Here is a 71,082-nt window from a genome sequence, read left to right as displayed (position 1 = left end):
GAAGCATGCAAGTAAGCTACTTAAGAGGGCGAAACAACCTTCCAGAATTCTACAAAGTTTTAAAGAAAAAATGGTGGAAGGGATTGGTTGAACACCCAAATGATCGGGGTAAGTGTGGTATTTTTTCTTCTTTTTTTATTTTTCACACTTCATTTTTGAGTTCTTTTTCTTTTGTCATTTTATTTTTTGTTTCTGACAACAATTAATCTTTTGATGTTTGTTTCTGTGAGAAAATATTGCTGTTAGTTTTTTTTTACAGGTGTTTTGGTGTTTAAGTTTGAGGGACGCCCTGGCCTTTGCACACTCCGGTTTTCTCACCTCTCAATATTGTTTCTCAACCCACATTGAGGACAATGTGTGATTTAAGTTTGGAGGTATGAAAAAATACACTATCTGTTTGTTTGTTTGTGTATGTCTGCTTGTTTTAATTTGTCTATTTGTTTAGTCAAAAAAAAAAAAAATGGCTATGTTGTTGATTGAGCATGAGTTACACTGTTACTGTGGGTTGCATTTCATTGGCTTATTTAACATCTTGAACACATCATGTCATTAGGACACATTTTTGGCTTAGAGAGACTTCACATGTTTTGAATTGATCATCACGAGCACATTAGCATAGAGTTTGTGAGGTATGAAATTTGAACTAAATTATGTGTGTCTTGAGATTTGTTGGATGACTTGTGGATGAATAACCTTGGCTTGAAAAAAAAAAAAAAAATCATTTTGTGTTTCTTATTGAGTAACCGGACCTCCTGCCTCATTAAGCATTGAGTATTTGCGTAAATAGATGTGAAATCCATGTTTGGTTGATTGTATGGCTAGTTTGGCTTTGTAGCCTTTTTTACTTGAATTACTAAGCCCTTATGGATGTTTTTACATCTAATGCCCTAAAACCATCTAGTTTGGGAGTCATTGGCCTAACACTCATTACATAAGTCAATTAGAAAGTTTAAGGGAGCCAAGCATTGCACAACCTACACACAAAAATTAAAAAAAAAAAAATATATATATATATATATATATATATATATATATATATATATATATATAATAATAATAATAATAATAATAATAATAATAATAATAAAATAAAATAAAATAAAAAATTGCATATCTTGACTTAACCCTTGGTTGTCTTCATCTGATAGAATTCTTATGAATTTTGAGGTACACATATTTTGAGTAAATTGAAGCCTCATGATTGTATGTTAAAAATCTCACTTTGCACTTAATGGAGCATGTGTTGTCTCCATTGTCTACTTATGATTTTGGATGTCCTGATGATGTGATTGTGGTGTTTATCTTGTTAAGCAAGCTCATAAGTAAAAACCATTTGTTTGTGTGGAAATTCATTTTTGTCAATAATGTAGTACTGAAAAATGTTTGTGGGTATCATTACTGTTAAACCCTCATAAGACTTCATTTGTCCACTAGGGATGCCTAGGAGTTTAAAAGGCTTGTAGCATGTGCTAAATGCAATTGTATCTCCCACGATAGAGGATTTATGTTTCATGCTTTCATTCTGTTTTTCGTTTTGTTTTCCTAAAGGATTATCAAAATGAAAGTTTGGGGGTATTTGATGAGTGCCAAATATTGCATATTTGAGCCCCTTAATTTGCATTTGTTAATCCTTTAGTTTTATTATGATCTCATGTTTTGGGGTAGTTTTGTGTTTTTAGTGTTTTGTAGGTTGCTGAAGAAAAACTAGGGATTTAAAGATGATAAATGCAAAGTTTAAAAGCAAGCTACCAAAGAGAGGCATCGAGTGCACTAGACTGGTGCTCGAGCGCAACTGCGCTCGAGCAAAGATGCAGTAGCGCACGAGCGCAGTTGCAACACAAAGTCGAATACCGGATGCACGAGTGCGCTCGAGCACACCCGCCATGGGATCGAGTGCACTCGTGCTCAACATCAAGCCATCATCGCGCACACGCCTGCACCGAAAGATGAAAATGCATGCTCGAGTGCGATCAAGCGCACCTAGTGTCCACTCGAGCATACTAACCTGGCAGAAACTTACTTAAGCGCTAATTTTAGGGTAAAAACCCTAGGATGAGGGATATAAAAAGAAAATGTTTTTGTCATAAGAGACGGGGCTGCTAGGGCCGAAATTGGAGAGAAGACAAAAGAAAACTGTAGGGTTTTCCTTACTTTAGGTGCTCTCAATTTTGGTGTTTTATGTCGTAAGCTTCTCACTACTCCATGGATTCATATTTGTTTGTATCTTCTTTCAATTCCATGAGAGGCTAAACCTCCAACTAAAGTTGAAGATGAAGCCTCACAGATGATTAGCAACAGATAATTTTTATGTAAATTGATATGTTCCAATGATAAGAATTTTATTTCTCACTGTTCTATTTATATTTCATTTAATTGTCAATCACTTTTAATTGACTACTTGTCTTATTTATTAAATATTGGATATCCATTGTCATTTGTTCAATGGATACATCAGATCATTCTGTTTAAGTTGGATATCCATTGTGATTTATGCTAAGCATGGATACATTGGATAATTTAATTCAAATCGGGTATCCTTTGTGATTTGTACAAAGAACGGATACTTTGGATGATTTAATAAATCTTTTTAGCAAAAATAGAACATACATAAAATGTGTCGATGAAAACTTTGGATAATATTGATAGACATGGAAATTGTTGCTATGAATTTGTGAGTGCTAATTCCAAAACCTTAGTGCTCATCCATTGATTTATTTTATTTTGTCTTAGGTTTGTTTATTTTCAATTTAAGAATCACTCAATTTTTGGAACTAGGTTAAAATATGATTAGTTTAGATAAAAATTTATTTTCACGACACAATTCTCTGTGGATTTGACATCGCACTTGCAAAATTATATTGCAAACGACTTGTGCACTTGCGAGTAACTTTAAAACTCACCACACAACTTATGAAGAAGTATGGTATCACTCATAAAGTTGCAACTCCCTACCATCCTCAGACAAGTGGTCAAGTTGAGATATCCAAGAGAGAAATCAAGATGATACTAGAGAAGACGGTGAACCCAACAAAAAAGGATTGGTCTCTACGACTTAATGATGCATTATGGGCATACCGGACAGCATTTAAGACTCCGATTGTCATGTCTCCCTACCGACTTGTGTATGGCAAGGCATGTCATCTTCCTATGGAATTGGAGAACTGAGCATATTGGGCTATCAAGCAGCTGAATTTCAATCTCACCAAGGCTGGCTCTCAAAGGAAACTCCAACTCAATGAATTAGAAGAGTTGAGAAATGATGCTTACGACTGTGCCAAGTTGTACAAAGCTCAGATGAATAAGGCTCAGGACCAAAACATTTTGAGAAGATCTTTTGAAGTTGGTCAAAAAGTCCTCTTATACAATTCACGTTTGCATCTGTTCCCTGGTAAGCTCAAGTTTTGATGGACTGGACCATTCATAATGTGTGCAGTTTCTACTCATGGAGCCATTGAGATCGAGGATCCCAAGAATGGAAATACTCTCAAGGTCAACGGTCAATAGTTGAAGCCGTTCCTGGAACTGGAGATTCCGGAGATTGAAGAAATGCCCTTGGAGGACCCTACTTCTAACTGATCATCTGCTGTGGAAAGTCTAACTGAAGACAGTAAACTTAGCGCTTGTGGGAGGCACCCCTATTTCCTTTTATTTCTTGTCATTTGTTTTTGTTTTGTTTGGGTATGTGTGTGTGTGTGTGTGTGTTTTTTTTTTTTTTTTTTTGTGATTTTCAGGACAAGTGTTTTCACGAGTAAGTTTGGGGGACGTTCTCTCTCTACACACTCCGCTTTTCTTCACCTCTTGGTATTGTATTTCTACCCACATTGAGGACAATGTGTGATTTATGTTTGGGGGTATGGAAAGACACCGCTGTCCAATTTTCTTTGTGCTAAAAAAAAAAAAAATTGCTATGTTGTTGTCAAGTTTGAGTTAAACTATAACTGTGGTTTGCATTTCATTGGCTTGCTTAAAGTGTTGAACACATCATCATGTCATTAGGAATCTGAGTCTTTTGATTTATTTTTGGGTAAAAGAGATTTCACTTGTTTTGAGTTTAATTTTAATGAGCACATTAGCATGTATTCTGTGAGGTATGATTTTTGAGCTTAATCATGTTCCTTTTTGAGATTTGTTGGATGATCTCTTGTTGAATAACCTTGGCTTGCAAGAAGAGGGAAAAAAAAAAAAAAAAAAAAAAAAAAAAAAGAGAAGATCATTTTGAGTTTTTCACTGAGTAACCGAACCTCTTGCCTCATTAAACATTGAGTGTTTGTGTAAAAAGGTGTGAAGTTCAAGTTGATTGATGGTATGGCTAGTTTGGCTTCATAGCCTTTTTGGCTTGAGTTAATAAGCCCTTAGGGATGTCCTACATCTAGTGTTCTAAAACTATTTGGTTTGGGAGTCATTGGCCTAACACTTGTTACATAGGTCAATTAGAAAGCTTAAGGGAGTTAAACATTGCATAGCCTACAAAAAAATATAAAATAAAATAAAAAAATAAGAGAGAAAAAAAAGAAAAATGTTCATATCTTGCCTTGGTTGTTTCATCTAGTAGGGATTCTTACAAATTTTGAAGAACTTGTTCTGAGATTAAACTAAAGCCTCATGTTTGTATGCTAATTTCAATTTGCACTTATCGGAACATATGATGTCTCAATTGTCTATTTATGAGTGATTTGATTTTGGATTCCCTTTTGATTGTGATGTTGGTGTTTGTCTTTTTAAGCTTGCTCATGAATAAGAACCATTGTTTAAGTGAAATTTCATTCTTGTCAACAACATAGTACTGCAATGTTTGTGGGTATCATTTCTATTAAACCCTCACGAGACTTCACTCGTCCACTAGGGATGCGTAGGGGTTTAAAAGGCTTGTTGCATATGTTAAATGCAATCGTCTCTCCCACGACAGAGGATTTATGTTTCATGCTTTCTTTTTCTTTTTCGTTTTGTTTTGCTAAGGGATTAGCAAAATGTAAGTTTGGATGTGTTTGATAAGTGCCAAATATTGCACATTTTGATCCTTTAATTTACATTTGTTAATCCTTTGGTTGTCTTATATTCCTATGGCTTGTACTAGTTATGTGGTTTTAGTCTTTTGCAGGCTGCTAAGGGAAAATTGCGGACTTAATGCTTAAATTGCAAAGTTTGGAAAAAGAGTCATCAACGGAGGTGGGATCGAGCACACAACCCTATGCTCGAGCGCATGTGCGCTCGAGCCCAGCAAGGTCACGCTCGAGCGCATCTCCGCTTATGCCCAAGCAAGCAGCACTCAAGCGCTGCGCCGCAGGAGAGGACACTCATGCTTGAGTGCGCTCGAGCGCACTTGTCTAACCTGGCGCCTTTTTTAATACTAAAACCCTAGCAAACCCTTGATTAAAACCTATAAATAGAAGAGACTTCAGATTATTTTAGAGGAGGCTACAGAGTACGAAATTTTAGAGGAGAAAGAAGAGATTTAGAGTTTTCCTAGCTTTTGGATCTCAATTTTGGTTTTTCAATTTGTAAGCATCTCACTTTTCATGGATTCAATTACCTTTGTTTTGTCTTTCAATTTCATGAGAGACTAAACCCTCAACTAAGGTTGAGGATGAAGCCTCACGTATGATTAGTATTTTCCAATTTAATGATTTGATTTTCTAATTGTTTTACTTCAAATCAATTTTGTGAAATGATTTTTGAAAATCTTTTGTGATTCAAGAATACATTAGATGATTTGAGATAATTTCACTAATTGATTGCTTGGTTTTATTTGTTAAAAAATTGGATATCCCTTGTGATTTATTCTACGGATACAATTGATGTTTTGATTAAAATTGGATATCTTTTGCGATTCAAGGATACCGTTGATGATTTGATTAAAATTGGATTTATTTTGTGATTTGTGCAAGGAATGGATACATGGGATGGTTTTGATTAATTCTTTGAAGCAAAAGTAAAACATACTTAAGATTTTGTTGTGAGAACTTTAGAAATATTATTGGTCATGGAAATATATTGCTATGATTTTGTGAGTGCAGATTCCGAAACCCTATAGTGCTTCGTTAATAAATTACTTTCACTTTAATTCGTTTATGCTTTTGATTTCATATTCACAAAACAATCTCTCATCTTTTGGAACTAGGTTAGGGTTTGATTGATTTAGACTTAAGTTTGCTTTCAAAAACATAATTCTTTATGGGATTGACCTCGCAGTTGCAACCCTTTTACTGCAAACGATTCGTGCAATTGCAAGTATTAAAATTTTCACATCAGTTGACCACCCATTGGGGGTGGTACCCACTTTATTTTTTTATGTTTTTATTTTTATTTTTTGCTTTTAAGTTTAAAATAATATAGGTGTATTTCATTTTTTAATAAATAGATATTCCTCTATGTAAGATATTAGTCATTCCCACGGGAATAAATTTTCATAGGAATAAACCCCTAGTAAACAAAAGAATGATTCCAAGAGTCTAATCCACAAACCAAACGAGGCATAAAATTTTCAACAAGAAGATTATGTGGTTGATAGGCTTTTACCTTGAGAAAATAGGCTGAAGAATCCGACTTTGTGATTAACATAAATCGTTAGGTTCGAGCTCCTCTCACATCTAGATGTCGCTCCCACACTCTAGGTGGCTCGATTTTCGAACAAATAGTTTTCCATAGATTTATTTAGGGGTTAAATAAGGTTAAACGTCGAGTTTTTAAGGTTTTAGGCGTTCAAAATCGGATTTCAATCACATGAGGATCAGTCTTCTAAAGTTTGGGATCGATCCTTAAGGTTTCTAGGACCCTACGATGATCATGGGGTCATTGGGATCAATCATATCCCTAATGATCAATCATCCCCCTCTAGGGATCGATCATGGGGATCAATCCTTAGATTCCAAGATCTATCATCAGATTCAAGGGATCAATCCTCCTTTTCCGATTCTTTTTAGAAATACAACAAGGAAATTATGGAGAAATATCATTATTACACTTTTGTTTTGAAATCTAAGTGTATTTTTAAAGTAATTTTTAGAGTTAATAACTTTTTTAGCACCTCAGTTTTGACGACTTTATTTTTTTCCACTTAAGTTTCGATTTGTATCATAGATAGTACCTATGTTATCGATAAAAATAGGATTAGTACCTCCGCCTATATTTCGTCAAAAAAACTAGCGGTTTGCCACGTGTCCTAAAAAAAAATGCCACGTATCCCCTTTTTATCGATAACATAGGTAGCATTTATGATACAAATTGAAACTTAGATGGGAAAAAATAAAGTCATCAAAAACCCAGGTACTAATAAGGTATTTAAACCTAATTTTTATTTAAAAAAGAATTTTATTTTTCGGGGTATTACACCATCGGTTGTTTAGTACGCAGGTCTAGCATTCAAGATTTTGGCAGAATCTCCATTTTCTTAAAAGGTCTTGACTTCCCCCATTCTAATACGATCTAAGGCTCCAAGATAACCCCCAACACTGTTCTAAGCATAAACTATCCTTATTATATAGCCTATGTATCAAAGTCCTAAACTTTCTCATCCACATTCATCCGAATAACAAATCTACCATAAAGTCTCTAAAACACATGGTTCTACATTTAATCTCTCTAAATAGTAGTTTAATCATAATGAAACAACAAGATATCAAATGCTTAACAAAAACTATAACATATTTAATCAATAATCAACATCAACACTTTAAGTTTCATTTTAAAAACATTAAACAACAAGCCCATTAACCAAATACATACCCATATCACACAAATCACGAAATAATAAATCTATGTACCCATAATCATATGAAACTTTAATAAACTTTAAGAGGAAAGTGTTAGGATCTTACCCTTCAAGCTTGCTCTAAGTTTTCATGCTCTTAAGACACTTCATTCTCTTCATCTCCTCTCAAATATCCCATATTTCCTTTAATTTCTCTCACTTTCTCTCTCAAGAGTTTACTAAGTCGTGTTTGGGGGTGGGGGGTGCACAAAAATGGAACCTAGCCCCAAAACAACATTTTTATAGCTCAAAAAGTGACATTTTCATGTTCCAATATGTTGCATCGAACATTCCAGAGTACTATCAAATGTTCCATGTTGAACGTTCCATGGTCTGCATCGATTGTTTGTTGACTTTTCTATAGCTTTGACCACATTATGCATTGTTTAATAAAATATGCATAACTTTTGCTGCGAGTCTTAGAATTACGTGTGCGGTTCATTTGAGACATACGTCACGGTATCCATTCCAATTTTATTGTCTTCTTAGGATTCAAAAACCTAATATGTTTCCTCTTAAGACAGTGTTCTCAGTGCTTTCCTGCCCTTTAGGAATCATATCTTAACCTTCGCACCATACATGCTCCCATAATCATTATCCCAATCATTCCCCTTTATTTACCATGAATTTTCATTGGGTTTATCAACATTACTCTTGGTTTTACATTTTAATCTATAATTTTTGAAGCAGGGTGTTACAAGGACAAGTCCAATGGTCAAGCGGTGCCCGACTACCTGTCGCCAAACTGTTATGATGACCATGTAGTGGCCATTAGGCACATATGTGACAATAATTTTTTATTTATTTATTTTAATACCATTTTTAGAACAATTCTCAAAAATATTTTAATTATATATATATATATATATATATATATATATATATATATATATATATATTCCTTTTGTGTATTGAAAATTGTTTTTGAAAACACTTTAGGAAAACTATTTTTTGTGGGAAACTTGTTCGAGTAATAATTCTTTAGAAGTGTTTTCCATTTTCAAGAGCATAAAACCTTTTTACAAATAGTTGTCAAATGTGAGGTTTTTTCGCTTTTCTTTTCTTCCACGTACTCTCCTTTTGTTAGATAGGAATTCAGTGCAATAGGACAGCCCTATTGTATTGAATTGGAATCCCCATTTCGATTCTCTTTACATAGGATGTGTTCCTCTTTAGGTTAATTTCAATATCTTTAAGCCTAAAATGTTGATTGTAATTAGACTTGTCCTAGCGCCAACCTTACTAATAGTGGATTATCCAAATTTTCAATTCTAGTCTCTTATGCCTCATGACCCCAAGAATGGGGCAAGAATCTTCCATGACTTGGATGTTGGATTATGGCTTTATCCATTGGCTTAGACTTCCATCAGTGATAACTTTAAAATATCCTTAAAAAATAAAATAAAAAATAAAAAAAAAGGAGAAAGAAAAAAAATTATTAAAATATAATTTATATTTTAAAGTTATTTTCACCATTTGAACTTATTTATCATTTCTAGTCTTATATAACTTCCTAATTTTATGTTATTATTCTTTTCATTGTGAATACCTTTTTCATATACATATTTTTATGATATTGAAGTGACATGTGAGGCTCATGTAAAGCTACATCAATTTAATAATAATAATAATAAATTGTATAAGAAATAAAGAAATATTATGACCATTAGCGTGCATATCAACTCTATCTAAATCAATTTTATAAGCTTATAAAAAAAAAAAATCAATTTTATAAGATTAACATATTAAGTGTTGTGCATAAAAAATATTTTTCATATTAGTAATTATTATTAAAATAGGATAGGATGATAGTTTAGAGAGGCCACGTGTACTTTCCCTCAAGAAAAAACTTAAAATTTAAAAAACGCGCAGAAAGTGAAAAATAATTTCACTCACCCCTTAATTAAGTGCGCTGAACAAGGGAACTGCGGGCCTCACCAAACGCACCTCCAAGATCGCGCCACGTGGGAACCGCTGAAAATTTTGAATGAGGAAGTCAAGCGGGCAACGCCGTGAACGTGAACATAACATGGCAACGAGGGTGGTCGGTGGTCCCCAGTCCCCACCATGTGGAGGGTGTGCAATGATGATGATACTTGATAGGCCAGATTTGAAATTGCCACCGGAACGGGACCCAACAAACCTACGTCGTTTTCCCCCCTCTCCGCCCCCCCCCCCACACCATCTACAGTGCACGCACGTGTGTAACACTCGTCGCACGTGCTACTCTCAGCGCTTGAGTCTTCTAAAATTCAAAGTTCTCTCTCTCTGTCTCCTCCTATACGCTTTCTTTTTACTCTTTTTATCATAAACGGGCCTCCGTTTCAGTTTACGTTAGCTTGTAAAATTTAATTTAAAAAAGAAAAAAAAGAAAAAAGAAAAAAAGAAAAAGCTCAGAGAAGCTTCAGACTGTTTCTTCTTCTTCTTCTTCTGTCTCTGTCTCGGAGCTTTTCCTTGCATTTTGGTGGTCCTTGCTCTCTGGCATTAATCTCCGATAAGGATTAACTTTTCAAGAGAGGGAAAGTGAAGCTCCGATTCGATCGCAGCAAAGACAAGAGTTTTGTAGAGCTTAAGCTTTATCGGAATCTGGATCTTCGGTTGGATCGGGTGTGAGAGATGAACGGGGTGGGGAGGCAAGGGCAGAGATCTGGTGCGGCGGGGGTGCACCACCAGCGCCAGTACTCGGACAACTTTCTGGAGACGTCGTCCAATGGGCGCTGGCTCCAATCTGCTGGTCTTCAGCACCTCCATTCCTCCAACCCTTCAATCCCTCCACTCCAGGTTCGCTTCCATCTTTATGTGTTGGTTTTTGTGGATTTGATGCTTGGTTTTGGATCTCAAGTGTTTATTTGTGTTCAATTTCTGCTATTGAACTGAAAAGCAGGACTATGGATTCTATGGTGGTGGTGGAGGAGGCGGCCAGGGGTCGAGGATGTACAGGAATGCGCAGTTGGAGCCTTCAACGCCTCCGGGTAATTCGCGGGCGAGGAAGAATGGTGAAAGCTCCCCCAGTGAGTTCAGCCCTGGACTCTTGGATCTGCATTCTTTCGATACCGAGCTTCTTCCTGAGGTGGGTCTCTTTCCATTTTTAGATGCTGGGTTTTGTATAGTGATGTGTATTTGGCATGCCGGTTAAGCGGTATCATTCCTTTTGATGAATTCGTTTTGTAAATCTGTCTATCACAGATATGGTGGTTTGAACTTAATGTAATTATTCATTTTTCAGTGTCTTAACTTGATTCGGGGTTGACCCTTGACATTGTTGATTTGAAGTGCTTTTCTTTGGCTTCCGGTCAAATGGCAATGCATTGATCATATGCTTTCAATGATTTTCGGGTTTCCATTCATAACTTGAATTATAGTTCAAACTTTGTATAATCTTCTGCCAAGTCTGGTCTTTTCCTTCCGCCCAAAAGATATTTTATGTTCATTTGATCTGCAGAATAATGATAATATAATAGTGGAAGTGGAAAAAAGTTTATCTCCCATTTGTATATGCTAAACTCTGCTATTTGAAGTTGATAGTATATGCCATTTGAATTTGGGCGTCATTGTGGAATAAGTAAAGTGGCTATTTTCTTTAACAGTAAGTGAGATGGTTTTGCATTCTTAGCTCTGCTGATGTTGTTGTCTATCTTGTGGGTAGATGACAGTCCCTGGTCTGTTCGACGGTGCTTCTATGTATCATCCTGTCCGTGGCAGAAGCTTTGATGACTCTGAACCCTACATTTCAAACAACAAACAAACCGGCAGAACTCGTGGTTTGCCGGAAAGCAGCCTATTGAAAAGCTTTGCTGCAGATAAAGAGAAAACCAGTTCAGTAGCAAAGATAAAAGTTGTGGTATGTACTTTCTATTCCTTTAACTTTTCCTCTTATTTTGATTTTTTAATGTAAGTTCTCAATAGCATCGTTTATCTTAATGAAATGCTATGCCTAAAAAATGAGATGCTGCTGTTTGACTATATCTCATTATGGAAGTGACGTGCTTTGCACAAGGACTTTTCTTTTCCTTTAAGGATCTGATCTGCTTAACTACCTCTTATTTTAATACTTTCTTACTTGCTTCCAATGTTCTGAATGCAGGTGCGCAAGAGACCACTTAATAAGAAGGAATTAGCAAAGAATGAGGAAGATATTATAGAGACGGTTTCCAATTCTCTAACTGTTTACGAGACTAAGCTTAAGGTAAGTCACTACCTGTCAAGTGTAACGCATACCTCTGTTCCAATGTAGTTTTTTTTCTTTTTCAGTTACCTTTTGTCCGTAAAGATTACAACACATTAGAACAAAGAGATTAAAAAATCATGCTTCCCATATGCAGACCTTATCTGAAATGGTGTCACTATGTATATGGCAAGGATAAGAATGAGCATAAATATAAATAGAAAATTAGATTTGAAGAATATGCGCAGTTTCAGAGCCAAAGATAGCAAGTCTACATACACTTTACCAACCAGAAGATCATACTTCTCATAAAATCCTTGGTTTATTTGCTTTTTCTGCTTTTCTGCTACATGCTACAACAAATTCATTTTCTTTTTCAATGTGTTTTGCCATTTTTCTTTTCCTAGGTTGTTATTCTAGCTCAATACTTTATAAGTTACCTGTTATTATAAATTATTTTGATTCTGTATCTTAATCATCTGGATGTTCTATAGGTTGATCTCACAGAATACGTAGAGAAGCATGAGTTTGTTTTTGATGCAGTGCTGAATGAAGAGGTCTCAAATGATGAGGTGAGTGTATTACTATAGATGAATAGAATGACAAAATATATATAGATATATATACAGAACACGGTCAGAGCAACTAAGCAGGGAAAACAAAAAACAAAAATGGCTACTAATTATTCAATCTGTGTTTCTCATGTTGTTTCTCTAGGTGTATCGTGAGACTGTTGAGCCCATAGTTCCAATAATTTTTCAACGCACAAAAGCAACTTGCTTTGCATATGGGCAAACAGGTGAATAGCTGTCTCCCAAATCTCACTTGATGCTGTCACAGACCATTTGGACAACTCAGTGTCAGAATAAACTATGCTTGTTTGATTACTAAATTTACTCTACTATGTAGTGTAAATAATTCAATAATTCGGAATTTGTTATGGAATTGTTTTCACACTATCATTTAAGTTATTAATGAAGATGTACATGCTTTTTCACCTTGTACCTTCTCATGATCTACTGACTCTTAGTATAAGATCATATTTTCAGCCTAACAATGATCAATGTTGCTCTAAACTTAGGTCACGTTGCTTTATCACATAATATATACATTCTGAATGTGTTTTGGTTTCAGTCTGTCTGCTGACTGGTGATTCACCATCAGCTTGCTCCATATCAAATGGCTTAAAACTTCTTTGCCTTCCCTTTATGTCAATTAAATGTTGATCTTTTGCCCTTATGTTGGCTTGAACCATAAAATCATTTTTCTAATTCTTATATAGTAAAAGGTGCTCTAAATAAGCGTGTGCTTGTTGTCTCTGTGTTTTTCAGGGAGTGGAAAAACTTATACAATGAAGCCTTTACCACTTAAAGCTTCACGTGATATCTTGAGGCTGATGCACCACACTTACAGGAATCAGGGATTTCAGTTGTTTGTGAGTTTCTTTGAGATATATGGAGGAAAACTTTTTGATCTCCTCAATGACCGGAAGTAAGTTGTTACAGGCTTCCCCATTTGCTTAACATTTGCAATTCCAGAGTTTGCTCAAAATTGAAAGCTGTCATATTGCAGAAAACTTTGCATGAGAGAGGATGGGAAGCAGCAAGTTTGCATCGTTGGTTTGCAAGAGTACAGAGTATCAGATGTGGAAACAATTAAAGAACTCATTGAGAAAGGAAGTGCCACGAGAAGTACTGGAACAACAGGTGCAAATGAGGAATCCTCCCGTTCACATGCTATACTTCAGCTTGTTATCAAGAGGTCAGTTGATGGCAGTGAATCAAAGCCACCTCGTGTTGTTGGAAAGCTCTCCTTTATAGATCTTGCCGGAAGTGAACGTGGTGCAGACACTACAGATAATGATAAACTAACAAGGTATGATCTACATTTTTAAATCCTAGAAGAAAGCTAATGCTTTGTAGTCTGATAATATTTCACTAAGGCATGAAAATATATGATGTATATGGAGTTCATTGGGTCACTATTTGATGTGTTAAACATAGGATATCTGGCTACTTGCACTTCTCCATCATCCTGCTCATTGAATCCCTATTCCACCCATTGAGGATTTCAAGATTGAATGGGTAAATGCATTAAAATGAGATAATTCAATGGGAAAAATAATCTGAGACTATTTAAAATTCTGTAGTCCAGAAACTTTCAGGTATCTTAATCATTCTATTGATCTACTGTAGGCAATATTTAGTGCAACTTGGTTTTTTGTATTGACATGGGGAGATATGAGTGCTAAAGGAGGTTTCAAGGCTTATATTTGACTTTGAGATTTATAGCAGCTAATGCACATATCCAATCCCTGGTTTTTATCTCTAGCATTTCTCATATGCTCGTTCAATACTAATGATCAATTTAATTGATGCATGGTGGAATATACTAGTTATTTCTTTTCATGATTTGCATGTTAATTTGCTGCTTCCAAATATATGATGCAGAATGGAAGGTGCTGAGATCAATAAGAGCTTACTTGCATTAAAGGAATGCATTAGAGCTCTAGACAATGACCAGGGTCATATACCTTTCAGAGGCAGCAAATTAACTGAAGTACTGAGGGATTCATTTGTTGGTGACTCACGCACTGTTATGATATCATGCATATCACCAAGCTCAGGATCATGTGAACATACTCTGAACACATTGAGATATGCTGACAGGTGACAATAAGTATTTTGATCAAAGTAAATTTTCTAGTATTGATAATACTCACTTTTAAACAACCCCCCGCCTCCTTTCAATAGAATATACTAACTTTTTTTCTTTTAAAAAAAAAACATTCTAGAGTGAAAAGCCTTTCGAAAGGAAACAATCCTAAGAAGGATGTATTATCGTCAACCATCAACCTTAAGGAATCAACTACTGTACCCTTGTCTTCAGTTCCTGCATCCAACTTTGAGGATGAAGTATCTGATTCATGGCCTGAACAAACTGAAAGAGATGACTTTGATGCATCTGAAGAGTCTTATGAGCAAGGAAAACCTTTATGGAAGAGGAATGGGAAGCTAGAGCCATCCAATCTCTCTACTGCAGAAGACAAAATAAGGAAAACCAACGGTCATACTAAATGGAAGGACCTGCCAAAAGTTGAATCCAAGAACTCGCATTTGGATGATGATCTGAATGCCCTCTTACAGGTAAATATAATAAACTAATTATTTTCTTTGAATTAATGTGTAAACCAACATTATTTGACAGGAAAAGCTTGTGTTGCATGTCTTCAGGAGGAGGAAGATCTTGTAAATGCTCACCGAAAACAAGTGGAGGAGACTATGAATATTGTTAGAGAGGTAGGTGATTTGTTAAATTCGTCCTTCAAACTTGTTTATTGTTATTACCATTAAGCCATAACTTCAGAATCTCCTGCACAATAATCATGTGCAAGGCCTAGGCCGGTGGAAAAGAAAAATGATATACATGGCCATGTTTAGAATGGAAGAGCCACACACTAGGAATCTACACAGCCCTAGATGGGTGGAGAACTGCAGTTTTCCGCCTTTGGAACCGCCCTCAGCAGAGGGCAGTTTTGAGTAACTGTCCGTTTGTAACTATCCATATTACATTTTTCAGTGTTTACAAAACATTACAAATTCACAACATAAGAAACCCATCAAACATCATAGTCTACTGAATTACAAGTAACACTACAAAATACAACTGTCAGCAACAACACACCACGAAGCCAAATCAATACCCCTACAAGTACAAATCAATTTAAAGTAAAATATAATGACAATTAACTTGTAAGTAAAATAAATAAAAATTGGAAAAATAATAACTAACCTTCATTACAAACAAACTTTTAGCTAAGAGATGCTTCACTTCTTGAAGTTGATGGTTGAAGCTCATCTATAATAAAAGAAACTTGAGTTAAATGAATAAATAAGTAATGAAAACTAAGTTTCAACTAATTTATAAACATTTAATTTGATCATCATGACTTTGCACATATTCCTCCAAGTCTTGAATGTCAATTGGCTTGCTCCTTAACCAATATTGTGTGCAAATTAAGGCCCCAATGAGGGCTTGCTCCATCGATTACAAAGCATGTGAAGAAGCTCACCTTCAAAAACTGTACAATCCTTATATTTTATTATCCTCATATAATCAATAACAACTTCATTAGATGAAGCATTTTCAATTGTAATTGTGAAAATCATATCAACCCCCACTCTAGTGATGCAGACTCCAACATTCTTCCATTGGTCTCATCCCTATGATTAGGAACGAGGCAAAAATTGGGGATTTTCTTATGCAACTTTCAATTACAATCAATGAAATGAGCGGTAAGACAAGCGATTCAGATTTTTCAAAGATGTCCATGTATTAGTGGTGAGTCCAACCCTTTGACCGCTCAACAAATCCGCCCCACCTATGGGTGGATAGCGGTTATCTGTCCGCCCAGGGTCAAGGCAGAAATCTGCCTGTAATCCATGCGGGTGGGCAGATAGTGGAGGCGGGCCTGTTACAAAAACTAGCCCATTGTACAGTGCTACCACACACCACAAGATAGAGCTCCTTAGGGACTTTCAAATCAGAGTTTCACAAGTTTCTGTCCATTGTTTTAGTTATCTTGAGCACATAGATTTTGTTCCTTGATCTGCTTCTTGCACGCCTTGTGAGAAATTATGACTAATTCAACTTTTGTTCATGTTTCATTTGCATTTGCAGGAGATGAACCTGCTGGTTGAAGCTGATCAACCAGGGAATCAACTGGATGATTATATTTCTAGATTGAATGCCATTCTATCCCAGAAGGCTACAGGCATCCTGCAACTACAAAATCGTTTGGCTCATTTCCAGAAGCGTCTGAAGGAGCGTAATGTCTTAGTATCGACTTCTGGTTACTGATTTCATTTGGAAGAGCATATGCTAGTAAATTCTACTGGGTCATGCTTTAAGAATATAATTGCATGGTCCGTGTGGCTCAACAGTGGGGCTATGCTTTTTTGTTTTTTTTTTTTTCCCAAGTGGAGCATTATTTGATATGGCATCTCATGTTGGCAGTATGCTAGCTTATTCATGAGTCAACATGAATCTTTGGTTGCAGTTTTCCTTTGACTATGGGCCAGTTTGTCTTTCACAGTATATTATTGGCTAAATTTTTTTTTTCCACCCTTAAGCAAGCTATAGACAAAGTATTGGATTCATACGCCAACTGGCATGCTACTGTAAAGATTTAAAGCATTGTAATTTGATTAATTAATTGACTAGTTCTTGTTGGACTGCCTGGTGCTTGTTTTCCAGTGATGGTGATTCCATAAGAGTAAACTATTGTAAAAATTCCTGTCTTTTGCAAGTGAGACATAATTAATGGTATTCTGCAGCAGCTTAGTATCAAAATTAAGCTATGATAAAGACATGGGGACATAATGTCTTTATCATAGGCAGGAGCCATCCATAATATGATGAAAATGATGTAATCTCAGAGAATCTTGTACAACAGAGCCCGGCCAAAGTCCGTGAACAGGATTTGATTGTATTCAGTGAACATCTCTGTCATGATTTTTGTTTGGCCTTTGTGAATTGGGACCAGGAGTGAGGAATCGTAGGCTTATGATTGGCTTGTATCACAATCAAATTGGATTGGAATTTGGAGCCCACTTTATAGTCAGCCGTGGGCTTATCCAAAATCCATTTCTTTGTTTCCTTTTTGCATTACTTTGTCCAAGTGGGAGGGAAATGAGCATTAGTACCATTTTGTGGTCTCATCTACTTGCTTATTTTGAGCACTAATGTGAAAGCTTGTTCTTTCTTTGGAATCCTATTTCTTTAGCTTCTTGCAAAATCTATTTGGAATTCGGGTTTCAAAGTGATTTGAAATTGTTCTTTCGTTTTTATTTTCATCTTTGTTTTGTCGCTTTCCCATTTGATACGGATTTTGTTGTAACTTCATATTTCAATACTTTCCCTGTTGTTAGAGAGTGGGCTCCTCCAACCTATTAGCAAGAGTTGTGTCTCTTGATTTTATAAAAAAATAACTAGCACACAAGGGTTATAGGAAGGGGGTTGTAACCAAAGAAAATGAGAGTTTTTCATTCAAAATCTACATAGCCTCTCTCCCATCTTTCTCCTATCATTTTCTCTCAAGAAAATTTAGGTGGTGGGCATGTGTTCTTGAAATAAAACACCATTGTTTTAAGTTCTTTTAACATCTTGGACGTGAGAGGCATCACTAGGCAATGGAGAGCACTTCCAAATCTTCCGATTTGTAAGTTAGATCAAGAAAAAGGAATGCCGACAGTCAAAATACATTTCACAAAATAAATACAATTAACCAAAACTAGAGGTGTTAAATGAACAAAGCTACTTGTGAATGTACTTGAACTCGGCTCAAATAAGCTCCACTCAAGCTTGACTAGGTTATTAATCAGGCCATTTGTGAACACGAAACTAAGCTCGAGCTTATATAGTATATATATTACTAATTAAGTAATATATATATATATATATATATATATATATATATATATATATAAGCATAATAGTAAGGTATCTATATATAACAATTAATCTTAAGACCTATGATCGTTAAAACTTTATCATATGATCTGATCATTAAGTATCTAATTAATAATAGTCATATGATTTAATGATAATTCCAATACTTAATCATATTATTCATATAAAATGAAAATGTGATTTATATAATCCCAAATTAAGTTATTAGCATTGGAATGAACAATGAGTTTCTTATAATTACAAAATAAAGTATTATCGTTATAACTTAGATTATAGAATTATATGATCATACTTACAAAAAATAATAATAATTATATGATCATGGTATTATCATTAGAATTTAGATAACATAATTATATGATCTAACATTATGCCATATGATTATATAATTGGTCATATGATCTAAGTAGTATAATTAGTATTATGATCATATAACATTATGCCATATAACCATTAAATCATGTAACATTGATATCCCATATATGAATGCTCATTATGTTGAGAGACAAGGTAAAGTTCGCCATCAACAAGTTGACTCTGCAATTGAGTAGATATTTTTTGTGTCGCAATAGATTCTTAGTTGCAATAATTAAATTGCTACTTTAGTGAACATGCGATGGAGTTGTTTATTCTTAACTAAACTCTTGATCCTCGAGTTGCACATGAATCTTTTAGAATTGATAGTATTTGTCAGTTGCTAAATAAGTTTTATCCACAAAACTTTACTAATCATGAAAAAAAAAAAAAAAAAGCTATTGAAAATAGAACTTCACCATTATGAATATAATGTAATTCAACATTCAGACTTCGAAAGATTGTCAAATATTTATGAATTGTGCCAATGGTTAGTAAGAACTAGGAGATCAACTGTTTTTATTACAACTACAAAACAAGCATTTTGAACTATGAATATTGTCAAAACTAGGCTTCACAACAAAATTGAAAATGAGTTTTTTATTGATTCTTTGATGTTGTACATCGAAAGAGAAATTACTCCGAAATTTAGTCTCTTTTAAGGGTTTAAATCTCTGTTATCTCATTGTTTCAGCACCCAGAAAATTTCTGTTGATTCTTGTTCATTTGAACAAAAGTTAAAAAGAGTTTTTAATTGGCATTGTATAGTTTCATTCGTCTCAGCATAGGGGTTTCTAGTGCACGTGCGTTAGCACAACCCCAGGACAAAGTGTGTGGAAAGGGAACATTAATTCTATGCACTCATGATAACGGAAAGCAAGTAGGAGCATGAGATAACTTTAGCTCAACCGACAATGAAAAAGAAGCATCTTCATAAAACAGAAAATCAATGATAAAAAATTAAATATGTATTCTCCAAGCAATTGGGGGGGTTGGAATAACTTCATGAAATTGACTGAGATTTCAGAAGGGTATACAAAGCTTGAAACCAAAATCAAATGCACAAAAGCAGAGGAAATGAAATTAAAAAGAGAAAAGAACAGATTTTAATGAACATGGCCATCTACAACCTGATGGAACCAAATCTTCTCTTGGAAGTGTTGATGCTGTTGGAGACTTGTGGGACAGAGAACTCTGTGTACATGTCTGTGAAAAACTTGTCGACAATGTCTAGGTAGAGTGGGCTTGTAAGGCGAGAATAGTAGTGCAGAGCCTCTTCAACATCCAACACATGTTCCACATCATCTGTGTCAATCATCTCCATATCCTTCATCTTTTGTGCCAACACAAGGCCCCCTTCATTGGTGTTCTTTGAGCATGACTCTTCTTTTCCTATTTGGGTACTTTCTTTCTTCTTCTGTTCTTCTTCCACCTTCACAGGACTTTGCCTTGCAAACTTTATGAAGCTTCCACGACATGCATCTTCTGCTGCTTCTTCCTTCCTGTGCTCTTTTGAGGCCATTAGACTAGTATTGTAACTCTCCTTCGCCTTGTCTAAACTGGCCTCCCATTCGTCACAAAACTTGATGTAGAATTGATCTATTTGATACTCTTTTCGGCTGCCACGGCCGCTGCCGCTGCAAGAGAAGGGATTGAAGGAATGGAGTTTGGGAAGCTTTTGGCACTTCCCATAGCAGAAAGACTTGAGGTTTTGAAGGGTTTTGTAGAAGCAGAGCTTGGTTTTATGAATGGTTTCTCTAATAAGCAGCATTTTGAGGCTCTAGTGTGTTGTAATTGCAGGCTTTTTCTTTATTGGTCAGAACAGACACCTCCCCACCCACAATCTCTTTGGCTGCTTCTTTCCTTCTCCTGATTTCCCTTCCAACATACAGATATAGAAGATAAAACAGTTCAAGTTTCTTAAAGTAACCTAAAGACAAAAGCAATGGAGTCTCCTGTTTTGGCTTCTATTACATCTGCTTTTCTCTCTCTCTCTCTCTCTCTCTCTCTGAGGCTGAAACCTGATAACCGTTTGATTACAAGATCACAAATCAGACGGCCAGAGTAGACACAGGCACATTTCACACGGTTAAAAGACAGTTAAAATTAGATTATGAGAATGAGAACTTTGGAATCCGATGATTATGAATGTATTGTTTTTGACTAGTTGTTGTATAAAGTGCAGCGGCATTCATTAAGATGCAAAGCTAAAGGTAGTGGGGCTGGTAAAAGCTTATTGCAGTGATCCTTTTGTTCATAATATCGTTATACATTTTTAGGCCATGGGACCCTATTGAACCAAATGGTCCCATGATGACCCTTCCCCCATTTGAATAGAAGAAAGAAAAAAAAGGTCCCATGATGGTAGTAAAAGTGCTTGTTAAACTATACTAGCTACCACCTCTAATTATATCAAAGTTTAACAATTTTTTTAATATATTTAACAAATATTAATCCAAGGGCTTCAAGCTTTCAAGAGCCGATGAGGTTGGTGAAATGGAATCTTTAAATGATCATCCATTCTCTAGGCCTTGTAGGTGAAAAATTATTCATTGCATTTAAGAAAAGAGCTTTATGGTTGGCCCCCCACAGTCTGTAACGAGGCCTCGTACCAGAGCTCTTTGATAGCAGGATAAGACATTTCATTTCCCCTATGGTCAAGTCACTTTCTCACGGTTGCTTACTTAAAACCCTCCCGCCAACTTCAAACATTTGACACAAAAGGCAGATCATATATGTCATGTAATGGAGGCTTTCTTGAAAGAACTAATCCATATTCCATCCGGGAGCAACTTTTCTGGGGAGGATAGCATTTTGAGGAGCTTTTCTCACGTCCGAGTCCATCGCCACATCGCTACACTCCCTTTCGAGTAAATGTTTTGTCAATTCTATAGGCCGCCCTAAAAAAAAATTACTTGTGTAAGCTATGTGACCTTTATTTGTGCCCTGCATCTTCATCCAGTCTCCAACTGTGAAAAGAACCCACCATTTATAAAACAACAAAAGATCACTATCATCCACCATCAACTTTGATACATGAGTATATGAGCCATCCCATTGCTTGGAAAAACAATTGTGAAGTTGGTAATATGATCCTACACCAATTCAATTATTAAAAGACTTTAAAAAATTATATATATATATATATATATACACACACACACACACATATATTACTGTATCACAGATGCTTCCCCACTTTATTTGTTAAGAGAATATAAAAATAAAAGTGAATGGATTGCTTTAAAAAATTGCTGGCTTGACTATAATGCAATAGATGCTCTCTTACTGGCAATTTACATACCATTCTAGTGACTCTCTCTCTTCTTGTTGAATTTGAAGAATTGATGCAGCAGCCTATGGACTTCACCGTAGCTAACAGTAGAAGAGATTAGACAATCTTTTATCCACTGGGGGAGCTTAGTTGTGTGAGAAAAGCTCCTATTTGAGGGATTAGATGCGTACCGAGTGTCAACCAATAAAATCGCCGCATAGTCATTTACGTGCCGAATCGCTCTACCTAAAAACAAACCAGGAAGTTTAAGCATATCAAGGAAAATTCAATATAAAGCCTACATAGGCATGTATAAATGGGTGACAGAAAAAATAAATAAATAAATTTTCGATGCAATAATATGCATGGCACAACCAAAACACAAATATCTTGAAAGAATCTATACACACTTTGGAGAACTACATTTGAAGGTTCTGCCAACATGAGTGGAACCTGGAGCACGGTTCCTGGTTCCACCCTACTGCATTTTGGACATTATGTAACGTCCTAGCGAATCAATCAAATGGTTTACCGGGCATGCATAAGGTCTTCTAAAGATAATATATTGTAGTTAGTACGCACCAATCGATTGATTTACAGCTTTCATGCAAAGATTTTCGTAGTATTCTTTTCCTCTGCGCCTGCAACCTCTTAAGATCTCAAACCCAGCCTTTACATCTCCACTGTGAACTTCCTCAGTGACAGGAAATTTTGGAGTTTTAATGGAATCTGAATTTCCCAGGCCTTCAATATGCTTCACCCTCTCAATTAACTCAATGTCAGACGGGCTAGGATAGGGCAGCCCAACCATGACTACGCATCGACCCATCCCATCACTTAAGTTGATACCTTCTGATAGTTTTCCACCAACAACAGCAAAGAGTATTGCGCCACTCTGAGAAGCTGGATGTTCGTTTGAATTCCCAAGAGACAATGTATCGATCGTTTCCTTGTACTCCTTCAGAACAGATTCCACATCTGTACTTTTTCTAGGCTCCCTAAATACACGTTTCTTCTTCATAATCCTTTCCAAGAGGCCTGAAGCCTTCCATCCATCATAGACCTGTCCTTCATACTCAAACGAAGAGAAAAACAGAACGATTCCTTCAGGAACCACTGTTACCAAATTGCAAAGCAAAAGTCCTAGCTCCTGGATCTGTAAATGCAAGCCATTAACGAAGTATAGTCAACCATCATACACAAATGTTTCTGGGAAAGATAAAATGCACAAGAAAATAACCATAATATTTCTTTCAATGGACTTCAACCTAGTAGTTGATCAAAAAAAGTGTTAGGTTTAGTGTTGACAAATTCAGTGTCAAAACTTGTTGAGTTGTAAGGTTTAGATTTAGGATTGAGTCAGTTTCAAGTACAGTTCCAGAAAGAGGCTGAAATTGAGGATCAAAACGCTTCAATCGCAATCTCAATCGTAGCTCATTCGATCAAGATAGTTTTTCAATTCAATGTGCAAAACCGTATGTCTTGATCGCAAGAACAATCGATGGTGGATCAATTGAAGTGATGAAGCATTTAACATTTAAAATTAAAGTTCCGGAATGCCTCAATCGCAGTCACAATCGAAGCTCAATCGATTGAAGATTTCAAGTCATTCAAAGTTAACTCATAGAAAGCCTTGATCGCAATCGTGATCGAACCAAACTGAATTGATGTGTTTCACAGTAAGCCTCGATTGCAATCACAATCGCACCTCGTTCAATCGAGATCAAGTCTCATTTGATCAAGACAGTCATAGCCTGCTTCATTTCTTAACCAACTTATTCATTAAACCTCAGTTTTCTTCTCATCTATATAAACCATGTGCAGGATTACACAGTAAATTACTTCTCCAAGTTAGTAAGGAAATGATCTAGTAGATTACTAAGAGTGCAAGAAGAAGACAGCAATTTCTATAGGGAATCACATATACTCACCATGATCGATGAGCTTCTGGAGCCATAGCTAAAATCAAAAGACTGACCAGAAGGGCCACAGGAAACTGCAACTGGCAATATACTCTCAGGGGGGACAATGTGACTACAAGAAAAGAAATGCAACTCATTTGGTGGTAGCCATGGGAAGAGTCGCTCCCTTGTTTCTTCTATAGGTTGCAGAGTTCCTCCTGCCAGTACAACAGCATGTGCTTGATCCACAATCTGCAGGAAGGTCAAAGTTAAATTATCAATATAGGGGCATGAAACATAAGCAGGCTGAGCTATAATTAAAATCTATGCATGTCAAAATAAGCAATTTCTTGAGAACCTCAGAAAAGATCTTTTCACCAGAGAGCATGACAAATTTTATGTATCCTCCTTGTTGCCTGGAGCATCTGGGTCGAGACCGTGAAACAATAATCCTCCCATCACCATCATTGTTTGTCAGCGACTGCAACATATCAGATAATGCCCTGAAACCTGACAGAGTGCTTCCCTCCTCACTGCACTCTCCAGTGTTAGTGTGTGCTGTACATTTTTGTAAGCTAGCCATTTTATCTCCATACCCACTGACCTGGGAAACCGAGTACATTTTTACCTCGGAAATAGGGAAAGAGCAAGAAAGAATTATATCGCACCTTGTCATAAAAACAAGTTAAAGGATTCACCTTATACATGATGTTGCTTTCCTTTATATACTGAAGCAATTTGACCAAGTTGATGTTGTCTACATTGAGTGAAAATAGAAAATCATTAATGGCCATAGAAGAATTAGAAGCATCATTTGCTCCAGAAGCCTTTTCAGTGTCTTGGGGAACATCTACATAACTCGCATCCTCAAGTAAAATTTGAAGGAAAGCCCGAGTAAGAACCATCAAGGTTTGGATATATCTCCGATTACCAGGTCCCAAGAGATTGCGAAATCTCTCAAAATACCTCACTGTATGGGAATGCACATTCTCCAACTGTAGCAAGTGAAAACAAATGTTTCAATATTCATCAAAGCATTAACACCCAGTGTCTAAAATGCCAACTAAAAGCTTAAATTGTTGGTGCGACCAAGTTTTTAACCTCAAAGGACCTAACTGAAGACTTACAAACTCTAGGGTTGTCATCAGTCCTTTTTTGTCCTTGATAGATAAGCACTATTCACAGACTAATATGGGATTAAATCCATGACCTCAGCCTTTACCCCTTATTTACTGGGGAAGAAGGTAGAGGAGGGGGAAGGAAGTTGCCATTTTATCCAAGTAGCACTGGCCTAAGGCTGTTGTCCGTCTACCATTTCGTTGGTTCAACCAATTGTTCTGAAAGGGGATCAGAGCATTGCTCAAAGAAAAGCCAAACCACATTTACAGATCCAAATACCCATTGTTAACTAGCTTTTTAGAAGCACTTACCAGTAATTACATAAAAATGGAGTTAATGACTTGTTTACCTGCGATACAGTGACTTTTGAGTCATACATGCTGATGAGTGAGTCAGCTAGATTATGAGCCTCATCTATTATGACAATATTATTCTTCAAAGTTAGACCAAGTGATTCACGAGATGATTTTGATAGAAGAGACTGATAGGGTAGAACCACAAGATCAGCTGCAGGGACCATGCCTCGGGAAGCATAATATGGACAAGTTCCCATATTTACTCCAAGGTGAACAAGATCTTCAATATCCAAGGCCCCTTGTTGAGATATCTCACTTCTGAATTGTCTCTGTAGTTTAGGTTTTCTAAGCATTGGGCATCCAGAAGAGGCCTTGGTCCTGCGTATTCTTCCACCCCCACCTAAGTTCTGAAAATTAATACCTCATCAGTCAAGAGAAACAAGCTTCGATCACCAACACAGAGTAGCATCTAATCATTTTAATGCAATGAGGTAAAGATGCTTGTATATGGAACATAGATGGCTAGGGATGAGACTCAGTTTCAGCAAAGATGGATATCTAGAGTATGAAGAGTTTTTTTATCTAAGCCCTTTATATATGCAGTCATTTTCATTTCTTACTGACAAGACAGACAATTGTTTTTTTTTTTCTTTTTTTAATCTCATAATACTAAATTGATATTCCAAACAACGATAGCATGATCCCAGGTTTCTCAAATCAATATGTTCCAACTCAACTTAAATTATGCACCAAATACGCATTTAAGAGTATTTATGGAATGAAGAGTTACAATACTAATTGATATTCCAAAACAACAATAGCAATGATCCCAGGTTTCTCAAATCAATCCTTCCAACTCAACTTAAATTATCACCAATACACATTTAAGAGGAGGATAAATATTTATGTAATGTAGAGACAATAACAAAAAAATTGGCCAAAATATTACATCCACAATCACATGTAATTGACGAAGTCTAGTTAGAAATTCCAATTTTACACGAAACCACATGCAAGTATTAGAACCTTGACTCCCCTTATATGACCAACTGAGCACAGTGGCATCCGGTGGAACAAATCATTTATTAAATGTAAATATTCTCAACACAAATATTATACCCAAGCATTTGGCATCTTAGGAGCCAACTACCAGATATAAGAGGTAGAACCATACAGTAAGATCTACTCATGGAAATTTTTCTTTTGGCATGGCAGGCATTTTAGACTATCAAATGAGGAACGTGGCCTTTTTAAGGTTCAAGGAAGCAAGTTACTTCTACTGAATAAGGAGATAGATGGACTTCAATAATAAATTTGGAACAGACTGTGTGCCTATAAAAGCTGTATAATTACTCCAAACATCTGTACTATGACCACAATCAACATGGAAAATTTGACAAATTTCAAGGGCTTCATTTCCTCTGCAATTCCTATGTTGCAGCATCTGAAAGTTCTACTAGTTATGAATGTGCCTTATCATTTCTAAACATTTTATTCTTCAGTAACAAGCCACTAAGACAAGAACTGCGAAGATGGCACCAAATTAGCCACAGGGAAAATGAGCCCCATAAAATGCATTTATAATATTTAGTCCCTAAAAGTTGGACATTTCCAGGAAACCAAACCGATAAACATGCATCAAATTTGAGTAATAGGAATGATATTAAGATTTTTGGTACCTTGATTTTGGAAACCTCTTTTTTCTTGTTCTTTTGAAGTTCCAAGCACCGCTCATTGATTCGAGTGGAGTTTCCAAGTTTCAATACCTCTGAAATACAAATTCCATAAACAGTTTGTAATCTGTAACACCATCCCAAAAAGAAAAAGGCTAACACAAGAACAATTTACCAAACCTTCATTGATGCAGAAATTTTTCCTAGAGCCCAAACACACAATCTTCATCTCATTTGAAAATACTGTCTTTCTTAACTCCTTGACGAACTGTGAAAGCTGCGAATGAGTTCGACTACAAAAATAAACCTTCAACTTCTCCTTATCCTCTTCCTCATCAGACTGATCTTCTTCCTCTTCCTCGTCACTCGATGAACTAAGGGAACCCCTGCCAGCCTTCCTCTTTGACTTCCCACCAGCCCCTTCCTCTTCGCTTTCATAATCTTCCAACAAAAACTCCTCATCACTCAACTCCACTGCATCATTGTTCTTTTGAGAAATTTCTCGCTCTTTCTTTGTAACTAAATCTCCGTCCCCCTCGACCCTTGAGAACAAATCTCTACAACTTTCCTGATTCCTTCTCTTATCGGGCTTCCCAAATTTCTTCATCTTATTCTTCTTCTCCTGAACGTGGTTGTCTTTGTTCACAACAAAGTCTCTCATCCAATCTGGCTCATCATCTGAACCATGCTGACCATCATTTTCCTGATTCTTATCATGCTTGCCCCCCTTTCCAAAGTTTTGTTGTTGCCTCCGGTCAACCACCCATTGCAAAGCACTACAAATGATACTTAGAGTTTTACCAGTCCCTATTGCAACAAAAACATTTCATATATAACATAAGCCAGTGAAACTTTCCTTAGATATTTGATTTTCAAATTTAGCATTGTTTACAAAATTCGAACATTATTCAATTAACCCAAATGCAAAAAAAAAAAAAATCATAAACAAAGCAAGAACAACAACATATTTACATTTCAATTTCAGGGACACAGAAGAAAGCGAGAACATGGAAACAAACTCCTGCTTTTCATTTTGTTTCCATCCATTTTTTTAGAAACCAAAGAATAGGTAAAAATTTGCCATTTTTCACTGGACTCAGGGTACAGTAATCCTCATTCACATATGCCCAATACAACAATAAAGCTTACTTTTAGTTCAGCTTTCAGTTTTCCTTCTTTTCTTTTCGATAAATTATTTTTGGAATGCATGATTTTATTTGATTATTTTTGGGGTACAGTATCATAAGTAAGCTTAGCCAATTTTACTTCTTTACATTATGCCAACAAAATGATCCTCAGAAAAATTAGCTTAAGAAAACCCAAAAAAAATATCTAGAAATGTTTTCCTCCATTTTCCCAGAAACCAAGCAGAAAATACGAGAGAGAGAGAGAGAGAGAGAGAGAGAGAGAGAGAGAGAGAGAGACCGGTGGGGCTTTCAAGCATGGAGACGCCGCCTTTGTTGAGAGAGTGGTAGAGGGCGTTCATGAAATCGATCTGGATCGAATACGGCTTGTACGGAAATGCCGGGAATTTTCCTGCCTGCATCTCTCTCTATCTCGGTGTGGATTGTTGTTGTTTGGTGGATTCGTCTTTGTTGTTTGGGAATCCCCAGTGAAAGGAAGAAGCTCCCGCGCGCTTTGGCTTTTTGAGAGAAAGAAAGAGAGTTCCCGCGGGTGCCAGGGCGGAAGAGCACTCTATCCATCACGTGTTTTTTTTTTTTTTTTTTTTTTAAATATTATTTTACGTTAGATTTTTTATTTTATCAGTTTAATATTTGAGAATTTTAAAGATTTTAAATTATAATATCTAATTATTTTTCTGTTAGACAAGTAAGAAAAATAACATGTTATTTCAATGGTTGGCACTTTTTTTCTTTTCTTTTCTCAATGGGTAGCTCAATCGGCTGTGTATCACGCCTAATGAAACGGCGGTAGGTTGTCACATAAAACCAATAAAACATTATCAAATTTCTTCCATACTAGGTCACCAAGGGACATACCACCCAACGACCACCTTCGCAGGACAAAAGAAGGTGGTTGCTAACTTTGTGGTGATTTTATTGAAATATAAGGGCATTTTATGGATGAAAATTGAATCTCTCGATTTATTATAGTAGGCATATGATTCTTTGAGTGTCACTATATGTGTAGTTGTGCATAGGGATAAATAGTGCTAAAAACTACTTGAAATGTTTTTGTTTAAGTGATTGTAGTTGATCACATAATATGATTTCCCTCCTCCTAGATAATGATGTTGCTCATCATGCACATAATAGTGATGTATTCTATAATTATTGTGGCATGACTATTCGCATATTCACCATATATTTGGTGACATGGTGAAAAGGTATGTCGACTGGTTTAAATTGGCTCATTCACACAAGCAACTACCCCTAGCACTTAAGTAGTGAACAAAGACGAGACATTATGTCTCTTAATGCTTATGTAGCGCATAGAATTGGTTGACATAAAGATAAGTCGTTTTAGCTAGGGCTACTTATCAAAAAAAAATGTCGTTTTAGCTAGGGCTAAAGATTTAAAAAAAAAAACACAAAAAAACGAAAAAAGAAAAAGAAAAATGATGGTGCATGGATAACCCACAATCCATGTGCATGTGATTAGCCATATGCAAAACCTTAATTTGATGCTTGAAGCAGTTACCAAGTGGAGGACTCCGCTCAGGCGCTTGGGTAGCGTTTAGACTAAGATTTATACAATGTATAGAGTTTATACATACACTTTTTTTGGAAAGAAAACTTCATCGTAGCATATATTTCATATTATATGTGCTTGTTTGACTGACAATAAAGGTGAGTGAATTGATTATTGCTTCCTCACTGTATGAGTTCCATAAGCCATTGTTAATGACCTTATTTATGCCATTTGTGACCTTTGACTGTGTCGCAAGGTTGGGTTTTAGTATCTACTACATCAGCATGTTGCATATAACCATGCAACATGGTTATATGCAACATGAGGGTGAATGAAAGACTATTTGGTAACACATACATATTGTGTTTGCACTCATAGCCAACAAGTTATGTTGCTTCTTGGATGTTGCAACATAACTGTAGGTGCATCATGTTTTGGGGAGTTAGGCATTGCTTTGGGATATTGGACTCGAGAAGGATTACAAATATTTAATGTAATGTGACCAAATGAGTTAGGGTATAATGACAGACTTATAGGGATGTTGTTATGTTGGTCCTTACAAGATTTAGTATAGTGCTCCCAACTTTTTTGTAGGTACATTTGGTAGTTGCACAATCTATTTGCTAGGATGAACATAATTGAAAACATATAGAGAGATGCTTGACTTAGTTGTGGCCACCATATACAAGTGGGAGATGTAACAAGTAATGGGTGACTATCAATAGCAACCCAAGTGAATGCAGTGGAGTAACATTCAAAACGTTACCTCACAATATTAAGAGTCTGTTTGAAATTACGTTAAAGAAGTTAAAAAGTACTTCTAGTACGTAAAAAGTCGTTCCAAACAAAAGCTGGCCTATTTGGTAAAAAATTCCAAAAATACTTATTTGACATTTTTATTTTAAAAATGGTCAAAAACGCATTTTTAACAAAAACTTAAAAATGAAGTTTTTGCCAAAAAGCCTTTTTTTACTTAAAAAAAACTCTATTTCTCAAATACAATCACAAACATGCTCTAATGACACTACACTAAATGAAAAATAATGATGCAACTATTTGAGTGTGATTCCCTAAATGACAAGGATATATATATATATATATATATTGAGTCTGAAAAAACTTGCAAAAGGTGAATGTGTTTGTTAGGGAACATGTGGTATTCAGGCAAGCTCTCTCTCTTTCTGGTTTTATGAGATGTGAGGCACTTAAATTGTGGGTGTTGTGGGTATTGCTCTAATTGCATGCTTCATTGTCAGAAAAACAAAAAGATGCCGATTTAAGAGCCAAACATTTATATCCGGATAAGTTTATATTTCTTAACAATTTAAGACCTTTGGATCAATTTAAATCTTCAAATCACTATAGCCAATAGGGGTGTCAAACCGGGTGATTATAACCGAGTACCCCGATCTGATTACTGGTTTTGGGGTTTTTATATACCTGGTTATAACCGATATATATATTAACATTATTTTTCACCTTCCACCTCTATTGCTTATCTTAGCAATTTGTTCCACATTGCTAAGAAAGCATCCAACTCCCAAGTTTGCTCATCTATAAAAGAATCTGTTAGGCCAACTTAGCAAGACAAAAAGGCTAATTGTTTATTAAAACAAATGGGCTAAAAATAGTTAAATTAATCTTAAAACATTAGGCACAGTACCTAAAAGAAGCCCAAATGCCAAAATTTTAAAGAATCGGTTACCCAGGCTGGTTAATCGGAATTGCATAACCAGTTAATCGGGTACCCAGTTACCAGTTCTGGTTGTTCAAAATTAATAACCGGGTACCCCGGTTCCAGTTACTCTTTTTGGCCAATAAATGGTAACCGAGATTGGGTTGACACCCATAATAGCCAAACTTCCCCATCTCATCCCAAAAAAGGTGGAATGGAATAGGATAGATGCGACTACCATTGGAAAAATTTTAAAATTGTCCAAAAATAACTTATTTTCTCATATTTTGAAGAAGGTCAGGACCCTATTGTCTCATCCCATCTCATCTTTATATATGCAAAAATGTTTAATAAAGAATAGAATATTGCCTAGCGTAGAAAATACATAAAGCGCGTTAAAAGAACACAAAATTCTAATCGTTCTTTGGCCTTGTTTGGTTTGCGAAATGTATATTCCATTAGGAAAAAGAATAGGTGTTATCGAGAATAGAAGAGGTTAGAATGAAATAATTATTCAAATTATGTAGTTTGGTAGCAACACCTATTTCATAATTAGAATTGAACTACAATTACTAAAAAGCTCATTTGAATTATAATTTTTTCAAAACTCAAATTAAAAAAAAAAAAAAAAAAGTGGTTGAACGTGTGGTGGCCAACCACTCCAATGGGTGGCCGGCCACCACCCACAACATGCATTTGTTTTGTTATTGTTTATTTATTTATTTGTTTTTAAGTTTGAGAGGAAAAAATGGTTTTTTTTTTAGAAAACCTTGTCCTTTCCCTTATGAATAGGTATTAGAGGATCTTGCACTTGTAAGGGATTAGTGATTCCCACGAGAATAACTATTATTAGGAATAGACCATTATCAAACAAAATAATGATTATTCCTATGGAATAGCCATTCCATTCCAAGAAAAACTTGAAATTGAGAGGATACATTTAGAGCCTGTTTGAGATTGCGTTTGAGGGGCCTAGAAATGTGTTTAACACTCAAAAAATCCGTTTGAAAAAAAATGTACTCGTTTGGTAAAAAATTAAAAGCGCTTTTAAGGATTCAAAAAGCCTAAAAATGATCAAAACGTACTTTTAAAAAAACCTTTAAAATGAAGATTTTTTCAAAAAGCGTTTCTTGACTTAAAAACTCTATTTCTCAAACGTAATCCCAAACAGACACTTAGTGTATTTAAGAGGGTAATATTGTCCATTTTTTATTTTTTTTGCAAAAAATTTTGGACAAGTATGCCTTCCTAATTATGCTAAATGGGTACTCTCTATTTCAAGTGAAATGGAGAGGATCCGTTTTCCCAATTCCAGAGGTCTATTCCGCAAATTATAGGTTTTAATGGACATGTAAATCACTTTGGGCTCCACAACCTCTCAGGACTCCCCAAGGAGACCCGGCCACAACCTAACCCATATTCGGACCAATATAGCAAATCGCAAAGCCCAAAACATAACAACTGGACCTAATCCGTCACCACCCACCAATTTCCCAAATTTGCCCTAACAAACCCTAAAGTCTAAAAACCCTCGCACTCACAAAAATCACTGATATAAATCATCTCCTCTCCGCCGCTCCTTCATTCTTTAGCCTAAGCACCACTGCCTTCGACTCAGCTGGGGTCTCCGCATCTGCTCCAATGGTAAGCCATCTCTCTAGATCTCGACACCAACCTACACGTGCACAAGCTATCTCTATCTATATGCTCTGATCTCTGCGTGTGTGTTTGATTCTGGATCATATTTCGATATAGGGAAAGGGAACAGGGAGTTTCGGAAAGAGGAGGAACAAGACCCACACCCTCTGCGTGAGGTGTGGCCGCCGCAGCTTCCATCTCCAGAAGAGTCGCTGCTCTGCCTGTGCCTTCCCCGCTGCCCGCAAGAGGACATGTAAGTCCCTCTCTCCTATCCCTGTGCGTATTCTTCTATAGATGTTTAAATATGTTTCTGATTGATTATGTGCTTCTGGGTTTGTTTCTGAGTGAATTTAAGGTACTGGGTCGTTGATCTTTTGTGTGGTTGTTATTGTTGTTCACTTAAATGAGCGTGCTTTTCTTCACCACTGTGTTTGTGTTATTGTTGGATTATGTTTGTCTGTTGGATTAATGATAATAAGCGTTTTTAACTGATGTTACCGACTGAAATGTGCTTATGGGTGTGCTTGATTTCTAGTTGTTGGTTTAGGTTTTTCCGATACGAATGTCTTGTTTTCTATTTATGTTTGTGTTGGGGGTTAACGATGATGTTTTTTGGTTATTGTGATGGGTTTTAGATAACTGGAGTGTGAAGGCGATCCGAAGGAAGACTACTGGAACTGGAAGGATGAGGTACCTCCGCCACTTGCCTCGCAGGTTCAAGAGCGGCTTCAGAGAGGGTATAAGATTTTTGGTTTCTTTTTTCTTGAGCTGTTGGGCTTTGTTTGGTTTTGAGTAGTTTTGTGTTAACTTGTTGTGTGTTGATTGGTTGTTTGTGATTTTTGTAGGTACTCAAGCAGCACCAAGGAAGAAGGGAGCAGCCGCCACTGCTTAAAAGCATTATTGAAGAGTGGTATTGGGTGTAATTTGCTTGCCAAATTACATTTTTCGGTTTTTGAGTTTTTATGTGTTGAGACTGGTTTTATGAAGGAGCAATGTTTGATGGGTGTCATAGCCTTTTTAATGATTTAGCACTTTTTGATTCCGATTAGTATGTAGCTTTCATTTTGGACAAGGATGGATAATTTCATTGTTGTTTCCCCATTTAATATTACTTCATATTTATATATTGACTGAAGTCTCTGAATTTTGTTTCTGGTCATCATTGCTAGATTATTGAGACCGCCCCGAATTCAAAGATTAAAAGTGGGATCTAAAATTATGGTAAAAAAATGTTTTCTTTGGTTAGTTACTTGTCAAATATGTTCCTATTTAAGAGAATGCTATTGGATGCTATGGTGTAGTTCCATTATGGTTACTGCTGTTAGTAATTAATCCATTCTATATATGATGGGTTTTGCTTACCACCTGGGTATTCTGCTGAGTGTCTCTTAGTTGCCCAACCCTATTGATTCAAGTGTGTTTATCGTTGGTTATTGTAGTTTATGTTTGTGCTGTTGTGTAAATATGAATTTGGCTTGTAGGTGATAATAATTGTCATAGTCTAATGTGTTCTTCAATGTTATTTTTGCCCATTTTGTGGATCGTAGTGGGTTATGATGTGAAAAGTTAATTGTTTGAGTCTTTTGAGTTGATTGTTAATGTTTTTGTTTTTTTGTTTTTTTTTTTTTTTGCTTTTTTTGCTTTTTTGCTAAAACGCAAAAAAACTACCTTAAAAGGTGTTTAGTAAGGAGACCATAAGTGTTTCTACACGTGCAATACTTTAGCCCCCTCTTTTTTTGGTCGTTTCTACAACCTTTTAGTCTTATATATCGACACGGCTTTCATTCAACTGTATCCTAGGTTTTGCTGTCTGTCAAGTAAAACACCACCAGCATTTGGTGGGTTTGGGCCGAAACTCCAGTTCGAATGCGGATGAACTTGGTCGTGCAATCTGTTGTCGAAGTTTTTTTTGTATCAAGCTCTGGGTATCTTTTTTTTCCAGATTTCACGGGGAATAGGTCATATAAATGTTTATATACCTGAATGAATATTCAGGCTTGTAAAATCAAGGCAACGTTTGCTTTTCGAACTTGTTCTGCAAGCATTTACGCTCTAAACTGATGGTAATCTTCTGATTTTATTAATTTAAGGAGTCAAAAATCTTTTAGGTGTGTTTACTTATAAGGACGGTTGTGTGTTAGGTTTGTGTTGTATTGAGGCAAGAGTATAAGGTTTATATAGGCACTTATTTAATTAAACAAGTTAAACATTTAACCCTAACTTTGTTAGTTTTATATTGGTTTTGTATCATGTTTGTCAGTTGTGTATAAAATTGTCAGCTATTAATTCGTGTGTTATGTTTAAATTGTGTTGAAGTATAAATGTAAAATTATATAGATCAACCAAAAAGAAAAAAGACGCTTGATAGCTAATGTCAATTTTACGAGTTGTGAATAATTAGCAATGCTACACACTTCCCATTGGATTCGTGATGGATTTTTATTGAGTTTTAATCCAATAATAGTTTTAAAAGCAGCCTCATGGTGTGACAAAATTGGTGAAAAAGTAAAGAGTAAATGTAGCTTTAGCTGCATTACTCATTGTATAATGAGCCATCATTCTGGAACCATTTTCCTCTTATTTCAATGGTTTCAGGAATGCTCTTGTTGGCTTCTACGAACCTAGGCTACAGATTCACCTCCTGCAAATTCTTCAACCACCATAAAAGTACATAGCTCAAAACTAAAACCATCTAAACAAGCTTGATTTAAACTTGGACTAAATGGGTCAGTGCTTGCAGAAGGAAGTGAGTCCTCATACAAGAACATGACAGCGATGTGACTACAACTACAGAATTCCTTAAATGATTGTAAAAGGATCTTACCACATTGTCAATTTTTCTTCAAATTTTTGAATAAAATGAGAGCTTTATAAATGGGATATTTGCACTAATCTCATGATTTACATACAATTTCCTCAAAGATGCCAAATCAAAAGGCTAATTACAGAATTCACACCTATGAATGAAATCAAAATCACGAGCCAAGAAAAAACATGTGGTCAAATCTGAAAACAAAAAAAGAAAAAGAAAAAAGGAAAGTCGAAGAGCCAAAAATATCAAGCAAGCTCTAAATTTACATTAATTTTCCTTGAATTCGCCAAATTTATGCTTTTCTTCTTGCAACTCCTTAAAAGCATAATCTAGTTCTGGAAATGCCGACAAAAGCAGCAGCTCAAGAAGGTCATAAGCGAGTTGCTTCACACAAACTGATGACTGCACAAGAAACAAGTCATTAGAACTCTGCTAAAACAATATTATGATCAAAGATCATATTTTTGAAATTGATGTGAAATACCAAGAACGCTACAATCCATCTTTTAAAAGAATAAAGAATTTTCTTTTGGGTTGGGGCCAGATAACCTCGGCCAAGTCCAGGAAGCTGCTTATTCTTGATTATGATATCATTTTTTTTTTACTCTACTACCACACTAAAATATAAATTGGGAACCACAAGATTCATTACACGAGGAAGATACTTCAAATGTGACCCTTTACCTGCCCCCCCACAGACCCAATATATAAGCTCCCAAAAAAGCTACTCCTCAATTTGGCAAGACTCTACGCTCTGATCACATATTCTGAATGGAGGGTGTATCAACTATAGAGAAGCAGCTATATAGAAAGGACATTGACACACATGATAGATTTACAACACAACTAATAATTTCCGACAATTTAAAACTTAAAAATCTGATGTATCATTTATGCTGTGGGGTGGGGTTGTTATTACACAGCATGGTAATGCAATGAATTGTCATAATAGGAGCTTACTCTAATTGATCCGGATCCACAAATGATCCAAAGTGCAGACAACAGAGTACTTTCTGTTTAATCTATTTGTGCGACACAATTTCCAAGTCAAAGAAGTGCACATGCGAGTGAGCACTTGATATAGAAAATTTGGAAAGTGAACATATAGAATTGTCAACTTCCACAGAATACCTGAATAAAGAAATAGAGATCCTTTGCACATTGTTCATACTCCCTGCGACCTACAAGACCTACGATAGCAGCTGGTGCATTATCTACATTCAAAAAAAGAACGTAGAGCCATTGAATTTCAAAGATAAGCCAGACATTTGTATTCAGTGTCAACAAAGATAATAAAAACAGGGAACATACTGGACAGAAGATATTACCAATCATTAGCTCATATACAAACTTTGCACGTCGAACTGCCTCCTGTTGTTGCTCATCAGTGAGTCTAGGTGAAGATATCTCCATAGGTTGTCGGCCATGAGGTGAATTCTGGGATGGGTTAGTAGATGGTGGTGGTCGTCGCTTGGGGTGCTTGGTTATGAATATACCGTCGGGCCAGAGTATCTATTTAAATAACATGAGCCCACATCAGTAATACATTTTCTATCTCAAAAATCTATAAGACACGCACTAATCATATATAGACATCTAATCATATCAGGACCCTTACTGCATTCTCAGGTCAATTCGCTTCTGGTACAGCTACTTTGTTAAAGCATTGGTGAAAGGCGACTTGCTCATTATTATACACAGTTTCAGCCTTACAGTTTCCCAAAATTAAAGAAATCACTTTCCAGAAACATTTGAATAGGTTTCAATGCTTCTTCTTTTTTCACTTCCAAAGTCTTATCCCATTTCCAAAAAGGAATTCCCAAGGATTTTTTTTTTTTAATCCTATATAATTTTCAGGAAACTAATTTTTTTTTTTTTTTTTTTTATGTCAGGGAACCTCTCCAAGGCAGAGCCCTTCAGACCCACCCTTACAGAATAAACCCCGGTTCCGTGCACTGCACCCTTGAAAGTTTCCCTATACGGAACTGATTAAATCGTTGGCTTTAATTTTGAGGAAACTATTCACTGAACTTCGTATCAGAAGCAGTATTTACTGTTGAATCCTACATGTAATGCAATGAAGCACAGCGATGTAAACCAGTGCGCATTATTCTTTCATACCTTCTCTTGGAATTGCTCAATTCAATAACAATGATCAATGATACTTAAAATATCAGAGGGATTTTTTTTTTTTTTTTTTTGCAGAGAGGGGGCAGGTTTTGATATCGCATGAAATCTATTAGTCCATTTTTCAGATATAATTTTAAGGAAGCAAGCAACTAGAATACAGAAATCACCAAAATGATATAGAAGTGAGATCATTAATGCCTTCATTTTATTAAGAAACTTTTAAGATGACTAAATTGAATGCCAAGGAAAATGCTTTAGGTATATTCAAATCTATCATTGACTAGAGTTGCATGTTGTTTAGAAAGGAAGCCCCTCCTTGGATACTAAAAAAAACAAAACACTCAACACAAGTTCAATATGGCTGGAGTGTGTGTAAGACAGTAAGAGTCATCAAGACTGATCCTGAACAAACATTGGTTGTAAAATATGTCATATTAACTGATGCACCCAAATACATAAGAAGTATACAAGAGAAATACCTAACCAAAAAAAGATAAAAGATAAAAAATAAAAAAATAAAAAAAAAGTCATAAAAACTAGAAATATGAAAACAATCATAGACAACCATCAACTGGAAAAGGATATAGAAAAGGAAGGCGTTTAACTCTGCCACCGTTCTCTCATTGTCTTCAAAGTTTCAGTCATTTCTTTCTCTCCAAATACACTACATCATGCACCTAAAATTAACTCTTGCTAATCTTACTCAACTCAGATAGTAGTATTTACGAACTTATATCCAATCATCAATTACCAACAGATTAAATATACTGATTGCAAAAGTAAACTTCACACCAGCTCAAGCGTAAAACCTGAATCTAAATACTTAATGAAATAATAAAGAGAAACTCATAAAATTTGAGAAAGTCAAATGAGCAAATGGCATCAAATGTTACCTGCTCAACGCGCCTGACTCCTGAAGCAATCACTGATCCCTTACGCAGAAGCTGGATTTTCTCTATTAACCAGTCATCAAAGGCATCACCCATTCCTAGTTGTAATATCTGTTTGGCCACCCAAAAAGCCTTCCGCCTGTAATGCACACAAGATAAGTGTTCAGTTGAAGAAGCTCATCAATCGGATCAAGGTGCGATTGCTAAGATATAAGGACATAAATAACAATTAAATGTATGTAATACCTGATCCATCCACCATCTTGAAGCTGGAAGATGACATCTACCAAATCTAATATGTGGACACTTAAATTTGGTGGCACCCACTGTAGAATAAATATGTATTACAAAACTTAAAACATAAATCCAGAAATCATAAAATTTGCTAAATAAAGCATAACCCATCACATTACAAAGTTTGGTTCCATATCAATTCCCAAGACAGACGAGATTACCTCTGTAGGAAGTGTTGGGTCAGTAGCAGCCTCAAGATGCGACTCGGATGCCTCTTCCAAACCACAACCGTCTCTTTGTTTAAAGTCTCTTTCTTTTGCAGTGGTCCCCAAGTTCTGGGGGGAAGATGCATAGCTTTGTGGCCTAGTATCTGAATCAAAGCCAGAATTGTCAACTGACTTTCCAAATTGTTTACCAAGAATTTTACAGGAGAATGAGACATGCCTTTACCATTTGAACTTAATCCATCTGCCACAAAATTAGTCTTCATCGGCAAAGCAGACTCCTTACTTCCAGCGCTTAAATGTTCTCTCCTTGGAGATAAGTGGTCGGTTGTAGGCCCAAGAAAATTTGGAAGCCTATTACTCTTTTCAGATGGCTTATCCTCTAGGTCAACTAAAAAGTTTCCAACAAATATGGAAAGATGGGATGAATCAAAGGAAGGAAAAATAAGAAAGAAAAAGATATAACATAAATTAAACATTGTGAATTAAACATAATATACCTGATAAAGTTTCGATGATAGAAAAGGAATTTGAGAATAGATAAGTCTGCAATATAAAATACAACAATAAAATTTCTCCCCAGAACTCAGAAGATCAGAGATCCAACCTCACCCCTAGAGAAAAAAATTCAGTCAAAGAAGAGAAGAAAATACAGAACCTGAGAGTCCACACTGAGAAAGTCCCAAACTTCAATTGACCCTGAAATTGTTGGAAGCTGCATAACCTTCTGAAGGACAATAAGACATAAGGTTATCAAATGAGAGGAAGCTACAGAGCAGGATATTATTAGCTGGCACAGCAAGATGAAAATAGATAATAACGTATAGCTGGAGTTGTTTCTCATAGCTAAGTTGCACTCAACTTCCAAGTCTACTGGTTATGCCGAAGGTAAAATTACCAGTCCACTCATGACACAAATTTGATTAACCAAATGAAACTAGAAGAGCAGACAATAAGCATGTCCCAATTGATAGACAAACTCGTGTGCAACAATCTTCACTCCCCAAGGCATGGCCAAAACCCAACTTTTCAGCTCATTGTCAAATAGAGATTTTTTATTTCAACCATCTTTTGATTGTTAATACGATATATAAGGGCCACTACTACAAATAGTACTACACCCTTGATCGTGAAAAATATCGATTGCTTGTTGAACCTATGAATTGCATGAAAGTAAGATACTCTTAACTTCAGGAGTCCCAACGGTTTTATAAAACGTTCTTGATGAAAAAAAATGTGACTCCACCCAAAAAAAAAAAAAGACTTGGAAGGAGCACAATGTTCTGGAAGAACCAGAAGGAAGAGATAAAGCACTGCCGTACAAAAACAAGAAAAAAGAAAAAGATCATAAAAGAAGCAGGCCAGAAAGAATCATAATCAGAATTTAAGTTGAAATTCCAACTCAGACGTACATAGTACTTCTAAAGAGTTTGCCATTCATACTCCAAAAGATGAGAAAAAGTAAGATTCAGTCTCTGACCTTTAAATATTTGTCAAGCAATTTACACCGTTCTCGAATGACAGGTACATCTAAACCTGTTGATAGAAAATGCTTTGGTGGCAAATGAAGATTATACTCTGGAAACTCTTTTAGACGCCGATGAAGCTCCTCAAAGTGACGAAACCTATTTAAAAAACAGAAAAAAGTAATGAAGTTCACTTACAGAAGCCATAAGTAAATCAAAACTGCTAAAGATATCATCGTTTGACATGTTAGAAATCACAGAACGCATCAACCAAGGATAAAACCAGAAAGTTTACAGCATAATCCTTGGCACCTTCTTTTGATTGACCAACTGTTATTATTTACGTCTGTAACAGATATTGAATAAACGGCAAATGTTTTTGAACCACTCTTCACAATATTTGCACCCAATACCTGCAACAGCAAATGAGCTTACATCCTTTACATATATCAGTACATCAGAAAACAACAAATTGAACATGCCAAAACAAGACAAATTACATGGCTTTATCATAAGTACCTCACATCTCAACTTAAAAAAGGAATCCACCGCCAATGAATTTTGCAAGGAATTAACAGTCAAATTTTGACTTTCCGGTATAGAAAAAGAGGGTGCAGATGAAGAAGCAGCTGCTCCACTCTGAACTCTACCGAAGTTTTCAATCTCGGAATCATCACTAGAGTCCTCGACATTTGCATGTCCTTTTGCAGAACTAAGTATGTCCTGTCCATCACCAGACAAGAAGCTTGTTCTCTCAACCTCTTGCCAAATGTGCGTCTTCTGACTCCTTGTTCTAGACCTTTTATGGCTGGATGGGGTTCTAGCTAATCTTTGAAAGTGAAGATGCCCTTTACCAGTCTTCTTTGCAATACGGCCTTCTGAATTTTCAAGTGGGTGATGAATGTGAGAAATAGACAAGTTTCTGTTGCTTTTACCATCCCATACTTTAGTTACAGGAGAATCAAGGCCTGTTACATTGCTAGTTTCTTCATCTTCAGAAGTATAAGAAGTACTGCTCCCTGAGTCAATCTCCTCCAAACGCATAGGGTTGTGCTCATCATCTTCTTCATATGAAACAAATGAAGAGCGATTTGATACACTCCGACCTGTAGGGTGGAATGAGTTTTCTATAGATAGACGAGCAGTACGTCCAGAGTGAACAGTGCCACTCTCAGAGTGATTAAGCTTGGTTATAGTGTTCTTTTCTTTAGGCTTGGATGTTGCCTTTAAATTATCCACTTTATGGGACTTTGCTGCCGAAGAACCCTGTGGTACTTGTTCAATGACCCAATTTTCACCTTCCTTCTTTTTATAGTCTCTCCCTTTTGTCCACATGTTTTCAAAATGTTCTGGAGCAAGGGCTTGAGTCTTTCTACGAGAAATCAGATCTAACATGTCACCCCATTCTCCTCCTGAGCGTTGTCGTTCAAGACCACTTTCATCACTAGTTTGAGAGTTGAAGGGCAATGAGTTCCATGATCGGGTCGACCGAGGATCAATGGAAAGCAGGGGATCTTTATTTCCATTCACATGATCTGTTGCAGATGTATCGGCAGCAGTTCTTGATTGAGCATTTTTTAACTGCACGAGTTCAACTCCAGTGACAGAAGGATCTAAGAATTTAGAAAAATGATCAGATGAAATCCTAGAAGACTCATCTGGTTTGGACTGAGATGTTCCTTGTACTGAGAAACCTTTATTAGCTTTGGTCATTTTAAGGACTAAGAATTCAATTTTTTCATTGATAAACCTGCCAAAAGAGAAAATGATGAAAAAAATGAAAGCTGGAACACATAATAAAACAAAGAAGCAAATTGGGAAGCAATGCATACCTAGGACTAGCCATGTTTAGGACAGGTCGCATTACTGTACTAGCAAGAAGCTCCCTGGCCATACAACGGAAGAAAAAGCACTGCAGATCTGCAGGCTTAAATGTTAAAGAAACAAGACCATCCATCAGGTGCTGCAAAACCTGGAAACAGAAGGTGCAGAGAGCATCTTAATCACATTTGAAAAGACAGATAAAATCAAGAAACAATACATTAACCTTTCCAGGTAAGACCTGCAAATCAATGACTTTAGCATAATTTAAAGAGCCAAAAAGAAAGTAAGCAAGTAAACAACCTTGTGCTCAGCTTCAGCCGAAAATAGAGCAGGGTGCAATTTGTTCTCATTAGCCAGGATGCGTCTTAGTTCCATATCTCGGTGTTCAATTGTTAGCAATCCCGAATGTTTCTTCTCAATCTTTGCTTGATTTGCACGAAAAAGCTCCAAGTGAATGCAAACAAGATTAACAAGATCCCTGCACCATCCTAGGAAAGTCAGTTCCCCAGCTAATCAACTTCTGAATAAAAAGAAGCCATTGAAAATTAGGGAGAAATGGTTTGTGACATCTTGGGAACAAAAACCTTGTCAGAAGATCAATTAAATTTATATTCCTCATGCGATCTGAAATTTCCCCAAGTACACTATTCATAATGTTCAACAGTTCCTCTGGACCTTCTTTATCAGGTGTTAAGCGATAGTACCAGAGATCTGTCATCCACTCAGAAACCAGATGTCTAGTAAAGTGATCTATAGCATCCTCAACAACAGGAGAATTCACTTTCCTTCTCCAGTCAAACTTTTCAACATTTTTAGGATGTTCAAGAGGTTTCTTTTGAGAAAGAGTATTTGCAGAGGACAGGTTGCTGTTGTATGTTGCAGCTTTTCTCCGCATATCAAAATCTAAAGATAAATAACGAAGGCCGATAATCAAGGAGGCAGCAACAGGCAAGTTGATCCAAACTGAGGAGCTTGTCACTGATATAAGAACAAGAACAAATAAGTTGCATATTGAGACAAGATAAAACATGATCACATTCAACAAGTATAACAAATGAAGCTTGATCTCCCACATTATGGAGACACTTGACAAGCATTTTAAGGATATACATCATCTCTACTAGTCTGATTCCTTAAGGCTGCCACTCACAAAAGAACACTGCCCAAAGCACCACTTCGCCACATATAATTGTTCTCCAAGTTTGGCACCACACAAACTCTTTTACAAGTGTAAGTTCAAAAAACAGACTAAAAAAATCAATTAAAAAAAAACTTGCAGCCCATGTCTAAAAGAGAAATGTTAGGTTTTAGAAATTGGCCATATTTGGTGTGTCAAAACTCAGTATTTGTTTTCCTAAAAGTTTTTAGATGTCTTGTGGTATTTTGTACATTCTATGTAATTTCGTCATGAATCTGTCATGACGAAATGCTGACGGTTTTGATCAGCAAAGTTGGTTTACTTCTTGTAAGATTTCGTCATGACGACTTCAGCAAATACATAAAGTTGGTTTACTTCCTGTCATTACAAAATGCTCACTGAAACTACTATCCCTTTTTGTCATCATCTCCTCATGATTCCAACATGTCAAAAATGGCATGTTCTAAGATCCAACCTTTTGTAAGGTTTCGTCATGATGACATCAGCATCCCATCATGACGAAAATGACATGTTTTGAGATCCAACCTTCTATAAGTCGTTAGGATGACGTTAGCATCCCATCAACATCCCACCATGACACTACTGTATCTTTTCGTCATCATATCGTTAGGAAGATGTCACTACGAAACTATTGGATAGCGATGAAACCCTAGCATTTCGTCATGACGTTTCCACAACCGTTATGAAGAAATCTCAGATCTAAGTTTCTTCATCAAACTGTCCTAACAAAATTTCCTGTAAATGAACAGATCTAAAAGATTTATTACACTCTTCAGTTTCAGTGAAAGGTATAAATAGAAACTTATGCTCATTTGGAGCTTAAGCAAGCTAATTATAGTTTTCCTAGATTGGATTCTAGAGGTGCTCTTGTTTCACTGTATCTTGCTTCGTTATGCTGCTACTTCTTTGTGTTACTGTTAAGAGCTTATCGATGTAGTCAGTGAGAAAATGCACTACTTGAAGATTGTTGAGCTGGAAGGCATGCCGGTTGGTTTGCTGTCTTACAAAGTCTAGGAGTTTACATCAAATTAGTTTTTCTTATGTCTATAATTTGAATTCTCTCATAGTGATTTCTCAGGTTTATCTATCCCGGAATGGTTTTTTCCCATTAATGTGTTCTTTGGGTTTTCCACTTCGTAAACAAATCTATTGTCTTATGATTGTGATGTGCATGTCATACTTTGTGTTCACTTAGTTTATATATATATATAGGTCACTTAGTTTATATTATTGCTGAGTTTATTGTGTTTGGGGATATTACACAATCCACAGTTCTATCAAGTCCCCTCCCTCCAAACCAATATGTAATAGCAGAGAAGCATAAGAACAATAAAAAATAAAAAAAAAAGGAACAAAATATTAACATGACCATGAAACGGTAATCCCCAAGTGACCTGCAAGCACATTCAGAAATGTGATGCATCTCTGTTCAGTATAATATTACAAACATTAGATTTTTTTTTTGCAGATTTATCTAAGCAAGCATGTGATAAAATCTAGCATGGTGAAACAACTATCAAAATTCATGGAGCCTAAATGAGAAAAGTCTTATTATTTCCAAACAATGTTTATCAAGCACACACTCAAACTATTAATGAGTTCCTTACAACAACAAGATATTTTTAGGGAAGTTAGGCGGGTGAAATACAGATGATACTGCCAATTTTAAGGCAAGATAGATCACAAACCCTCCTAACAAAGATGCTAACAGAAGAAGAGGGATCATTTCCCATTCCTCATTTGATATGATGCCTTCACAACCTACCATCCTTACATTGCACCTTAAAAACCTGATTACAATGTCTGCTATCATCCTGTCAGCTGAAAAGTCAAATAATTTTCATCAAGCGAACTACACAACCAAGGTTATGAGATAGGGTACGGGCAACATTGCAATTCTCATGCAAAACATATATCAACAAAATCCTTCCAACAAACATTGACTCCAGATAGTATGTTTTGTAGCAGACATTACATATCATGATAGCCGGTTAAAAAACCCCTGCCTCGGCACCTGAACACAGCATCATAAAAGCGCACAATAGAAATGGTATCACTATCCCTTACACAAATACAACTCTTTGAGCCTAACAACTAATATAGAAGTGAGCACTCTATAATTTATTTATCTCTATGCCTTCCCTCGCACTGAAACCTTCCGATCACCTCCTCCAACCGGAAATGAAGGAAAAGATTATACCGCACTCACCCCAAACCAGCATTGATGGGTTCAAATGAGAAAGTAAAAAGGGCAATTCATCTGAAAAAAAAAACCCAATATTCTGGTGTCCCACGTGAAATCATATAGCCAATCATCTCCAAACATTAAGAAACCAGTACCCAAAAATTCATCCAAAACTTCCAATGCTCATTACCACACTGATCAAACCCAGTTGAAAACACTATAAATAGCTCTACCCCCCCTACACACCCCCCACCCCCCCCCCCCCCCCCCAAAAAAAAAAAAAATCCTCCCGAAGTAACCGATTGCACCGGACAAGTAGAATGAAATAACAAAATTAAACGGAAAATAATCGAAAAACTCACAGGACATGAGGTAGGACAATCCGACGACGCATATGGCCAGAACCACAATCCGCTTCTTGGCTTCCTCGACGAGGTCCCGAACCGACACCTGCTGCCTCAGCGTGCTCATTTCGCAGCGCCACCAATCTCATTCACACACCAAGAAAAAGGCTCATCAAAACTTGATTCACCAAAATGAAAAAATACAAATTTTCGACGAGTCAAACAATCATTTAACGCGAGCCCAAATCATCTCTCGTTCCCCAACACCGATTTTCCGGAGGATTGTGCGAAATCGAGCACTGGAAGCACGAGATCAGAGAAGGGGTAGAAAAAAGGAAAATGGGAATCGAAGGGAGTGGTTTCAACGCGAGGACCGTTAGGTTACGGGGGATTTGGGTGTTTTGGTACATCACATAACATATGCCTGCGTGCGAGGTTTCACGCACCTTCTGTCACTTTCTCTTGTACTTTCTTTTCTGGGCGTATGAATTTCTACTGCCAGCAGGCTTTGTACGTTTGGAAAATCACATTTTATTGTTTTCATGAAGACGTAAACCCGTTTTTAATTGCTTTTAAAAAGTCAATATTTTGAGGATCTAGGATTTATTATTGGGTTGTGTTTTCACTATTCCCATTTCCTAGATGGCTAATGTCTAATCTAACCTCACCCAAGGTTGGGTGAGGTTAAATGTTTTTAAAGTGTTATTCTGGTTCTATAAAAAATTGGTACTTATTTTTCTCACCCAACTTTTATAAAATAATATTTATTTAGATTAGGAGAAAACCTAGCATTTCTCATTAAATTATGGAAAATGCTAGGCGTTCTTCTAATGTCTTTTCAATTATGATGTAACTTTTAAAATCACTAATAGATTAAAAGTCAATAATGATAATCTCAAATTCAACAATAATTTTAAAAGCCACATTACAGGAAAAGGATCCTCTCCATTTCAAAATCCCTCCATTTCTTCCATTTAGTGCATTTTGAAGGGTTGGGAGGACACTAGGAGAACACTAAAAGAGCACATAGCATTGCTCTTAAATTATTGTGGAAGATGCTATATGTTTTTCTAGTGTTTTCCTAGTATTCTCCTAATCCTAGGTGAATATTATTTTCTAAAATCTAAGTGAGAGAAATAAGGGACCGGTGGAAAAGCACCTAGCATTTCCCTCACCAGAACCAGTTTTTTTTTTTTTTTTTTTTTTAAAAAAAAAAGATATATGCCGCATCTAAGACCCAACTTTTGTGGACATATGTTTTGATTTTTGTCTCTTTTTTAAAATTTCAATTTTGTACATGACAACTTTTATGTAGCTTTAAACAAAAGTTGTGTCTTAGATGGAGCTCAGTTGAGCTCCTATCATATCTTTTGTAGAAAATAATATCCACCTAGGAGTATGAGAACACCAACAGAACGCTTAGCATTTTTCAATTTTTTTTTTTTTTTAGGAATGCTATGGTTCTTCCGAGTGTTCTCCTGATCCTGCGTGAATATTGTTTTTTGCTTCTTTTTTTAGGAATCGATGGAGTAAGTTTTTTTTTTTTTTTTTTTTCTATTTTTTTATAAAACAATATCCATGTAAGACCAGGAGAACGCCCGGATAAACAATAGTATTTATCTTTCTTTTCTTTTTTTAAATAAAAATATTAATAAAACTTTCAATATTATTTGTACCTTTATATCACATTTAAATACTTTTTAAATAAAAATAAATAAAAATCACCGTAAAAAAAGAAAAAGAAACAGAACAACAATTATAACGCTAATGCAATAAAGAAAAAGTCTTCGAGGAGTTTAGCTCAACTTCTTTTGCTAGTGCTGCATGCATGACATTGACACGGTGTTCACGTGACATCATTATTTAGGCTGCTTGTGTACAAAAGATGGTTCGGATTTATTCAAAGCTACATCATATTTAGCAAATTTATTAGCCAAAATCACTAAAAAAATCACATTTTTATTTTAGGCTCCATTTGTTTCGGTGTGAAATATTTTCTAAAAACATGATTTTTGTATTTTTTTGGTATTTGGTGCGACCAAAAGTAATAGTTAAATCGAAAATATTTTTAGTTTGATAAACATAACTTCTCTAGTTTCGAAAAATGATTTTCGTTTTTAAATTTCATAAATTATTTTCCGAATTTGAGTTTTTACCTCTCAAATTGCCGGACCTCAGCTGAAATTCGTCATACCTCCTTTGAATGTTGCTGGAAGTCGTCGACCGTTTTCCGTCATCACTCATTTTTCGTATGAGAAATACACCGGAAAATATTTTATGTTGAAACAGAGTCTTAATTATCAATTTTTTTTTTTTTTCTTTCAAAACACATATATTAGGCTCAACATTTTAGCTATCCACTTTTTTTTTAATTTTTTTTTATGACATGTCCGAACAAGAGAGATGAGAGAGATTCGAATTAGTTACCTCCGCTTCATTAGGTGTAGTCCCAGCTGATTGAGCTACCTCTTAGGGACTTTATCTACTTTTTTTTGTCTTTTCACATGTCCGCACAAGAGGAGGGAGGGAGATTCGAACTAGTGACTTCTGCTTCATTAGGCGTGGTCTCAGCCGATTGAGCTACCTCTTGAGGACATACCCTATCCACTTTAATTTACTAATTCATTGAAATATTATTTCTCAAAGATTTTTTTATTCTTTCTACAATAATCGTATCTTTGAAGATTTATCACATTCTAAAACCATTTTTTAAAAAATGTGATATTTTCCATATAGTCATATTTTATCAAAGGTATATTTTTCCTAACATTTATATATATTTTTTTATTCAAATTCATGGCCCCGCACAAGCCAGAGGGCCGAGATACTCAAGCCGCTATCCAAATAAAAATTAAATTTAAAAAATGAACAGTGCCATGAAAAAAATAATAGTCCCAGATATTCAGGTTGGATACCATGCAAACGAGGATAGGGGAAAATGAAATGAAAAAAATAAATCTTCTAAATTTATTTATTTTATTTTTTTTGAGTGAATATTGCTAACCAAATATATTGAACACCGGAAAGACTTTTAAAACCCTTTTAGCATTTTAACTAGCCAAAAAAGACGGCTATAAATGCTCTAAGGTTTTAAAGTCAAGTATTTTTTCCCTATTAGAATTGGCATTTCTTACTTGTATAAGGTTAGTGCCTGTTTGGAATTACGTTTGAGTGATTTAAAAGTGTTTTTAACACTCAAAAAGTCTACTTGAAGAAAAATATATTCATTTGGTAAAAAAATTAAGAGCACTTTTAAGGGTCCAAAAAGCCTAAAAATTAGGGGTGAAATTTAAAACCGCCTAACCGCAACCGCTAACCGCTAACCGTTATAACCGTTAACCGCTAACCGCTTTGAAAGCGGTTAGTAAAAACCGCTAACCGCCTAGGCGGTTGCGGTTAGTAGGTTTTGGAAATCCGCTAACCGCTAACCGCTACCCGCTAACCATTTTTTTTTTAAATATAATATATATTTATATATTATATATATATAATAACAATAAGTTGTGAGTTTATGAACTTTTTTTGGTTGATTGAAATGAGCCTCAAGCTTCAAGTTTAACCATATATGTTGGTTTTTTTTGTTGCTTGTGAGTTTATGAATTTGTTTGTGTTTTATTTTATTTCTATGTGTGAGTTTATGAACTTGCTTGTGAGTTTATGTATAAGACTACAAGTGAAGTGATGATTTTGTTGTAATTTTATTTGTATATTATATGATGTGTAGATTTGTAGAAGGTGGCTAACAAGATTTTGGTATATAGCAATTTTTAATGCTAAAATGGCCATGGAAAGGGAAAAAAAAAAAAGAGAAAAAAAATGTTTAAAGTGAGCCCAAAACCGGCCCAAACCCGGTCCAAACCCGGCCCAAAATCGGTCCAAAGAAAAAAGCCCAAAAAAAGCGGTTAGAAAAAAAGCGGTTATTCCAAAGCGGTTAACCGCTACCCGGTTAGCGGAGGCGGTTAGTAAAATTTACTAACCGCCTAGGCGGTTGCAGTTAGCGGTTTTAGCCATTAACCGCTAACCGCAACCGCTATTTCACCCCTACTAAAAATGACCAAAAAATATTTTTGGCAAAAGCTTAAAAATGAAATTTTTGTCCAAAAACTATTTTTGACTTAAAAACTCTATTTCTCGAATGCAATCTCAAACAGGCTCTTACCCTATGCTTAGGGGTGGACCCAAGGCTTAAGGTGGGGGACATTAACTTCAAGAATTGTCTTAATTAGAGTATACATATTTATAATTTTGTTCTCTCAAAATTATACTTTTGTCCCCCAAAATAATATTTGTGTCCCTTTTTAATTTTTTTTTTTTTTTAAGTTTTGCCCACTCTTCCAACATTAAAAATAAAAAAAATAAAAAAAAAACCTTTATATAACCCCTTTTATTTAGTTTCCCTACATATTCTAGTTCGCTCCAAACCAGAAACTCAATATAGTTTGGGACTTTGAGCGGTTATTCTACTGTCATTTGAGTTCACAATATTTGTTTTTGTATTACAAGTTAAATGGTTTAATCATTTATGATTGCACCATTATTTGGCTTAACTTTTAGCATTGTTGTTGTTTGGGGCTTTGATTATTGTTAGGAGAAATAGTTCACACTCAAAGGTACATTTTTCTTGGACCCAATAAATTATGTTTAGTTTATTTTTAGGAAATAAAGTAACCCAGAATCGAGCTCTGAGCCTAACTTTAATGAAACAAAAGGAAGTATAAGAGATAAGAACCTTCTTAATGCCATGAATCTTAAAAAATCATTTTAGAAAAATATGTTGCCTCTACAATTATGCTAATAAGGAAAAGTAAAGAGTTTTAGAGAAATAATAAGGCATAATCTTACCGACAATAATTTTTATCATCTTAAATAAGAAGACATGTAAATGAATTATTAGTACTTATTATAGATATTCATTATAACTCTAATATGTGTGGCTTACTCGAAACCTTAACTCTTTTCGATAGGGTTTACGCGTTCTCATATAAATCTCTTGTATAACATCGGTGCTCCGATGCGTACAATAACAGCCATCATTCAAGAGCTGGAATCAACCCAAATAACCAATCCCAAGACAACCCAAATAATCAATCGCCATGGTTAGTAAAGAAGTGCAAAAGTAAATAGCGAACTTGTATAGTTGTAGGCTTTTACCTTGGCAGAAATGACTAAATGAACAAGATTTTGCCTTTAGGACAGACAAAAATCACTTGTTTCAAGCTCCTCTTACTTCTCCTCTTCACTCTCACACCCTTAAAGAGGGTAGAAAATCGTACATATGAGGTTCTCTAGGGTGTTTAATTAGCGTTAAGAAGGGATGAAAGTCAAGTTTTTTTTTTTGGTGTTGGGTGCTCAAAATCGAGTTTCATGATCAATCATATATAGGTGGGAGGATCGATTCTCCTCTCTCTTTTTTTTTTCAAAAGCACAAGATCGTCGTCCGAAATACAATTTGTTTTAAAATCATGTGTAATTTTAAAAGAGTTCGTATTCTTAAAAAGATTTTATTTCGTGCGGCTAGTAAATGGAGTCATGAAAGAATAATACATGGAATCAAAAAAGATTGAAACATGGAGTCATGAAGGAATAATACATGGAATAAAAAAAGATTGAAACAATTTCATTAATTTGATATATAGAAAACATCATTGTGGTAAAGATCGTAATTTCAAAGGAATCATTACCGTAGGTGTAGGGCATAGAGGGAAAGGTCATAAGCGTCTATACCAAAATACATATATGGTAGAATCGCAACCATAGTAACCCTAATTGAAATTCATACATTTGTCTCATACACTATTGGGACGGTGAGAAAAGATATATTTTACATCTCAGGTACATAATATATTACTTTGTCAATTAAAAAAAAAAAGTTTGATGAGTGGTATTTCCTTTTATATATCTTAAGGTTGCAATAAGACAAGGAATTAGTTCAAAGAATTACTTTTCCAAATGATAACAACTGATTATTTAAAAAAATAGGCAATCATAAAATACGTGCTTGCAAATGTAACACTAAAGGACCTAAAGCTATATGTATTGTACTCTATCAAACTACATATTCTTCCTAAGAGTAATAATCCTATAAAAGATTTTTCATTAACCATTTCTTCTCCATATAATTTAGAATGTACTTTGTAACCAATCTTGTTCATAGACCAATTGAATGGTCACATAATCAATTAAGTAAAATGCATCCATCTAATAAAATTAACAAAAACATATCATAAATCACAATTTATAGTGTAAACCGAATAATACTTTCATAAGTTCTAATTTGTTCTCATTGGAGTACAAAAGAACACTTAAATAGATACGGACAAAAACCTAACCCTAATTTGACTGGCTTTATGCCAAGCTCATTATTGAATTACAAAATAACACTAAGGCTCCGTTTACTTCGACGTAAAATGGTTTCCAAAAAATTATTTCCGTATTTTACGGTGATTACTTTGACATCAAATAGTGGTCAACAGAAAATATTTTTCTTTTGACCGAAAATTCTTCTTTAAATTTTGGAAAATGGTTTACGGTTTTCAAAACCGTAAACCATTTTCCGACTATGAGCATCTCATTCTTAAATCGAAGGACCTTGCCAAGACCCCCCCAGAATCTCGTCGGGACTTGACTGGGACCCGCTTGGGACCTGACCGGGACCCTCCCGGGACTTGGCCGGGACCCGCCCAAGACCTGCTCGAGACTTGACTGAGACTCGCTCGGGACTTAACCGAACCTGCCCGGGACCTACCGGGACTTGACTATGACCCGCCCAGGACTTGCCTAAGACCCCGCCGGGACCCGCTCGAGACTTGACCGAACCTGCCCTAGACCCACCCAGGACTTGCCCGGGCGGGTCCCAGTCAAGTCTCAGTGGGGTCCCGGTCAAGTCCCGGTCAGGTCCTGGGCAGGTCCCGAGCAAGTCCCGGTCAGGTCCCAGTCAAGTCCCGGTTAAGTCCTAGGAGGGTCCTTGCGGGGTCCCGGGCAAGTCCCGGGCGGGTCCTGGGCGAGTCCCGGGCGGGTCCTGGTCAAGTCCCGGGTAGGTCCTAGCGAGGTCCCGGACAAGTCCCAGTTAAGTTCCGGTGGGGTCCCGAGCAAGTCCCTGCGGGGTCTTGAACATGTCCCGTGCAGGTCCCGGTAGGGACCTTATTGGAAAATATATATATAAAAAAAAGATATTAAAAAAAAAAATCATTTTCAGTGTGCAAGGTAAACGCTGTAAAATGTTTTCGACAGAAAATATTTTCAGGGAAAATGACTTTCCTAAAAATATTTTACGAAGGAAACTATTTTACGTCGAAGCAAACAGAGCTTAAGTCTTAAATTTTAAAATTATATACTAATAACCTAAACCTAAATGAAACTAATAATATAAATAAAACTAAAACACCCGATTATTTATTTTTCATTCTGCATCATTCTTCCATTCTTCGAAAAAAAAAAAAAAAACAAAAGTCATCATCATGTTTTGGAAAGTAAAAATTGCATGAGTTGAGACTTTTTTTTTTTTTGTTTTTATCCAAGCCCAATTCCAATAGTCTTGAAAAGAGCTTGGAGGAGTTCTTGTTGACACCAGCTCGGACGTAGGCCTGTTGAACTATTGCTAGCAAAGTCCAATTCCTCTTTTTTGGATCAAGATCCACTGCCTTCTTCCTTCACAAAATCAAACAAAACGTTTTTTTTTTTTTTTTTTAGAAATAACTTTACTTTAGACCCATAAATTACTATGTAAATTGACAAGTTTTCTCCAAACTTCAAAACTTTTTAATTTGAACATTTTTCAACTGCAGTCAATTTACTCATTCCGTCAATTTTTGCCTTTAAAACTCCTAGAAAGACAAAATTACTCTTAAAAAAAAAAAAATTGAAAAAAAGGTCACAAGGTGGTCCAACCGTTGGTCCACCTTGTATTTTTATTTTTTTTTAACATATAATTTTTTGTTTTTAATTTGAAATTAAGGGTAAATTTGTAATTTTATAAAAAGTGTTATAATTTTATAAAAAAGTGTTATTGTCTCATTTTTAACATTTAAAATCTAATCGAGAGGTCCCTAAGAGGTGCTCAATCGTCTGGGACCACACTTAATGAAGTGAAGGTCACTAGTTCAAATCTCTCTTCCCTCCTTGTGTGGACCTGTCAAAAAAAAAAAAAAAAAAAAAAAAAAAAAATCTAATCTGAGAGATAAATTTACTACAATTGAAAGTTCAAAATTTTAAATAAATCAAATTGAGAGACTTTTAAGTTTTAAGGACTTGTGAAATTACGTATAATTCAAGGGAGATGCTGTGCTGCAAGTGCAGCACTGGTTTATTCCTTTCTCTCACACCATTGTAACAAAAGTGATATGTTGGAGCGTAGAGACGGCTGAGATGCGGTGCTGCTAGTGCAGAACCGATTGGCTCGGTGCCAGGAAAGCATAGAGATCGGCGGCGCAGGAGTTTGTGGTCCTCCGATCTGTGGCTGGGTGGTGGCGGAGCGCGGTTGTACATAGTGTCGAGGGTGGCGGCACTGTGGTGGCAGAACGACGTAGACACAAGGCTCTCTCTCGTTGGCGACTGATGACGGAGAAGGACAGCTAGTGTTTTACGATTGGTTTCCTTTTGGGTGTGGCTATTTGATTGCTTGTTGGGTCCGATCTTGGCTCAAGAAAAGCAATCTGTTTTGAACCTATATATGTGCTTTGTAAGTAATCGTGTAAAATTGGTTATGGTTAACGTTGTATCAGCTCTAGATCTGCAAGGACCACTCAAACTTCGAAGTCCATTACACCTAAATGTTGTATCAGCTCTAGCTCCGCTGTGTATTCTCCTTCTCTATATGTTGCGAGTGGACCTCTAAAGGGTCAAAGGTTCCTTTTATAATACCCAAAGCCGGTTGTAGCAACAAGTCTGAAACCCAATTGTAAAAGGAGAGAAAGTCCATTAAGAGCATGTTGAGAATTATATTTGAAAAATAGAATTTTTAAGTTAATTTTTTTTTTTTTGGCAAAAATTTCATTTTTAGTTTTTGTTAAAAGTGGGTTTTAGCAATTTTTAGAGTAAAAAAGTCATAGAAGTACTTTTAGAAATTTTTGCCAAACAAGCAAACTTTTGTTTGGCATAACTTTTTTTAAGTTTTCTAATGCAATCCTATGTGTAAAAAAAAAAAAAAACCAAAGTTAACAAGGAATTCATTGTTGGCTAGAAAACCAATAAATAAAATCAACTCTAAAAGTTGAGCCCCACTAGACTTGACTTGGAAAATCAAGTCACTATATTATACGACAAATCGCCACCTTGTCTTGAATTTTATCAAGCCCTTAACTCAAATTTCCTCATGACATCTTCTCCAAAACCTCGAAGGGTAATAACAAACTATAAACACCAAACAAGGCCAAGCAACGTGGATTTTCTGTGAAACAATTTTCTTCAATGTGATATTTTCTTGTGTCACAACTATATCACTAGCATAATCTAAATTGACATACCAATGACACTCGAAACGTACCATTATCTTTATAAAAAGACTAAACCAAAGTTTGTAGTGTCCCGTAAATAACAGAGTATCCATTTCACTACCTGCCACTAAAACTTTTAAAAACTAACAACACTGATTGCATGTGAAATATTTAGACAAATGCGCACCATAGAATACATGATTCTCCCAAACACACTAGAGTAAGGAATACGTGACATGAAATGCTCCTAGTCTCCTCCTCACTTTGTGGTGATAACGAAAGTATGAACTGATATGAAAAAGACATATTAGATAAGCCTATTATCATATTGCCTTGAATAAAATAGAGGCAATCAACCTTCTTATCTTCCATTACAACTAATGAGCCTTTACTAATCCTAATGACTCCACCTTCACTAGAATACTTATATCCAAGGAAGCCCAAAGTACCCAAAGAAATAATATTTTTCTTCAAATCTAATATTTCTATCTCATCTCTCAAGGATTAATATAGTTATTCAACCTCAAAAGATTCAAGTGTCACATAAAAATTTATCTTTCACTACAAAAATTCAATTTTTTGGTAACAGACCATTAGTGACGTGTCACGGCTGTTGACTCGTTACTAAAATTTAAAAAATTACTAAAAAATAAATTCCAGACAAAAATTTAATTTTTTTTTTCAAATATTTTTTCTAGAATTTTATTTTTTCAAATAATATTATGGAATATGATTTTCAAAAATCCAAACCCAGCATAGTTGATATCATGAAATCTGTTTTTTTTTTTTTTTTTTTTTTTTTTTTTTTTCCCAATAATATCATGGAATCAGATTTAATAAACCATCAAATAATATCATAGAACTCAGAACGCCTTGAATCAGTTGCAACAGCACCACGAAGCAGAACACTATGAATCAGTTTCAACTACAACATATACAAACCTTTGCAACTTTCCTTTGGAACTCGAGCTCCAATATTCAGCTATCTCCTTTTCAGCCTCTTCTTTGGCTTGTTTCAACCTAGCCATTTTTTTCTAACAACAGAAAGACAAGCTATATATATTAAACCCCAATATATTAATGCAAAACATAAGCTATATATATAATGAGGAATATATATATATATACATAGCTGGTCGTAGGTTCCCAATGCCCTTTCGTGATGTGTCGTTACGACACGTTACCAACTTGGTAACATGTCATTATGACACATAATTACGTGTAACGTGTTATAATGACACATTACCAATTGGTAACGTGTCATTATGACACATAATTAATTGGTAACATGTACCAATTTGGTAATGTATCATTACTTAATTACGTGTCATTATGACACGTTACCAAATTGGTAACGTGTCAATATCAATTAATTACGTGTCATAATGACACGTTACCAAATTTGGTAATGTATCAGTATGACACGTAATTAATTTGCAACGTGTCATAATGACACGTTACCAATTTGGTAACGTGTCATTATGACGCATAATTAAGTAGCAACGTGTCATTATGACACGTAATTAATTGGTAATGACACGTTACCAATTTGTAACGCGTCATTATGACATGTCACCAAATGGTAACATGTGAAGTTTTAAACGTTATTAAAATATCTAGTAACGTGTCATAAACTGCCACGTCACTAAATAGTGACGTAGCATAAATTAATGAATAGACGTGACAAAAATTAATGAATAGTATACACGTCACTAATACTCCATTTTTTTGAAGTGTTTGTTATCAGTTACGCAAAGGTAAAGGTTTGTTTGGATTTGCGACTTCAGAAAGTGCGATTTAAAAATAATGGTTTTAAAATATGTGATTATTGGAAACATGGTTTTTAAAAATGTAGTTAAGAGTTTGGTGAAATCGTGGTTTGACTTTTAAAATTGCAATTTATCATTTAAAATTATGCATTTTCAAAAAAATATCTTTTTACTTTGCGATTTGAAGGCAAATCGTAATTTTTAAAAAATACAATTCTAAACAATCGATTTTATGCGATTAGGTTTAAAATTGCACTTTTTACCTATGAAATTGCAGTGTCAAAACACACTCTAAAACACACTCTAAGTAATGCACTTGTTATGTACTCATTGCTAACCATTAAATTTCAGAGATACCTTTTGAGTTTTTTTAATAAACCAAGCGAAGTCCACTAAATTAAGCAACTAGTCGGTGGATTTGAAATTAACCCCTTGAATTTGGGTGGTGTAAAACGTTGAGCACAACCTCTGCTTATGACTTCTGGGAAACAATATTGTCTAAATTGTCTGATGATTTTCTAAATAAAGAAACAGGTGATGTAAATCACAAACGAACCACGACGGGTCAATGAAAGGCATGCAGGAAGACGCTAGTTTCGTTGTTGGGCTCAGACCAACCAAACATCAAAAGATGGCCTCAAATGTATTGCTTACTAGATTCTTTGGGTTTATATATATATATATATATATATATATAGAAAAAACAACAGCTACAAATAATAGCTAAAAACATATCTATTTCAATACCAAAAAAAAAAAAAAAATCTCTATTTGATTTAGATGTTTAGTCGTCCTCGAACAGTTCATAGGTAAGTTGAAATGATGGTCCTTGTTGAACCTTGATATCGATTTGATGCGTTGTGACGACTTTATATCAACTTGCTACATTAATTAGACCGTTGAAGGAACTCATTCAAGGAAGGGTCACTTTGCTAGAATCATTTTAACTCCCGAAGAAAAAAAAACCTTTGCTTCTTGACAGACAGCTAGGATTTCATCGTTAAGTCTAGCTAGCGTTTGGTAGGTTTTGACGTTTTGTTGTGACAGGCTTTGCACGGAACCTGGCCGAGACTTTTCTATGGCTCTACGTCACTTGATCGTCACTTGATCGTCTTGACGTATTTTGGACGAAAGAAGGCTCTTTGTGGCTCTTTATCACCTCTGTCTCGACGGGCCTGTGTACAAGAGAAGGGCGAGGGCTCTATGTTGCTCTCCATCACTTGTCCATTGTAATGGAATGGGAATGCAAAGAACCACACTAATCAAGTCAAAACACTTACAATTTTATACCAAAACACAAGGTATTGAAATGAAAAACACATAAGATTTGCGAACAGAATGTAACCAATTTTTTAGAACCTAATAGTCGAGCAATATTCTTCTCGACTATGAAATGAGTGGACATGAAATGATTAGACATATATTTTGAAAAAAAAAAAACGACAGAATTAACTCACCCAAAATTCACATGGGATCAGGAGAACAAATGAAAAAAAAAAAAAAAAAAAACCGGTAGCCTTCCGATTTACCAATATTCTATATATTTTGAAATCATGGAGTTTGGGTAATTGGGTTTAGATGTGAATATGTGAATAAAGTAGGCCACCCATTCTGACCAAAGTAAACTTAAAAAAAAAATATCTTTGAACTAAAAATATCCTGTTTATTTTCGGTTTCTAACTTCTTAAACTAGGCAAGCAAGTCTCATGATTAACGATTTTTAAAATTCATGTTTAATTAAATTAGAAAGCCAATTATTATATTATTCAAATAAAGTAGGCCACCCATTCTGACCAAAGTAAACTTAAAAAAAAAAATATCTTTGAACTAAAAATATCCTGTTTATTTTCGGTTTCTAACTTCTTAAACTAGGCAAGCAAGTCTCATGATTAACGATTTTTAAAATTCATGTTTAATTAAATTAGAAAGCCAATTATTATATTATTCATATATATTCTACATAAGATAAGTATATATATATATATACTTTTAATTAATTTTGCCGCCTGTAAATTAAAAATCTAACTCCATACTAGTTCCACTTCAATCAAGTACACTTGGATTTCAAATGTATTGCTTACTAGATTATTTATATATATAGAAAAACAAGAGCTACAAATAATAGCTAAAATATGTCTATTTGATTTAGGTGTATAGTCCTCCTCGAACAGTTTCATAGGTAAGTGGAAATGGTCAGTTTGATGTGGATTTGATACGTTGTGACCACTTTATATCAATATTAGACCATAAACTGGAGAGGGCCAATCTGATAATTATGAGTTTGCCTTCATATTTGACTTTCAGGTGGACTTTCTTTCATTCCCATGCATCGACAGGTCACAGGCCAAGACTTTCTATATATAAGACAATACCACCTACTTCATCGCCTTCATTAGTCCATCCCAAAGCTTACATTTCCTGGTTGACCACCAGAACCGGCCGCCCTGTGTACGGTGACATGTTTCGCTCTATGTTTCTGGTAGGTGAATGATTAACTTGTTAGATTCTGCGGAAATTACATCTTAGATTTTAAAGAAATTTTAAAAAAATTTCAGACACAAAATTTAGGACTTTCTGCTTACTCTTTATTGATTCATCATAGTTTAAATTAGGGTTGACAAAACGGGTTGATGGGTTGATCATTTTACGACCTGTAATGACTTATCACCCGTTTAGGGTAATCCCAAACACGACCCGTTTAGCTAACGGGTTGGCCTTACCAAACCCGGACACAACACGACTATTTCACAGGTTACGTACCCAACACAACCTGCTTAACCCGTTTAAAATAATGGATCATGTTGGGTTGACACGATCTGACACGACTTGTTTAGCTTAGAAAGTGATGTGATAATATCACTAGCATTCACAAATCATAATAGTTTTAGCTTTTAGTTTTAAAATAATGGGTCGTGTTGGGTTGACACGACTCGTTTAACCCATTTAACCCGACACGACCAGTTTTAGATACATCTTTTTTTTTTTTTACAAAAAAAAATAAATTATAAACATGTTTGACGGGTCACCCGTAAACATGTCTGGTGGGTCATCTACGGGTGACCCGTCAGACACAAAATAAAAGGGTCAACCCATTTAGGGTAAACCCAAACTCGGTAATTTCGTGTTGTATTTGTGTCGAGTTCGCTGGTCGTGTCAAAATTGTCAATCTTAATTTAAATAAAGGGAGAATAACAATTAAACTAAGAACTAGAATGATAACTAGACTCTAATACTAACAAAAATAAGAATATACTCCTATTGACTCCAAAAACTACATAATACCATAAATTTAATCTTCAAATACTGATAACAAAACTTAAAACAAATCTTAAATTTTAATCTAAACTAAGCTTAAATAAAATCTAATCTTTATCAAATAGAAGTCTACTCTAATACAATCTTATGAGCTAAATTTTTAGAAGTTTATCTTTATGTTATAAGCTAAATTTTTGGAAAAAATGCAAAATCAGTCCATGTTGTTTACCTGATTTGTAATTAATTTCTTGTGGTATCCAAATGAATACAAAAGTTCTTGAGGTATGCCCAAAAAAATAATTTAGTCCCTACAATCAAATTCTGTTCACTGACTTAATAGATTCTGATAGCGTGAAATGTTAGGGCTAAAAAAATTGTGATACTTGTCCTGTTTAAATTAGTGTCACACTAATCGAATATGTTAAATTAGAGAACGAAATTTGTCCTACTTAAATCAGTGTCACACTAACCGAATATGTTAAATTAGAGAATGAAATTTGGCTGTAGACACTAAATTATTTTTTTGACATACCTCAGAGATATTAGAGTTTATTTTGAGACTACATGAAACTAATTGTAAATCAGATAAATCATGTAGACTAATTTTACATTGATGTAGCTAGCTAGCTAGATCAAATGGAAAATTGGGAATACAATACTCTCCATTTCAAATCCTCAATTCTCCTACGAAATGATGCGTACTATTCAAATCCTCAATTCTCCTATGAAATGATGCGTTATGATCACTTTCTGATGAACTTATCCTTAAGAGAGGGGCCTACCTGAGATGGCTTCAAAAACCCCACGTCCTCCTCCTTTTTCGTAGTATCTTCAATAGCTTACTTCAATATTCTGCCAACAAAAAATGTCACAAGGATACATTAATTCATGATCTTTCATGTCAGTGGCAGAGTTTTCAGAAGAGTTGTTTCTTTTATTTTTATTTTTTTATTTTTTTATGAATTTATTTCTCCTCATAACATTTTTGTTGTTTCTTCTTGTGACAGATCGAAGAACAACATCAAGGAGTAGCAACCAACCAACCAACCAACCAACCAATCAATGGAGCTTCCGACGTTGAGTTCAGCTGTTGTCATTCTTGCAGTCGTTTTGGTCTTGTGCTTTGGTTCGACTACTTGTGGCATTGGCGGGAATAATGAGACAGACATGCAAGCCTTGCTTAAATTCAAGGCCGAAATAATGGATGACCCTTTCAAGGTTTTGAGCTCATGGAATGAAACCACCCACTTTTGCCAGTGGCATGGTGTTACATGTGGTCGCTGGCGCCAAAGGATCACGGAGTTGCGCCTGCCATCTCACAAACTTGTGGGATCAATATCGCCCTTCATTGGAAATTTGAGCTTTCTAAGGTTTCTACATCTCCAAAACAATAGCTTCAGTCACGGAATCCCTCAAGAAATAGGCCGTTTGCACAGATTACAGGGCCTCGACTTGAGCAATAATACCTTTGGGGGCAGAATTCCTACCAATCTATCCGGTTGCTCTAACCTCAAAGCTCTTCGACTTAATTATAACAAGCTGGGTGGGGAAATTCCTGTTGAGCTAGGCTCCTTGTCAAAGCTCCAATTATTTGCTGCCGAAGCCAATATGCTAACAGGAAGTATCCTATCTCTTGGCAACTTATCATCACTCGTTGAAGTTTATCTACACTCGAATAGTCTGCGTGGGAGTATCCCTGATGCTCTAGGCAAACTTATGAATCTTACAACTATTTCAATTTATTCAAATCAGTTTTCTGGTACCATCCCTCCATCACTTTTCAATCTCTCTTCTATTACAATTATTGACATAGAATTTAATCAAATCCATGGGAGACTTCCATGGGACTTGGGGAAAACTCTTCCCAATCTCAAGGTCTTATTCATTGGTGCTAACCAATTTACTGGCTCCATTCCTCCTTCAATATCCAATGCCTCAAATCTGCAACTTTTTAATATTGCACTGGACAGTTTTACCGGAAACGTACCTTCTTTGGAAAAGTTGCGTGGGCTTCAATGGTGGAGCACTACCGACAACCACCTAGGAAGTGGGGAAGCTGATGACTTGAGTTTTCTCTGCTCTTTGACCAATTCCACCAGCTTGGAGCTGTTGGCTATAAATGGCAACAATTATGGTGGAGTCTTACCTGAGTGCATCGGTAACTTCTCATCTACTCTTAGAGTATTGTTAACTGATGGCAATAATATAGTTGGAAGGATTCCAAGTGGAATTTTGAATCTCGTCAACTTAGAGCTGCTCGATATGAGGAATAACACATTGTCAGGTAACATTCCCCCGGATATTGGAAAGCTTCATAGACTACATATACTGTTTTTATCTTCTAACAATCTCTCAGGAAACATCCCGGACTCTCTTGGAAATCTCACTCAGTTAACCAACCTACATTTCATGAAAAATAATCTTGAAGGAAACATACCTGTAAGTCTAGGAAACTGCCAATCTTTGCTCTCTTTAAATCTTTATAATAACAATCTTAATGGTACTATACCTCCACAGATCTTTGGTCTCCCATCCTTGTCAATCAATCTCTATTTGTCCAAAAACCGTTTCTCCGGTCCCCTTCCTATAGAAGTTGGAAATTTGAAAAATTTAGGTGAATTTGATATTTCAGAAAACATGTTAACCGGTGAAATTCCAGGGAGTCTTGGCAGTTGTATTAGGCTGGAGTATCTAGGCATGCAAGGAAACTTCTTCCAAGGGATTATTCCATCAAGTTTTCGTTATTTGAGAGGACTACGGAAATTAGATCTTTCTCGAAACAATTTGTCAGGACCAATTACAGACTTTGTTGTGGATTTCAACTCGTTGGAGCTTTTGAATTTATCTTACAACAATTTTGAGGGTAAAGTGCCAATAGATGGCGTTTTCAAGAACTCAAGTGCAATTTCAGTTGTAGGAAATAGTAAGTTGTGCGGGGGAATACCAGAGATAAACTTGCCTACATGCAACATTCTAAAGTCCAAGAAGACAAAATTGACTGTAACCATGAAATTAATTATCTCCATAGTTTTCGGGCTTCTAGGAGTAATTTCTATGCTGTCCTTTTTATTTGTTTGTTGGTTAAGAAGGAAAAAAAAGAAACCCACTTCAAGTTCTTCAGGAAATTTGGTTTTGAATTTGTCTTACCAAAGTCTCCTAAGAGCCACTAATGGGTTCTCCTCTGCTAATTTGCTTGGTGTGGGTAGTTTTGGATCCGTGTATAAAGGAATCATCGATGATGGTCGAATGACAATTGCTGTCAAAGTGCTAAACCTTTTGCGTCGTGGAGCTTCCAAGAGCTTTCTTGCTGAGTGTGAGGCCTTGAGAAACATTAGGCATCGGAATCTTGTAAAAATACTTACAGTTTGTTCAGGTGTTGATTATCAGGGTAATGATTTTAAGGCTTTGGTTTATGAATTCATGGTCAATGGGAGCCTTGAGGATTGGTTACATCCGATTGCTAAAGAAGATGCGGTTCACCAAGAGCAAAGGAATCTGAATCTTTATCAAAGATTGAATATCGCCATTGATGTTGCAAGCGCATTGGAATATCTCCATTATCATTGCCAAACACCAATCCTCCATTGCGACCTCAAGCCGAGCAATATTCTTCTTGACGATGAAATTATTGGACATGTTGGAGACTTTGGGTTAGCAAGATTCTCTCCCAAAGCTAACCATAACTCTTCAACCAACCAGTCGAGCTCTATTGGCATAAGAGGAACTATTGGTTATACTCCTCCAGGTGAAGACACTCTTTATCATTCCTTAGTTATAGTCTTTTTCCTTTTAAGAATCTGTCTAAGTTTGAATAGGATGATACTATTTTATTATCCATTTTCTTCATAAGAATTTAGTATTGTACATTTTTATGTTATGGTTTCATCACATAAAGACTATCATAGCATAATTGTTTCTTAGCATATACATATTAATTATAAAGTCACATTACAATTTATCATATATATGTTGAATTGTAGAGTATGGTGTGGGAAATGAGGTGTCCTCCTATGGTGATATATATAGCTATGGGATCCTCTTGTTAGAAATGTTTACTGGGAAAAGACCCACAGATGACATGTTCCAAGACACTCTGAATCTACATTCTTTTGTCCACGAAGCTTTGCCTGAACGAGTCGTCGAGATTGCGGATCCAATTATTTTTCAGGAAAGAAAAGAAGAGATAACCATGAATAACTCTCATAATAACATCAACAAAAGAAGAAGCGAAATCCAAGAATGCTTGATTTTGATGTTTGAGATTGGAGTTGCTTGTTCTGTTGAACAACCCGGAGAGCGGATGAGCATCAAAGATGTGGTAACTAAGCTTATTATGCTCAAGAAAAGATTCTTGAATCTAGAAGACATGGAGGTTGCCGAATTGCGGGTAGACCATAATATCAACAGGTAATATCGGTAACTTAGTGATAGCTATAGTTTGGTTAAGCAAATTGATGAGGCATCTAATGGTACCAATTAATGCCAATAATAAGCTCATTGCATCTTACATTCTCTTGCATTTTTGTGATGAGTCTATACTTACCTGTTTAATAAAATGACCTCCCTTGTTTATTTTTATTGGTATTGCTGATTTCCTTTTTGCCCATCAGTGGCCTATTGTATTTTAATGTTTTTCCTTTTACACGGGAAGTGGTTTTTCTCTTTAATGGTAATATTAGCTTTGTTTCATGTTTTTCTTCGATTGAACACAGAAAAAGTATGTTTCTTGATGTGTTCTATCTAGTTGTAAGCTCAATTTTCGTTCTTTTGGATTGGATGGTGTCAATTAAAGAATTTTTAAAGTCAAGGTTTGAATAAACTAAATTTGGGGACCTTTATGATTCGACTAGTAATTTGTCAAACTTGATTACACTAGTAAATGGTAGGGCTTTTCCCGGCGTAAATTTTCCTGGTGGCCAAATATGCGCTCATATAAATGGTATTGTCCAACGCATGGACACCGGTAAATCTCGTAAATTAGTGTTGTTAAAACAAAAGTGTTGTAAATGTGAAATATTTATTGCCGCTCTTTCAAAACGCCGACAAATGAGGTCAAAGGACAGATTAACGACAAATGTTTTTCATGTCTAACTTAATTGTCATGAAAAGTTAGAATTTGAGTTTTGAATTCACAGCATCAAAAGCTTCTCTCATGTCTAACTTGTGCAGTAGCACTACCAACAATGAATAGAGATGTAGAATGCAAACTCATTACCATGATATAAGCACTAATGGCCGTAATTTCAAAATTCCAACTTTTATTTATTACAGACTTTTTTTAAATTTTGCAAGTTAGATAATAAATTACAACATGTAGTTTTTTTTATAACTAAATTCAGTTTGGAATGAATTGGGTTATTGGGTAGCTAATTTGCTTGTTGGGTGGTGGATGGAGGATACAAATTATGGAAATTGTTTGTGGGAAGGACACTGATTATATGGTGCAATTGGATATGTTTTGGTATGTGATTAACACTACCTAACACATATTAGTTAGCCATGGTATTTTTTGTTGTTATAATCGATGCTAGCTCCTGTCATTTTTTTTGGTATAATTGATGTGTCCCTTAGTTTTTTCTGTGTTGTTGAATAAATTATGATTGGGCAGGTAACAATCATACCCGCTATACGGACGAGGACACGTAAGGGCTCTTGGAGTGATGACTTTTGATCGGCTATTTAGTCAGATGGCTGCTGTAATGGAGTATTTTCATGGATATTTGGACATGATATATTGAGCAAATGTTTGAATGCTTGGACAGATGCATGTTATGTTTTAATTTTTTGTTTAATAGTGTTCTCATAAAATGGTTATTTATTTATTTTTTTTCATAACATTATGTAGCTTAATGAAGGTAGTTGATGCACTTTTATTTGTTTATTTATTTTTTCTGTTTCTAATAGTGTTTTACTTAATGAAAGAATGAATAAATGGATTTTGGATGCACAAAGCAACATCAAATGTAAATTGTAGACAAAAATATTTTTAAATAAAATACAAATATTATTGCATTTGCACATTTTCTGGTGTTTACATAACCCCGATCAATGTCGAATAACATTTACCGGCATTTATAAAATTATCTGAGTTTTGTAAGCATCAACAAATTTTTAGCTTTTATAAAACGATGCTAAATTAGAGCATTTTTAATGGAGGAGCCAATTTTTTTTTTTTTTTTTTTTTTTTTTTTTTTTTATGCAAAATAACTCTTCAAAACTCACTTTATCTAGTTTAACTAATGAATTTTTAAAGGCATTCTACATCCGATTAGCTATATTTTTATCTATATCATTTAAATATCTTTTTATTAAAAATTGTGAAAGAATATTCTCATAATGGTCCCTTGAAAAGTGTAAAAAGTTTTGGAAAAAAAGAAAATACGTGAGGGAAACAATAAAAAATAAAATGGCTAATTTGAAAAGTGCTGTTAAATGTAGTTTTTTTTTTTTTTTTTTTTTTTTTTTTTGTTAATCCAATCAAATATCCATTTTGCATTTTTTTTTTTGCTAATCCAATGTAGGGTTTTTTTTATTTTATTTTATTTTTTTTTTAAATATGATTAGCCATTTTAAATAAAAGTATCATTTAGCTCCTTCATTGAGAATGCTCTTACCGGTGCTTAGTAAAACCAAAATAGTTGGCATATAATTAATAATTTGCTGACACATTTTTGGCATTTAATAAACATAAAAAAATTACCTGCGAATTCAATCCCGACACATGCTTGGGACAAGTGGTTTTTGAAGGGGACTCGTTACACGTGGTTCGAGCCCTTTCATAGATGGAATCAAGCAGCTATAATTATGGGCAGGTCATTGATGATGCCCAAGTAGTCTTAAAGAACTTAAGGAATTGGGAGGTGTGCCATGTAAAGAGAGAATTAAATATGGCGGCGCACAAACTAGCAAATGAAGCGCAGCAATAACTTTTTCTGACAAGGTTTAGCTTGAGGAAACTCTTAATTGTATTATTGATTTAGTCAATTTAGAGCGTTTAGATCTTGTTATGTAGAGCTAAGGCTTTGATATTCTTTTGAATGAGATCAGATTTTTTTCAAAAAAAAAAAAAAAAAAACACACCTGCACATACATACTGTCGATAAAAACACCACTATTTTAATGTTTTTTTTTTTTTTTTTTTTTTTTTTTAACAAAAAAAAAAAATTATCCACTCACATCGAACTTTTAGTGTAGATGAAGGATTTATCGGCGCTTACAAGTGCTAGTAATTTATAAAATTTTGCATATTGTGGGAAAAGACCCACAATATACATTCCTTTGTCCAAAAGAAGCTGAGTCTGAAGGAGTGGATAAGAGTGTGGATCCAGTCTTTTTTTAGGGAAGAGAAGAAGAGACAACCACGAATTATTTTCATAATAAAAATTGCCACTGAACTTCATTTGATCAGAGAAAAAAAAAAAAAAATCTTGAAATTGGAACACATGGAGGCTGGCAAACTAAAGCACTAGACCATAATATCAGCAGGTAATTAATGTTGGTGATAATAACAATTTGAATTTTGATGTCGATAATATGAGCTTACTGAATTTTACCCTTACGTTGCATTGTTAAGATGAGATTACTTTCCGTTTCTTGAAATTATCTTAGTATTTTATTTTGGTTAGCATTGCCGATTTCATGGTATTTCTTTATGCACGGGAGTCTTGATTGACTATTTAAATGTCAAACATAGAATCTACTCGCTGTAATGCCATCTAAAAAAAACCTGGAAATTAATGTCTTTCTAAAGTATGTTAGAATATGTTGTGTGAGATTTGATATTATGAGAATATATTTGTATTGATTGTAATTGATAAAATCAAATCAGAAACATTATTTGATTTTACCAGTCATATCTTTTTGTATTCTCTTCACATCCCTATAAATAGGGATTGTAAAATCATAAAGTGAATAAGAGCAAATGTAGTCCTTAAGGGCTTTATCCCGTTGGTGTAGATCATAGATCGAACCATGTAAAATCTTTTATTTTATTTCAGCTTTTATTTATGAATTTCTTCATTGTATCAGAGCTTTAGGCTAACGCCAGATTTCGATCATGTGAAATTTCAATTTTACTTTATTTTCTCTCTTTTTCTCTTCTCATCGTTTTGTGTTTTTCAATTTGATTTGAAATCCACCTGTTTTCATCCTTCTCCGACCACCATGGGCTCTCCACCGCCATTGCCCTAGGCGTCCTCCAACTCACCAGCGAACGTTTTCATGGATTTGGATCTCAATCCTAGACCAGCCATGAACGATGATGGCTTTGCTGTAGCAGTTCTAGTTGATTTCACGTTAGCCATTTTCGTGTAGCATTTTGATTTTATAATTTGGAAAATCGCTTGGAACTTCAAAATGACATGAAAAAGCTTATTCGTCATTTTTTTAAAAACATAAATAAAAAAAGAACACGTGTCTTATTTTTATTAGATGTGATGTGGCAATGAAACGGTTTCTGTTAAGTGTTAAGTCATTTAACAGAAAATGAGTTCAAAGGGTAAAATGTTATTTTAGCCCATCCTAAGAGACCTATAAATTATTTTTTAAACCGGATGGAGTGATTTATAAATTAGGCCAACCACATAAACCAATTTTGCATTTATCCCTATATTTAAACTCATCTTTTGGTTGTTTAAATATTAAGGAAAAACCCTCTTTGTTAATAATTTGGAAAATCTTTTCCTCTTTGGGGGAAGGGGAGTAGTTCTTCCACTATTCATTCATGGTGTTCTACTGTGTGTTTGTTGTTTGTGTATAGGTGCATGTGTGCGTTTGTCTTGTTGATTGCAGGTCACTTTTCTATTTCCACATTACAAATCCTTATTTAGGCCTGTAGTTTAATAAAAAAATGTTGCTCGAAACGAGTATACCTACTAAAAATAGTTGGGATAATATGTAGCTTTGGGGGCTCAATTTTATTTTTGATTCTTTTTTGTGTAGAATTTTATTATATGCTATCGGATACAACCATTATGCCCTCAATATTCTGCTTATTTTTAGCTATTATTTTCTTAGAATAAGGTTGCAATATTCTCTATAAAATGATGTAGATGCTGTATGGAATTTGAATCAATGAAAGTTTATTCACTAACCATGTGTTTGTCAAGAGGTCTCAATTCCCTCTAAAAACTTAATTTATCTCGTTACAGGCATAATATTTAGGTTTGTAACTGAGAGCAAACTACCTATTGGCTCCGTTTGTTTCGACGTAAAATGCTTTCTATCAAAAAATATTTTCAATAGAAAATATTTTCCTGAAAAATGATTTCCTTGAAAGCATTTTACGGTATTTGACGCGTATGGAAAATTACAATTTATATATATATATATATATATCCATTAAATCATATTAAACCATTAAATCATATTAAACTCTAAATTATAGAAATGTCCCGATCAAGTCTTAGAGGTGTCCTAACCGAGTCCTGCAGGGACCCACTCATCCGAACCCCGCCTAGATCCTATCGGGACCTCGTCGGGATCAATCCGAGACCCCTCTGGGACCCAACAAGGACCTTTTCGTAATTTAGAGTTTAATATAACTTTCCGTACACACCAAATACCAAAAATGTTTTCAAGGAAAATGTTTTCTGTTGAAAATATTTTCTGGCGTCAAGGACCCGACCAGGACCCCCGCCTGATTTTCCGTATATGCCAAATACTGGAAAATCTTTTCGAAGAAATCATTTTCCATGAAAATGTTTTTCGCTGAAAATATTTTCCGACTTCGGGTCTTGGTTGGGTCCCGATCAAGTCCCGGCAGGGTTCCACACTTATAACAGTTGATGTCCTTTCTCTTCCTAAACTTTGACGGAGAATTATTGTCATTTGAACCACCCTTGTTACTACTTCTTCCAAACTCCTAGTTACATTTTACAACTAGCCATTCTCCTCGAGAACTTTCATCACTGATTTTCATCATTTGATGAAAAGCCAACAGGGTTCTTGTAACGTTTTCTAACTCCAAGGACTCCTTCCTCCATATTAGAATTGTAACCAAAGTCTCATATGTTGCAAAAGCTGTGAGTGAATTCGATAGCATCAACGCCTTGTATTCGTCTTTGAACTTCACATCAATCCTCTTCAAATCACTAATTATCTGATTGAATATGTTGATATGTTGGCTCAAATCCGAGCCTTCCAAGCTGTACAACCTCTGCTTTAGATAAAGCTTGTTAGTTAACGACTTGGACGTATACCGATTCTCGAGTTTCAACCAAATTCCTGCCGAAGATTCTTCATCCATGACATGATACATCACGTTATCCCCCGACAAATCCGAATAGTAGCCACCGCTTTAACCTCAAGTTCTTTCCAGTCTATGTTTGACATACATCTGGTTTCGTCCCATTTAAAGCCTTCACCATCCCTTGTTGCACCTACAAATCATTGAC

The 71,082-nt window shown here is 35.4% G+C and overlaps 6 protein-coding genes across 14 annotated transcripts; 3 read left to right on the top strand and 3 right to left on the bottom strand.

The window, feature by feature from the left end:
- The first annotated feature begins 10,086 nt into the window (after window positions 1–10,086).
- Window positions 10,087–17,151, top strand: LOC132186107 (ATP binding microtubule motor family protein). Of its 2 annotated transcripts, none has more exons than XM_059599920.2 (12): window positions 10,087–10,528; window positions 10,632–10,817; window positions 11,394–11,588; window positions 11,832–11,933; window positions 12,407–12,484; window positions 12,630–12,711; window positions 13,244–13,403; window positions 13,485–13,787; window positions 14,363–14,581; window positions 14,707–15,058; window positions 15,146–15,211; window positions 16,593–17,151. In XM_059599920.2, the coding sequence occupies exons 1-12, from the start codon at window positions 10,364–10,366 to the stop codon at window positions 16,770–16,772; spliced, it is 2,088 nt and encodes a 695-aa protein (XP_059455903.1). In that variant the 5' UTR covers window positions 10,087–10,363; the 3' UTR covers window positions 16,773–17,151. The 2 variants fall into 2 exon arrangements, with proteins under 2 accessions (XP_059455903.1, XP_059455902.1); XM_059599919.2 differs by having other exon boundaries at window positions 10,629–10,817.
- A 2,576-nt stretch (window positions 17,152–19,727) lies between these two features.
- Window positions 19,728–20,724, bottom strand: LOC132186108 (uncharacterized). The gene has a single exon (XM_059599921.2). The coding sequence runs from the start codon at window positions 20,506–20,508 to the stop codon at window positions 19,861–19,863; it is 648 nt and encodes a 215-aa protein (XP_059455904.2). The 5' UTR covers window positions 20,509–20,724; the 3' UTR covers window positions 19,728–19,860.
- Window positions 20,725–20,855: 131 nt separating this feature from the next.
- Window positions 20,856–28,643, bottom strand: LOC132186105 (RAD3-like DNA-binding helicase protein). 7 transcript variants are annotated; one of them, XM_059599915.2, is made up of 11 exons: window positions 28,426–28,643; window positions 27,181–27,807; window positions 27,007–27,095; window positions 25,381–25,734; window positions 24,611–24,907; window positions 24,271–24,516; window positions 23,943–24,164; window positions 22,594–23,167; window positions 22,203–22,257; window positions 22,042–22,112; window positions 20,856–21,706 (listed from the first exon to the last, which is right to left on the bottom strand). In XM_059599915.2, exons 1-10 carry the CDS (start codon window positions 28,544–28,546, stop codon window positions 22,046–22,048), a joined length of 2,652 nt encoding a protein of 883 aa, XP_059455898.2. In that variant the 5' UTR covers window positions 28,547–28,643; the 3' UTR covers window positions 20,856–21,706; window positions 22,042–22,045. The 7 variants fall into 7 exon arrangements, with proteins under 7 accessions (XP_059455898.2, XP_059455895.2, XP_059455900.2 ...); XM_059599916.2 differs by lacking the exon at window positions 20,856–21,706 and adding an exon at window positions 21,714–21,832; XM_059599912.2 differs by having other exon boundaries at window positions 21,588–21,706; window positions 22,042–22,257.
- Window positions 28,644–32,861: 4,218 nt separating this feature from the next.
- On the top strand, window positions 32,862–34,093 carry LOC132186204 (large ribosomal subunit protein eL37x). The gene is made up of 4 exons (XM_059600057.2): window positions 32,862–32,971; window positions 33,083–33,218; window positions 33,601–33,702; window positions 33,811–34,093. The coding sequence occupies exons 1-4, from the start codon at window positions 32,969–32,971 to the stop codon at window positions 33,855–33,857; spliced, it is 288 nt and encodes a 95-aa protein (XP_059456040.1). The 5' UTR covers window positions 32,862–32,968; the 3' UTR covers window positions 33,858–34,093.
- A 1,724-nt stretch (window positions 34,094–35,817) lies between these two features.
- LOC132186203 (phox (PX) domain-containing protein) lies at window positions 35,818–46,712 on the bottom strand. Of its 2 annotated transcripts, none has more exons than XM_059600055.2 (16): window positions 46,252–46,712; window positions 43,130–43,523; window positions 42,846–43,023; window positions 42,554–42,693; window positions 41,241–42,471; window positions 41,034–41,134; window positions 40,736–40,880; window positions 39,914–39,982; window positions 39,756–39,801; window positions 39,476–39,646; window positions 39,253–39,401; window positions 39,044–39,123; window positions 38,801–38,936; window positions 37,106–37,289; window positions 36,909–36,991; window positions 35,818–36,179 (listed from the first exon to the last, which is right to left on the bottom strand). In XM_059600055.2, exons 1-16 carry the CDS (start codon window positions 46,358–46,360, stop codon window positions 36,045–36,047), a joined length of 3,351 nt encoding a protein of 1,116 aa, XP_059456038.2. In that variant the 5' UTR covers window positions 46,361–46,712; the 3' UTR covers window positions 35,818–36,044. The 2 variants fall into 2 exon arrangements, with proteins under 2 accessions (XP_059456038.2, XP_059456039.2); XM_059600056.2 differs by having other exon boundaries at window positions 39,482–39,646.
- Window positions 46,713–61,750: 15,038 nt separating this feature from the next.
- Window positions 61,751–65,276, top strand: LOC132187953 (LRR receptor-like serine/threonine-protein kinase EFR). Its single transcript, XM_059602376.2, has 2 exons — window positions 61,751–64,433; window positions 64,669–65,276. Exons 1-2 carry the CDS (start codon window positions 61,751–61,753, stop codon window positions 65,097–65,099), a joined length of 3,114 nt encoding a protein of 1,037 aa, XP_059458359.2. The 3' UTR covers window positions 65,100–65,276.
- The last annotated feature ends 5,806 nt before the right edge of the window (window positions 65,277–71,082 follow it).

The sequence above is a fragment of the Corylus avellana genome, chromosome 6 (assembly GCF_965113065.1).
Source record: "Corylus avellana chromosome 6, dhCorAvel1.hap1.2, whole genome shotgun sequence".
In the NCBI taxonomy this organism is placed as follows: Eukaryota; Viridiplantae; Streptophyta; class Magnoliopsida; order Fagales; family Betulaceae; genus Corylus; species Corylus avellana.
The sequence above is the reverse complement of the archived record's forward strand: the minus strand, read 5'-3'. Positions and strand labels throughout refer to the sequence as shown.

Coding starts and splice junctions, on each gene's coding strand:
- LOC132186107 (XM_059599919.2), top strand. CDS start 10,364: ATGAACGGGGTGGGGAGGCAAGGGCAGAGATCTGGTGCGGCGGGGGTG. Junction 11,589..11,831: donor TAGCAAAGATAAAAGTTGTG/GTATGTACTTTC, acceptor TTCTGAATGCAG/GTGCGCAAGAGACCACTTAA. Junction 15,059..15,145: donor ATCTGAATGCCCTCTTACAG/GTAAATATAATA, acceptor GCATGTCTTCAG/GAGGAGGAAGATCTTGTAAA.
- LOC132186108 (XM_059599921.2), bottom strand. CDS start 20,508: ATGCTGCTTATTAGAGAAACCATTCATAAAACCAAGCTCTGCTTCTAC.
- LOC132186105 (XM_059599912.2), bottom strand. CDS start 28,546: ATGCAGGCAGGAAAATTCCCGGCATTTCCGTACAAGCCGTATTCGATC. Junction 27,808..28,425: donor CATGCTTGAAAGCCCCACCG/GTCTCTCTCTCT, acceptor TTGTTGCAATAG/GGACTGGTAAAACTCTAAGT. Junction 24,165..24,270: donor GTGAAAAGATCTTTTCTGAG/GTTCTCAAGAAA, acceptor ACCTTCCTGCAG/ATTGTGGATCAAGCACATGC.
- LOC132186204 (XM_059600057.2), top strand. Junction 33,219..33,600: donor CGCTGCCCGCAAGAGGACAT/GTAAGTCCCTCT, acceptor GATGGGTTTTAG/ATAACTGGAGTGTGAAGGCG. Junction 33,703..33,810: donor CAAGAGCGGCTTCAGAGAGG/GTATAAGATTTT, acceptor TGATTTTTGTAG/GTACTCAAGCAGCACCAAGG.
- LOC132186203 (XM_059600055.2), bottom strand. CDS start 46,360: ATGAGCACGCTGAGGCAGCAGGTGTCGGTTCGGGACCTCGTCGAGGAA. Junction 39,124..39,252: donor ACCCAACACTTCCTACAGAG/GTAATCTCGTCT, acceptor TTTATTCTACAG/TGGGTGCCACCAAATTTAAG. Junction 36,992..37,105: donor TGTATATGAGCTAATGATTG/GTAATATCTTCT, acceptor TTTTGAATGTAG/ATAATGCACCAGCTGCTATC.
- LOC132187953 (XM_059602376.2), top strand. CDS start 61,751: ATGGAGCTTCCGACGTTGAGTTCAGCTGTTGTCATTCTTGCAGTCGTT. Junction 64,434..64,668: donor TATTGGTTATACTCCTCCAG/GTGAAGACACTC, acceptor GTTGAATTGTAG/AGTATGGTGTGGGAAATGAG.